The sequence below is a fragment of the Alosa pseudoharengus genome, unplaced genomic scaffold (assembly GCF_046254945.1).
Source record: "Alosa pseudoharengus isolate Yale_2024_CS ecotype anadromous, Long Island Sound unplaced genomic scaffold, YU_APseudo_1.1 YU_APseudo_1.1_scf_9, whole genome shotgun sequence".
Lineage (NCBI taxonomy): Eukaryota > Metazoa > Chordata > Actinopteri > Clupeiformes > Clupeidae > Alosa > Alosa pseudoharengus.
Genome location: NW_027468881.1, coordinates 21,081,073 through 21,153,161, shown reverse-complemented (window position 1 = coordinate 21,153,161; position 72,089 = coordinate 21,081,073). Strand labels below are relative to the sequence as shown.

The window sequence follows — 72,089 nt, the reverse complement described above, 5'->3', positions numbered from 1 at the left end:
TTAACTGTTCAAAACCTACATCACACACACACACACACACACATCTGCCCACATAGACAGATAGACACGCACACATACACACACACACACCTGTTGAGATAAGATAAAAAAAATGATAATTTGACATACAATGGGCTTTCCTAAAAAGAATATCAAACAGCTTCAGATGATACAAAATGCAGTGGCTAGGGTTCTCACGAAAACTGAAAGAACTATTGTTCCTTGTAGTACTATTGCTGTCCTTAGTTGTGCAAAGAGGGATTCTGTGAAGTAGTTGTCCTGTCAAAATAGACAGATTGGCCATAGTCAGAGTGTAACAGCTCGTTCTTTACGGTTCGAGAGTTACAGCTCTACCGGGTCTGAGTGTTAACTATTTGGGTGTTAATACTCCACGAGGGGAACTATCGTGCCCTGTGGTCGGGCATTTTGGCCCTGAAAGGAAACATGTGTGCGCACAAAGTTTGGGACTACCTTAAGAATCTCCATAGAGTGCTGCTGTTCACTGGGTGTTTGACTAGGATCATTATCAATGAGTTTCACATTTCTGAATCTGGGAAAGTCTTTCAACTAAAATTGTAATAGCCTCTGACTATTATTCATGGGTTATGTGTATGTGTGTCACGTCATCCTGTATGTGATTTTGTACTGCTTTGTGATTGTCTGTTAAAGGCAATCTTTGTAACATGTCTGAGCGAAGTTGTGGTAAGATCCTCATTTCACTAAGATACTCAGTTCACAGAGCACTCTTCAGGTGAAAACTATTGTTCCTTGTACTATTGCTTTCCTTAGTTGGGCAAAGGGGGATTCTGTGAAGTAGTTGTCCTGTAATTCTATCAGAATAGACAGATCGAGCATAGTCAGAGTGTAACAGCTCGTTCTTTACGGCTCAAGAGTTACAGCTCTACCGGGTTTCTCTGAAACTCCTGAGTGTTAACTATTTGGATGTTAATACTCCACGAGGGTGACTGTCGAGCCCTGTGGTTGGGCATTTTGGCCCTGAAAGGAGATATATGTGTGTGCACACAGTTTGGGACTACTTTAAGAATCTACATAGAGTGCTGCTGTTCACTGGGTGCTTGACAAGTATAATCATTCTATGTTTTTTTATGTTTTAATTATTACTTTTTAAACACTTTTAAACTATTGCCCTTTTATGATTTAATGTACTATTACCTTGTGTGTTTAATGTTTTCTTTTTACTATTTTTTATTATTATTTTATTATTCTAACTATTTGACTATTGCCCTTCTATGCTTTATTAGCTATTCCTGTTTGCTTCTGTTTATGTAAAGCACATTGAATGACCTGAATGTGTATGAAATGCGTTGATTTGACTTGACTTGACTACATATTGCGCTTATAAACACTGTAGATATATACAGTCATGTATGGGCATTGACGTTCCCTTTTTCTACTCTTCTTCTTTTCTGACACCATCAGCAGTACACCTTGTGTGAGTGCTTCGCAAGCAGCATTGACCCTGCCTGTTCGATAATGACTACATGCCAAAGTCTCAAGCAAAGACAGACAATTAATCACCACAGGACCTGTTCAGGCATGACTTGTGGCCCACCTCTGTCCACAGAGTGCTAGAGGAGTGATGAGGAGAGGGGACGGAAGGGGGGGGGGGGGGGCGAAACTATGAGACTATGGGACGGGCGGTGGAGAGAAGTATGTTTGTCTGCTCGACGGCCCATGAAGAGGTTTTTCTTGGGACTCAAAAAAACAAAAAACACGCAAGCTTTGAGATGAGTTACTGCGACGCTGCTTCACCAAGTCCAGAGACGGACGTGTGTTTGATTCAGCACTCTCAAACCGGAAAAAAATCAATAGGGAGACGGCCTCGTAGATCAGCAGAGCCATGGAGATGCATTGCTTATTGATTATTGGTACTGCTCACTTGCAGTATTTATGCAAGTTCATGTTGGACTTTATTCACCCGGTCGCACAGTGCAAAAACACGGTATACAACAAGGAGGCGGACGTGTAGAGTGACCGTTATTGCTTATAAGGGTGCTCTAGAATGCCCTCAGCTCTGCTCAGCTCTGAGAGTACTGCGGTCGCATGGGCGGCGAGCAGTTCAGCCAATGTGACACTTGAGCGTGACGCACATTTGTGGTGCTTTGTGCATCATCAGATCACTTTCTTACCCATCAGGCCGTTTTGCCATTGATTAATCGTCACCCACTCCTGACCCATGGTGCATACTGACCCGTCTATTGCACAGTAGACCTTCAATACACACACACACACACACACACCACACACACACACACACTGGAACAAAGATATCAGTTAGCGAAAAAAATAAAATCCTTGGGAAAAGAATCCCTCTCGACTTTCTTGGGGCTGAAGTCTACCCCTGCTACTCTGAGTTCTCTTTTTCTTTTTTTTTTTGAACATTTGCTTTTTACGAACGACAGCCGAGCCGGAGCCTGCCTGACCGCACGGTCCATCTGGGAACAGCAAATTGAGATCTCGCCCAGGCACCTGAGTCCAGTTCTCAGCGTGGCAGAAGGGAAGGGAGGGAAGGGGATGCAAGGATAAGGGGACGGTGGGGACAGGGTGGGGGTTGCATCGATAACCTGACCTTCATGCCTGTCCACCAGGCGTGCTCTGTGGGTAATTACTTCAGTCCCCGCTCGTCAGCCTGCCTCCACTCCAGTGCGCCAGCGATCTGCTGTGGGGGCGGACAGATGGAGCTCGGCCTTGGCCCTGTCTGCGGGAGGCAGACATGCGTGTGTAAGCATGGGTGCCTCTGCGCGTGTGTGTGTATGTGTGAGTGTGTGTGTGTGTGTACGGGCTTAGGCATGTATGTGAATGTGTTTGTATCTCTGTGCATGTGTGTATGCTGTATTTGTCTGTATATATGTGTGTATAAGTCACGTCTGTGTACAGCTGTATGAGTGTATATATATTAACAGATGTGTGTGTGTGAGAGAGAGAGTGTGTGTGTGTGCGTGTGCAGTACATTCTGCTTGGCAGGATACCTTTATTCGAGGGCTCTTATTTATTCACAGCGCATAATCCTCATGTGTGCATGGTGAATTTTCAGTTTCTTCAAAAGAACACAAGTGTGTCTCCATGGCACATGCAGGGACGAAGAGGATGAAGAGGTGGGGGGGGGGGGGAAAGCCTGGAATGGACAAGCACTGTCTGTCTGTGGCCACGTGAGGAGAAGGAATGGAGGGAATAGAGTTCTCGATCTTGGCTCCTCCTCCCCTTTCCAAGTGTCTCGTCCATCTGCTCCCTCTGTGTCCAAATGTTGGGCCTTGTGTCTCCATGACCTGTTCTGCAGTCGTTTAATTAGTGTCTACAACTTTCCTGGGACTAAGGAAGGGCTTAGTTGTGCTGCATCTGTTGTCTGAACCCACACAAAAGTTAAACCAACCAAGTTAAAGGTAAACCATTAAATCCATTCGATAGCAGTATCTGGTGTGTACGTAGACACATTGCTGTTTTACTTTCTTGGGACTACCTTCTGATCTCTACATTCAGCACAACCTCTCACTGCTCGCTGGTTTAGAGTGTTTATCTGGAGTGTTTTAAGACCGGCAGCACGGGTCTAGCTGAGAGTTGGCCAGAGTTGTTGTTTATATGGTGTTGTGTGTATGTTTATGAATCTGCCCTCTGTCTGCCTGGCTCCCTGTAAGGGTCTTGGTACAAATGGTAATTGAGCGTTGGTGTTGAGAAAGGGCCTCTTTAGAAATGCATGGCTTACCCTGTGTACACACTGATCCAAGGCCTGCCATTAGCTTTGTGAGAACCATGACTTCGATGAATGAGGACAGACATGTGGGTGTGCAGGTAAACTGTGAAAAGGATGCCAGAAAAGCAGTCTAACTTTTTTGTCGCGTTAGACCTAAACATTCAGTCGCCGGTTTTGTCTGGGGAAAACAAAAACATTTTATCTGCAGTCTGCCTCGATGAGTCACCTTGGAAATGAGAGCCGGTGCCATTTGATGACACATTATGTCATTCTGACAAACTTTTTACTTGTTTATTTTCCACTTCTAGAAAGTAGTTATAATATGTCCTTCTGAAACAGTTGGTTACTGTTTACAGCTATCTATTATAGTGTTTATATATATTATTATATTATGCAGTGTTGTTTATTCTTAACCTGCCTTCCATTTGAATGCTTTTGTAATCATTAAATACGTTAATCTGATCCATTCACAGTTGGAGTGGTTCTCGTGTTTATGTCGGTTGTAAGTGCAGATGTATCTGTCTGTGCACGTGTCTGTGTGCATTTGTGTCCATGTGCATTGCCACATTCCTTTTAGATAGTGTATATAGCTCAGCTTATAGATACATACAGTATTTGTTATGCATAAGAATGGAATGGAAGATATATTATTGACTTCCAGTGGGCACCACATGGCCCGTTAGTGTTGTTGCTCAAGCATACAGTACATCTAACCGACGAACAAAGGAAAGGGCAGAATGATGGGCCATGGATCTGATGCAAATAATGACAAGCCAGAGCAGAGGGAGGTGAAAGCTGCAGTGAAAAGGGACTGAAAAACATGCTGCAGATGAGGAGACTGAAGTATGAAATCACACACTCGACTTAAGCAGACGCTCTCTCATTTTCTTCATTCAGCAAAGCATGAAATGAATGTAGCCTTTATCAGCTCGAGGACTACAGCTGGGGCCTGGGCGATAGCATAGTCTATTGTGGCAGTATTTGTTTGTAATGCTTATCAGGATATATTTAATCAATGGCATAATCATAGTCATGCTTTTTTTTTCACTTAGCTGCTCTCATAAATTGTCTGTGTATTTCTTGCAGGGAAAATGTATACTATTAAGGCTGCCAGTCTTATGACATGTTATTTTTTATATTTTTTATATGTTGCTGAGTGGATCATAAACGGCCCCAGCAATGAAGAAAAGTGATTGATAATGACTGACTATTATTGTGCATGCTTCAAATGTAAAGCACTTTGAGCTGCATTCTGTGTATGAAAGGTGCTATACAAATAAAGCTTATTATTAACAATATGTAAAAAACACAAAAAAAAATCTCAGTCAGTGTTTTGCAGTTTATAATTATACAAATCTGCAATGGGGAAGGCAAAAATGGGCAGAGCTGTCGTTCCCCACCCAGGCCACTGACGGGCATTGATTACCCCCGCCCCCCAGCTTCTAACTTCACCGTGGCTCATCCAAATGCTAACCCTGTGGTGTCAAGAGCATCTCGGCAGAGTGCAATGAGGAGGGGCCACTCCAAATGTATTGCATGTCCTTGGTGACCCTCTAGTCTGGCTATCACCAGACCAAGCTCAATCTTTTAAGATTGAACATTGGTCTGGGGAGTCTGCTATGTATTTTCTACTGCAGAAGAGGCGTGATCAACGGGCAATAGTTCAAATGACTCTGTACGCAATTGGATAGTCATTCACCAATCTGACCAACGCACCGGGTGACGTTTGCAGAGCGACGCGAAAACTCCATGGAGGAAACTTGCTGTAAACTTGTCAACAAACGTATTGTAAAAGCACCAATTTCCGCCCCTTTCTGATTTACAGTTACATACACGAAATAGGTGACATTCCATTTATCAGCGGTCTGCAGAAGCAGCAATGGCATCGAGCGATTTTTGCAGGTTGTGCAAAAAAACCATGAAAGTGAATGGTATTTACACCCACTCTATCGATTTGTTTCCTAACCTAAAAAAAACATTGAGCAACGTCGAGAGGTTACAGTAATTGGATTGACGGTTGTTGCTCCGCTATCGTCATCGTTTTAAACCTGCCAATAGCGCGCCAGGTGGATAAGGCAGCTTGTGATTGGTCCCGGTAAAATATATAAACGGAAGCAGCAGAGAAAGATGCACAGGTTTCCAGCCCGAGCTGCAGAGCGAAAAAGAAATCGCCGGCAGATCAGGCTGGGTTTCCCCAGTCTAGTGACCCTCTTCATTGTACGCCTGGGTGAGAACAGTTTGCTCTGAATGTAAACCTTTGACCACCACATGCCTTACCCACTTCAGCTGAGCAATGAGCTCTTCCAGCTGTAGCTAAATGATATAGTCTTCAATTTGTCAAAGTGGCGACATCTCCGCTTATGACACCAATATGTCAGGGTCAGAACAAGCCAGTTCCATCAACAACTTCCCCCGTTGTGAGATCAATATAACACAGCAAAAACAACATCAAATGGTGGCCAAAAACTATAACCAGAACCAAGAGTACACATGTTTGTGTTTGTTACTTTTCTTGTATCTTCTAGTTCTATTCTAATTCACAGAACGAGAAATAAATACACATGGTCATTATTCAGCTTACTCCAGTTATTTGTGCAAATGTCCTTATTTACCCCATTATGCACTGTGCATACACCATTTCACTTTCATATACACTACATAATGTACTGATACAGTTCAGAGAAATAAGTGTTGAAACTCAGACGTACTCTAAACACTCATAAATGACATTTAGCTCCATCAAGCAGAAAGCATATTGCATACAAGATTTCACTATCAATACTGTATATCACAGCTTAAATATGTCCACACAAAGAATTAACAAAATCTACAGTGCAATTTAGAGAAATCTCCTGCCCATCTAAACATATCAACATTTTGTCATCAACCACGGAAAGCATATTGCATATACCTTGCACTTTCATAATACATTACCACAGATGAAAGATGTACAATATACACAAAGAATGAAATACAGTATACAGACCCTATTGAGACAGAAGACGCTATCTGTCTAGTATAGCCAAAAGCCACACCAATGAATATAATGAGTCTATGTTGAATTATTGAAGCTGAGGGTGTGGGCTTGCTTATTACTGAATGGGACAACTCTACGAAAACTGAAGCTGTTGCTGGAAGTGGTGTTGGTGGGACGACTAGTAGATTAGATTAGTTTCAACTTTATTGTCATTTTGCAGAGTCTTGCGCCTAACCAGAAGTGCAAAAAAAAGCAGAAAAGAGCAATGTGATATACAAAGTATAAGCAGGTGGTGCATAGACAGGACAATAAATATAGTGCAGTGTAGTATACAGTTGTTTTACAGAAGGTGGTTTAGAGTAGTATAATATAATTATGTGGAGTGTATTAGCAGTAACCTTAAAGGAGAATTCCGGTGTGATATTGACCAAAAGTGTGTTGAAACATGATACCGAGTGTGAACGGATGTCTCATAGCTCACCTAGGCTTGTCCCCTGCACTCAGAAATCTGGCGCTAGTTAGCCAATGCTACCAACAGTTTTTCGTTGGGGGTGCCTCGGGCATCGGCCTAGCCATGCAAATAAATCACTGTTTTACACAATTTACGAAACTCAAAGTAGCTCCATACTTAATTGGTAGACTTCCGAGGGCCTTGACATTTAAAACGAGACATTGAGAACTTTGAAAAAGCACTGGTAGTTTATTTACAAGACGATTTATACAGACAGTACCTTAAGGAATTTTACCGTTTGACGCCATCTTGAATTTAGTCACGATAAGTCGAGCGACGAGTACGAATGAACAGGGCCCAGTTTCCCGATAACGACGGAGACACGCTCTTAAGAGGGTTTTCTACGATTCATCTTACGATCGTTCGTTTGGTTTTTCCGACTGTTTCCCGAACATGCTCATAGCGTGAACGCGCGTGCACTGCTCTTAAGATGCTCTTAAGGGGAGCTGTCCACGTTAATAGTTCTGAAATATCCTCTGATTTGACGGTGATGTCAGGTGACTGCACGTCACAGCTATAGGCCTACCATTTAAACTTCGGATCTACACATTAATTCACATCAATACGAAAATAGAAACACTTTGACATCTGCATGTAAGCATCCCAAGTAGGTTATATACCACACAGAGACATAAATAATTGTAATTATTTTAAGATTAGATTGTTGCACCATGCAATAATTTTTCGCGGTGTCACTTAAGAACACGTTTGAAGATAAGAAAGAAGTCGAGTAAGAAAGAGAGGAAATGTGTAGGCTTAGATTTTTATGCAGTAGGCTACAGATTAAACCACATGTTGCTTTCTCTGCTTTTTACCTCATAGGCCTAATAAAATATTCACTTAGCAAAGATAATGTCAAACTATTCTGGCAACGTCTCGTTTCATAACTTGATTGCATTTTTGTCCGCTTTTCATCACATTATTATGACCATTAAATGTAGGCTATTTTGCACGCTAAAATCTGATTCATCACAGGTAAACACAACAAAGAATGGGAACGTAAATTGGATTATGTATTCTAAGTTGTAATTCCTCTGTATGTCCTGTTGGTGACCTCAGTGAGAAGTACTGTTAAGACACTCTTAGCCGGTAACGAGTACTCTGGAGCACTCGTAGATCTACGAGTGTTTTCACGACGCTCTTAAGCTACGATGGTTTCGGGAAACAGTCGGCAAATCTTAAGACGTTCGTAAGAGGGACTTTACGACGCTCTTAGGCTTAAGATGCTTTCGGGGAAGTGGGCCCTGGTATGCAACTGAATCCATGCATTTCCACTGAATTATTTTTTGGATTTTGATCCCTTATCATACGTTCACACTCGGTATCATGTTTCAACACACTTTAGGTCAAAATCACATCGGAATTCTCCTTTAAGAGTAGAATAATATGGCTATGCAATATGAACAAAGTATGAACAACATGTATAGATATGTGCAATGTAGTAGCAGTAACATTATAATAGTAGTATAGATACAGTATATACAGTGTATTAACAGAATATAAAATAAGAAAACAGAATAAATGTAAAATAAATGAAAAATAAAGACAGATATGTACAGCTATGTGCAGTGTGGTAACATTGTAGTGCAGAAACAGTAACATTATAATTATTAAGAAAAAGTGTATGTGCAAGATGAATAGAATGAAGAGCAATAGAAAATGGAATGGCTATATGTAAGTGTAATTACACTATGTACATTTGTAAATAAATAGATAGAACACTATGGATGGGATAGGGTAGTGTAAATGTCCGGGGGGGGGGTCCGCCTCCTTGTTGTCCCTGTCAAGGTTGCAAGGTTGCTATGTCGTGGACACCTCAACAGCCACAGGCAAGGAGGCATCGGGCAGGTGTGGTTGCTCAGTAGGGTGACAGCCGCAGGAAAGAAGCTTCCTCTGAACCTGCTGGTTCAGGTGCAGAGAGACCTATAACGCCCCCTGGAGGGGAGTGGGGTGAACAGTCTGTGTTTGGGGAAAGAACAGTCTTTGATGATGCTGCGCGCCTTACGCACGCATCGCTTGCCCTGGATGGCCTCGATGGAGGGGAGTGAAGAACCGATGAAGCGTTGGGCAGTTTTCACCACCCTTTGCAGTGCTTTTCGGTCGTAGGCAGAGCAGTTGCCATACCAAACTGTGACACAGTTGGTGAGGATGGTCTCGTTGGTGCAGCGGTAGAAGTTCACCAGGATCTGAGGAGACAGGTGGACTTTCTTTAGTCTCCTCAGAAACTGCACCACGATGTTAGGTGCTGGACCTCCTCCCTGTAGGCCGTCTCATCGTTGTTGCTGATGAGACCAATCACCGTGGTGTCATCTGCAAACTTGACAATGGTGTTAGAGCCATGTACAGGTGTACAGTCGTGGGTGAAGAAGGAGTAAAGGAGAGGACTCAGCACACATCCCTGTGGTACGCCGGTGTTCAGGGTGATGGTTGAGGAGGTGACAATCTTGAGTACTGTAGGTGACAATCTTCCCTCTGGCCAAAAAACAATCCCAATGTCCCAGTGCAATGATGGGGACACTGTGCTCGTCTAGGGCCACGGTTGTCAAACTGGGGTACGCGTACCCTCAGGGGTACGTGGACTGATTTCAGGGGGTACGCGAAAAAAGATTTAAGTCATATGCCTTTTCAAATGTTTTCTCTATCCCACGTTGGTAACTTAACTTCCGCATTTGCACTGCACATTAAAAACTTATTTTCTCCGCATTAACAAAATATTCGAGAGTGGAGACTGAGAGGGTAAAACAGCGTTTCTCAAACGGTGGGTCGCGGAGACATGCCAGGTGGGGTGCGAACTGACCTGAAAAACATGAGTTTTTTTAATTGATTTTTTTTATCTGTAGCCTAGGCCCAGGTAGCACCCGATGCGCAATGGACGCACTGTGTTATTCATAGTGAAGCGCTCGTGTCAAGGCAGCTAAGTTAGTCCCGACCTGAATGAGATTTTGAACGAGGTTGTGAGAGTGGTGAATTTCATCAAGACCCGGCCCTTAAAAGCGTGTCTATTCTCCGCACTTTGAGAGGAGATGGGAGCTGACCAAAAGGCTGTACTGTTTCACAGAGGTAAAGTGCTGTCGCGTGTTTGAGCTCCGAGTCGCCTCTTCTTGGAGGAAGAGCGCGTGTTTGAATCTGCAAGCACGTTCACTAATGAACATTTCTTGACGAAGCTGGCCTATCTTAGCGATATATTTGGAAAGCTCAATGAGTTAAATCTCCAGTTACAAGGCAAAGACAAGCACCTAGCAGATAAGATCACTGCATTCAACAAGACGATTGTGTGTGAGATTAGGTGCAGATCTATTTAAAATCATTATATTCAGCACATTTGTAGGTCTATCATATGTTGACTATTAATGAGATTTGTATCATATGTTTATGATCCTATTCACTATTCTCGACAAAATTGATAAAAATAAATATTAATAAAACTATTTAAAAAAAAAATTGTTAACAATTGATGGTGTTGGGGGTACTCCGGAAGATCATAATGTCTCAGGGGGTACATGCCTGTTAAAAGTTTGGGAACCACCGGTCTAGGGGATGCTGTCCTTCAGATGAGATCTTAAACTGAGGTAAAGATCTGTAAAGATCCCATGACACGTATCACAAAGAGTAGGGGGTTTCCCAGTGACTAAAGGCTAAATTCCTAACCCAGGGGGGTATTCCATCAACCTCGCTAAAGGCCAAACCTGGCTTATTTCGATAAGTCTCGCTAATTTTAGTGAGAATTCCGTTCCATTAATGAGATTAACGTGAATCCCAGCTTGGTAACTATGGGAATCTATGCCACAGAACTAACCTGCTCCGTAGCAGGTTAACTTTCAAGCTAAATTAAGATGTGTTGCAAAAAAAACAATCAGTCGGAAAACGAGTCAAAAAAGATGGTTCCGTCAACCTGTGCTTTCGTCACCTGTAGCCTACAACTTCAAAAATAGAAGTAGGCCTAGAAATGTTTTTTCCGACAGTGTCACCAAGCATGGATTTACACATTCACTTGCTCCAAAGAATTTATAAAGATTATGCGACTTAAAATGTTTTAACTTCACGTGCGTGTGGTTCTAGGGATCTTGCTATTCTACGTCATTTACGCTCTGTGGTGATGTAACGTGCAGCGAGACGACACATTAAAGGAGTTACATTATTGCGTGTTCACAGGTTCGCTTCCCACATGAAGTAGGCTATATTAACGCTTCATAGCTTATCACCTTGATAATGACATTTTTAGTACTCTTTAATGAAAGACATACACTGTTGATAAAGAGTCATGCACATTTGGTAGGCTGTTCATTGACAGTAATATGCTTTGCAGTGGGCTATATTATATCTGTTGCAAGCCAAAGGATAATTCTGTAGCCTGTAGGCCTATAGGCAGCTAATAATTAAAACTGCTTCATGTGTCGATGATTGTTCATGAATGTCAAATCAACTGTGTGCTACACAGATTAAATACTAGGCATAAATGACAAATTGAAAGCCATATTGCATTTCAGATAATTATATTTCAAACACTTTGGGACTTATGGGAGACAATACTATTATGTTGATACTAATTTTTTTTATGACCACCTACACCTAGATAATAATTTGGAGTGAACTCTTTTACAGTAATCTAAGAACGTAGGCTATAGTATAGATAGTTTTGAATATCCATATGCCAAAGTTGTTTTTAGTTTATACTGTAGCGTCGGTGGATGTACATGTCTAACGTTGAATGAGTGTCTCCCAGAATGCAGTGCGAGTAAATGCTATAAGGTGTAATGTCGATTATACTGTAATAGTTGTAGTTGCGTGTACCATGTTGTGTATTTGTTAGCGTGTTAGTCTCTTTGGTTGTACCTCATGTGCTTATCCTCGTGTTGATGTGTGTGGTAAACCCTTATTGTGTGTTACATGTGCAGCTGAGACTACCCCTGTGTTGCCCTATGTAGTTATCCGTATGAGTCCTAGTTGTCTGATTGTGTTTGAGTCTTCCTGTTCCAATAAATGGCCATCCTGGCCAAAGGTGAATCTTGTCTGAGGGTGAGATCGCTACATTGGTGTCAGAAGTGGGATGGGCCCCTCCCGGGGCGCGAAGATCTACGCCAGATCAAGATGGAGAAGAAGGCCGAAGACCAGACCAGCAAGATGGTGGCGAAGCTCAGCAGATGTTCCAATGGTCCTTTTAAGGACTAGCCAGCTCGCTGAGCTCGGCACTGCGGAGGATGGAGGACCTTCCGGCCTGGCGCGGGACCTGTGCAGGCGACCAGCGGGACCAGACCTGCACAGCCGACGAGAGCTGCCAGCGCTGGAGGAAGCGGCCCCGGCTGATGTCGCGGAAGTGTCCGCGGCTGGCAAGAAGTTCCCGGCTCGACGCCGATGTCGATGCTGCCGTCATCCGAGGATCTCATCCATAGAGAGCGCAAACTCTCTGACGACCTTGGAACACGACCACAGCAGCTGGGTTTACACCGCCAGCTACTGAAGAACTTCCAGAGCGTCAGCTGCCGGTCGAGAGTGAGATGGAGTCATAGCTGCTAGTTCGGGAGCTTGCGGTGCTCCAGCTAGTGACCAAGAGGGTAACGTCGACCTGTAGAGCCTTGGGAGCTATCGTTTTGTGGACTGTTGAGATTTGAAGTGCGCACGTTCCGGTTGACGCAAGTCTGCGCAATGTTTTTCACGTTTTGTGTGTGAGTTCCTGTGTGTCCCGAGCCTGCTGGGAGGGTCGGGGTCTCCATTTCCTGCCACAGTGGAGGATCGTTGTGCTCGAGAGACAGCCGACAAAAGTTCTACAAGAGGGCAGCGCGAGGAGGGACCTCGACGTGGACTGCTGACCGCCTGGAGATTGGCACACTGTAGACAGGTGGCAACGGCCACGAGCTGTCACAGTAGCCAGAAGGGGCTACCGAACGTCCAGGGGTTCCAGCGTATCCGGGGGTTCGGCTTGCAGTGGGACTGTTTACTGCTGTTTGAGGTAGCGCAGCTGCGCGGCGGGAAACCGAGGGCCCAAGCGACACCACGACCCACGTCTGGCCGGTTCTGGTGCTTGTTCGGGGGAGAACTGACGTGACAGAGGCAGCCGAGAGCCCTTCCAGTCGGGAGGCTTTCCGGTCACTTGGACTAAGCACTGGGACTGACACCGACGCAGCCGCGAGCGGTGAGCTGAGCTGTCATTGCCGGGGACAACAATGGCTCAGGAGAGGGTTATGTAGCGTCGGTGGATGTACATGTCTAACGTTGAATGAGTGTCTCCCAGAATGCAGTGCGAGTGAATGCTATAAGGTGTAATGTCAATTATAATAGTTGTAGTTGCGTGTACCATGTTGTGTATTTGTTAGCGTGTTAGTCTCTTTGGTTGTACCTCATGTGCTTATCCTCGTGTTGATGTGTGTGGTAAACCCTTATTGTGTGTTACATGTGCGGCTGAGACTAGCCATGTGTTGCCCTATGTAGTTATCTGTATGAGTCCTAGTTGTCTGATTGTGTTTGAGTCTTCCTGTTCCAATAAATGGCCGTCCTGGCCAAAGGTGAATCTTGTCTGAGGGTGAGATCGCTACAATACTATTTATTCATTCACTCGTTTTGTTCAAGCATAGACAGTATGACTGTATCAGTGAAGCTAATCAAACTCGCAATTTATTTCAAACCAATAGCATTGTTGTTTTAAATGTAGGCCTATGCTTTCATTATTCTCCAATTTCTGTAGGCAACTATCATTTGTTTTCTCTGTAGATGGCGCTTGCCAAATCGAACAGAAATCGTCTAGTATTGTCTTAATTTTACGACATATATCCTCTTTTCGTCAATCTACAGTTTTGGTCTACTGTTCTACCTCGTGCACGAGCAGAGATGAAGCTGAACTACACCTCGCTTGAATAAACGAGGCCAAGATGCTGCTAACTTGAGTTAATGGAACGGCTTCAGCCCCAAGTGAAAGTCTACGCTAGTTCAAGCCAGGCTATTTATCTTTCAACATGCTAACTGCTGCCAACAGAAACAGACTCACACGCATCACCCATACCGCAGCCAAAGCAATAGGCCTCCCCACCCCTAATTTATCAGACCTCAACAGCACACTCACCAAGAACAGAGCACGGACCATCGCTCATGACCCCACCCACCCCCTCAATCCCTTCTTCATTCTGCTTCCTAGCCTAGAAATCTAGACGCACTCTAGCGGCGGCAAATTAATTTGCTCAGCTTGTACGTCTAGTAGCAAACCATAGGAATTTCTATTGGCTAACACCGTGGATGTTATCCAATCACAGCGCTCTATTTTGTTAAAGAGTCTTAAGGCGGGCTTAACAGGATAACGACAGTCCTGCGACAGTGAACAACAAGGAAGGTGGCTATGGCGAACGAAGAGCGGTTGTTTGAATCGGCGTTGGCGTCAACTTTGGAGGAGTTGGACTTGTGCTTTTCTTTGAAAGTTGAGCAACACAATGCACTTAAGTCATTCCTTTCGAAGAAGGATGTATTTGCCGTTTTGCCAACCGGATACGGATATGGTCGTAGCGCTGGCCTATTGCATGCCTAGGCAGTTTGAAAGACAATTCTCTGCCCGCCCCTTGGATTAAGCGAGGTGAATGGCTCGATTCCAGACTATACATTTCAATGATATAGGATGGCCCGCCAGGCTATCTGCTTCCATCAAAACGCAGATATAGGGCTATGGGGTGGAAGCGAGTACGCTTCGGGAAAAGCTTTGTGCCCTCTGCAATAGCAGCACTTAACAACAGATCACGGCGGTGATGGATCACTGTGCCGCCCTCATTCCTCTGTAATGTCAACTGGTGATGGTTTTCCTGTTTGTATCCGTGTAATGTGATGTATATGTGCTGTTTGTGTGCTGTTGTGATATATGTGGGTGGGGTATGTGGTGGCAGGGTGGTGGGTGGTGGGTGAAGAACTGTGACTGTGTGTATCTATGTATTTCATGTCTGTGAGGCTTGTATGGTATGTGAAAACAAATTTCCTATGTAAGGACAAATAAACTAACTAACTAACTATTTCTGTTAAGCGCCGCCTTCATTAGCGAGGTTGATGGAATACCCCCCAGCTCACTCAGTCTGGCTTCCTAATCACCCCACAGTGTAACTGGCTCATTCATTCATTCACTCCACCTCAAACTGCTGTGTGGTGAGCACTCAGACGCATAATGGCTGCCATGCATCATCCAGGTGGGTGCTACAAATTGGTGGTGGATAGTAAGGGTCCCCCATCTCTGTAAAACGCTTTGGGTGCCTGGATCAAGCACTACTGTATATGAATGCAATGTGTTGTTGTTGTTGTTGTTGTTATTTAACAAAGGCTTTTGTCCGAAGTGATTTATAAAGACAGGAATGAATCAAACCCTGGTCAACCACCTAATCTAATAGCCAGCAATGATGGCTTTCTAGCTAACAAGGTAGAAAGTGTATTGCACCATTGCATTATTATAAAACACCACCATATGTGAAATAAGCATTTGATATCTAGCCCTAAGCCTATTTGTGATTCTCGTTGTCAGCAGATCAAAAATATAAAGCAACAATACATAATAAACCTGATATCCCCTGCTGAAAAACACTCCATGATCTTCAAAAATCTACAAAACATTATGCCATGAAAGATTAGAAAATGTTTTCTCTCTCACTCTCTCTCTCTGTGCTTTGAAGACAGAGATATAAAGCTGTGTCAGGCAGATGGGGCGTTGAGGGCCAGCTTGGGTGTTGAGGGCCAGCGTGACTGGGCCTCTGTAGTAATTAGCCATGTCTTCCTTTCTCTCCTCTCACTTGCAGCTGGAGCTCCTTCAGTCTTCTCCAAAGAGCCGCAGCTCCAACAGGTTCTTTGGGCCCCATTGTTCTTTACTCCTCTAAAGCACACACTTTCCCAACACGTCTTTTTTTTTAAGGAGTGGGAGGGGGGGGGGGGTTAGAAAGAAACCCTTTGTAGAGCCAAGTACCTCTGTCTGCTCACAGTCATTGCCTGAATATGCTGATCAAGACTATTTGTCCAACAGGCTCTCTAGTTATTTGCTTTTGGTCTTTCCACATCCGTACCTTTAAATACACCATTTCTCTCTCTCATATTCAGATTCCTTTCTGTACTATAGATAATGCATCATCAGGTGTCAATTCTTCAATAAACGTTATCTTCCAGGAAGGAAGCATAGTGAAAATGTGTTGAAGCTCAACATTTTCAACAAATTAGGAAATGAGCAACCATTCCAGTTTTACCTTTCTGGTAAAAAATAAGACATTTAGCACTGAATAAGACTTTAAGCACTAATGTTCATTGGCCTCCTGATATTTTCCCATTTCTATTTCTCCCTCTCTCCATATCCTATCAGTGTATCACTGCCCCTCTCCTTTCCTCCATCCCTCCATCCAACACCTGACACTTTTGTCCCTTCTATTCTTTCTGTGATCCTGCCGGTCCTCTGTACCAGACTTAATTGCCAGCCTTGCAAATACCCTGCCCTGTCAAAGGCCAGGACATTGCTGTCAATTTCCCAGAGGAGTTTCCCGGGGGAGAACAGCATTCCTGGCTGTCACCATTCCCTTGCAAGGCCTTGCCACCCCCCGCCTCACAGCTGTCACGCTGGCATCTCTCTGCTTAACATAGTCATTCTAGAGTGAGGCACTGAGAGTTGATCATTCATGTTGCCAACAAACTGAGCAGCAGAAATATGTGACAGCATAAAGGATTGCATTGAGGTAAGTTACCACTCAGCCACTGGTGTTAAAAATTTGATCATTTTCCCTCCCAGACATTGGGACTGCTACCCACTTCTTTTAAATGCAGGGTGATGATAATGTAGAAAAATGGCGTCTTATGACCATGTCTAAGATGACAGCTGCAAGTTATTATATTGCATTATAACAACTGTAGTGGAGTACTACAACTGTATACATTCTCCAGCTCTACTTAGAGTTTGACTTCTATGTCTAACCAATGTTGATACTACCCCTGTCAGACTATATTCTAGCCTTATACACAGTTTATGGAATGAATATGACTAATGAATAATGCATAATGAATAATGAAAGAAGGATCATTATGGTGATGAAGATAGAAGAGGAGAAGACAGACAAGAAAGACAAATGAAGAACGGGAAGAACTAGGTACAGGTAATAATGAAAGACTTAAGAATAGAAACTTGTTGAAGCACACTATAGTGATGTCATTCAGAGTCAACAAACTAATATAAAATATTAACAAGCAGCATATGTAGCATGTAGCATGAGTGCATGCAGTGCCCACAAACTGCAGTATGCCTGTAGGGCATCACCGCCTTAGCGGCATTCAGCTTCAGTCGAGCAAATAAATCTTTTTTTAAATAATGTAAAATAACCTGCCCTGGACCATCTTCCTATACCATGTCTCACACTCCTTATGGAGCCAAACAGTCCCTGATGTCACTGTAACCAAGGCAGACCAGAGGCAACAAGCTCTGCCCCCCTCTCTCCACACACACACACACCTCCACCACCGCCAAAACGTCCTCTAGTGAGCCTGTGCTAGTTCCACATGCCCATGCTCCTTGTTGCCATGGTAACGGTCGGAGACCGGCCGCACTGTTGACATGGATGCTGTAGGATCTTGAATGCAGACTCCAAAGCACAGACTTTCAGTCCTAATTAAAGGACTATCTATTTTCTCAGCAGTGCAGTAAAAAAATATCCTATAAAATGTGCCTAAGAAAACTTTTACAAATGGAAAGTTCCTTACCTGGTCCAAAGCATGGTGCCTATAATGGGGCAATGTTCAGGGGAAATAAGGGGATAAAAAGGGATTACATCGATGGGCTAAAGATAGTAGACACTTCTAAAACATGACAAATAGCCTGTTCCATAAGCTATATGGCAGAAAATAGCCTTCAGTCACAATATAAAAGAGTAGAGGTTTGGTTGCCTGATTTTTTTTAAGAAAATGCACTTGTGAAAGTCGACATGAGATAATTCTACTGTTACAGAGAGAACATGTTGACAGATCCTCTGACAATGGTATCGCTCACAAAAAAGTGTGAAAAGTGGCACCAGTTTTTTTGCTGTTAGAAACACTGGTGCCTGCAAATCCTTTATAGCTGATACCTGCTCATAACCAATGAAGAGGGTGTCATTTTTCTTGTGATATACAGGTATGGTCTGAACATGCTTGCTGTTGTAAGACATTGATGTTTTGGCAATTACCTTTTTTTCCCCACTCATGAACAGTTAGCATCACATGTTAATATGCTGCATACCAGTAAATGCACAAACGTATGTAACATTCTTGACTCAACATTAATAAAGTATGAACTAAACCTCACTGAATGTAGAAACCTAAATATTTAAAGTCTATCTGGGCTATGACATTTGTACGATGTGTTTACACGCAATCATGAGCATAGATAAATAACGTATTTAGCCTATACAGCTCTGGTAAAAATTAAGAGGCCACTGCACATTTTACTGATGTCATCCTACGGTTGATGAGTGACATTCGAATGAGTTGCCGGTCATATTCAATGTAGAGACCACTGCAAAACATTACTAGCCACCTACTACTTATGTTCGATCTGGTTTGATTTGATTTTTTTCATGGCGCAGTCATAGGCGAAGCCCAAGTAAAAGTCAAACAAAAACCTTAGTTTCAGGACCTTGGACAACGACAGAACAGTCCCATGTCAATTTTGTTGTAGGTTGTGTTTTATACATGGGTTTAGCTCACACTATCTTATAAGTCTTTATTAGCACATTGCTCACAAACATGTAAATATTATGGCGTGGTCGTGTGCTCTATGGAAAATCTGGTTTTAGATTTGAGTGTATTTAAGTAGACTATAGCCTATTATTTGTCATTCGCCGTTCTGACTACAGTATATCGATGTGATTTATGACCTGCGTTCTTATGTCTTAGCACTAGCACCCCCTGTAGCCATTAGGATGACTTAAAGTCACGGAGAATGCATCACGAATGAAAGAATATAAAGAAGTCGAGATGTGGAATATTATTCAGCCGTTATTCATTCTAGAAATCCAAGTTTTTGCAAGTGTGTTTAGTTGCTTTGGTGATCCTTGATGTAAAGTTTTGTGCAAACATCTAAGACTGATTAACTTTCTAAGTAAACAAATCATTTGTTATCTAGTGATGCGTTCAGGCATACTGAAATCTCGCCTGGACACTAAGCCCAAAGAGCAAGTCAGTGCACTAGAACAAATTAAACCTTTTATTTTCCAAGAAATATAAAGAATCCCCCTGGATCCTACAAGCCCACAGGCGCAGTCGGGGTTGTCTGAACCTGTGGAGCTGTACAACAACGAATATAATATGTTTACTTTCATAGCCTTTTTGCAAATACCCTAGTAGTCTATATCGCGATAAGTTTCTTCCTATGCAGCTCCAAGGGAATTGAGAGGATGGATAGAAACAGGACATGAGACACGGGCATCCCTGGTTGTAATAGTCGAGATAGAGAAATCAAGCCAAAAGCCGTGTTTTAGCCAGGCCGACGCAATCTGTCCAGCTGCGCGGGACTCGTGCGTAATGAGCTTAGGGAAAGCGCGTGCGGAGAAAACAGTGCGAGCGTGGAGAGGGGGCACGAGGGAGTCGAACCTAGCGGAGAGCAGGCACCACTGTAGTTTGACGAGCAAACCTATTCCAGGGAACTAAAACAACCAGCAAGCCTTCAAACACACCTCCCCCTCCCTTTGAACTCTCTCTCTCTCTCTCTCTCTCTCTCCGACTCACAGAAAAAATTTTTTCTCTCTTCCCTGAAATCTACAGTAATCTGAATAGCTCGCGACTATGGAAAAGACAACACCGCAGAAAGACTGAGACGTAAACAGGGTACTTGTACTATTTAAACTAAACATATATTTCAAGAAAATACCCCCCGAGTTCCATTCGGGAAGCTTGAGGGTACGTCCTCTCGAATAAGGATCGCACGGACCTCGGCTCCCTTCGGTATCAACGGTATGTGAACACTAACCTTCAATTCCCGCTGCATGTATTTCTTGCATTTTTTTACATTGTTCCTTGAAGTAGGCTAGCCTTTTTTCGTTCTTGTTGGCTATTAGCAGTACAACATGGAATGTAGTGAAAGCAATAAGATACCTGCAGACGTTTTACCTCGTATGAAACCATTATCTCCATCAGTGTGTAACTGTTGCTTGTAAAAAAAACTGTGTGGATGCGTAGTATATCTGCAATAGCTGTTCGCCCCATGGATTTTAAGAGTCTAAATCTCCTTGACCATTTCAGCGTGGCGCTGTATAGCCCGTTGCTTTATACAGAATGGCATCTCCTATATCAAAAGTTCAGGCATCTTGCATGGTGAGTGTTGTGTTTACATTTTGTCCTACACTCGCTTTCTCTTTCCTTTCCCCCTCTCTTCTCACACAAAAGTAGGCTGATGGAGTTTCTAAACGAATCAGGCTTCGTCGACTTCAGACACCTGCAACTGTACAACGACTCGCTGTTTCAGAACCACTCTGCTAACGACACAGAGGAGAATTTCCTCCCCAGCGGCTTGAAGATCACCATCGTGATGGTGTACATGATTGTCTGCGTGGTGGGGCTGGTGGGGAACTGTCTGGTCATGTACGTGATTGTCAGGTAAGGTTGTTCAAAACAAATACACAGTCACATGGATAATGTGTTTGTGTGTGTCACCTATGTATTCATGTCTCCTACCTGGGGCAGTTTCCCAATAGTGGGAAATATGTAGGAGATATATAGGAGATTGTAAAGGCAATAGAGGGGAATTCTGGGAACTGGGAATCGCCACAATGGCTGTGCTTTCAGCACATCTGCTATAGACTGTATCCTCCAGAGAAGTCTTAATGACTCTGATTGTCTGGCACATTCAAGCCAGCCACTCTGGCAAGGTCAAGCTAGCCAAGTGAAGACATACAGTAATTCTTAGAAGAGAGAGGGGCTTCCATGGCACATACACATGCTCTGTACTCATCTGGGGTCTTGTACTGAGCAGTCCAGAGCAACTGTCTGAAACATGTCAGGCTGTGATTTACAAACTTCATTGAGTTCTGACAATGCTGGTGTGCTGAGTGTAATTGAGTGAAAAGACAAAAGAGTAAAGGAGTGTGCCTCCAAGGTAATCATAGGGACTTTAGTTATCATGGAGTTTTTTCATAAACAAAAAAATGTCCAATGATTGTGATATGTATATAATATTTTTTCTTCATTTTGACACCATTGTTTAGTGTTGACAACCTTTGTTTTGACCATGTAAACTTTAGTGTGTTTGTGTGTCTTTAGTGTGTGTGTCGCATAACCCTCCACTCCGCACACAAACAACATATCTATGTGTTACATGTATAAACACTACCCCCCCCCCCCCCCCACCTCTCTGTGTCATTCAACTGATTTTCATCCCCTAGAATCCCCAAAAGTTGAGCTTGTTTCAAGGCACAGATTTGATCAAATCAAGCCCATGTACCCCACCCCATCGTCACCAGCAGGACCCCCTGCACATTTCTGATCAGGTCACACCTGTTGCCCCTCTCACCCTCCTTCATTAACCTTATTTGGTATAGAGTTTGTGGATCCTCCATCTGGCCATCTCCTTTCTGTGTGTGTGTGTGTGTGTGTGTGTGTGTGTGTGTGTGTGTGTGTGTGTGTGTGTGTGTGTGTGTGCGTGCGCGTGCGTGTGTGTGTGTGTGTGTGTTTGCGCGTGTGTGTGTGTGTGTGTACGCGTATCAGAGAGAGAAAGTTGTCCAGCAGTAATGACTCGGTAGCATGTGCTGAAGCGGCCTTTGATGTGGTAGTGATGATGAGTGTGTGGTCACTCCTGACCCATTCGAAGTAAGGTCAGCCGCCCGCTTCTGCGAGTGGTGTGTTTATAATCCAGTGGACAGTTTGTGAATTTGGCTTTGATAGCGTCAGAATATCGTTCTTAATCTCACTGTAAATATTGTGGTATTCTGATATTATTGCCGTACGCTAATATGACTGTAACTGTAGAATATTGCAGCTACAAGGCTTCTCTCCACCTGCAAGTGCAGTTATACAGTATGTTCACGGCTCAAACACTGTGATTGGGTGATACTGCTTGTGCAGATGAAAGACATATCAGCAACAGCAATACAAGAATATCCACGACTGTGTAATCGTAAGGCTGGCCTGTAGGATAGGTTAGGCTAGTCATTGCTATGTTTTGGGATATCTCTTGAAACACAAATATGTAATAAATAAGTCCAGTGCCACGAATGTAAACAAAGTGGTTGGGCAATATTGACATTGAAGTTATTGTTGATCAGAGTTATTGTGTTGATATATACATGTATTACGATGGGTTGATAACATAATTATTGTGACACACCTACTAAATTTTGGGTGGGATTTTGGGTGGATGGATGAATCTTTTTTATGTACTTCAACACTATTCTGCTAAATGTAAAGCTCACTATGGTATATGCATACTTGCCCTTCATGCAATACATCAAAATAACACTGAAGGATCAATGAAGGTTGTCCCTGCATCATCATCACTCTCTATAGTTCTCCCTACTCTATATTATTTTTAAAATGTAGGCTTTTATTCCAGGATATGACCATGTGAAGAGGACAGTTGTCTCAGCTTGGACTAGTTTTGGTTTCAATGGGAATTTCCATTCTAGATGCTGGTTAGATTTATATCTGTGACATTAAGCTAATGTTTTTTCATCTTCATGATCAAAAGATCATCTAAAAGAGGTATTACTCCAGTTCCCTGAAGCATGAGAAAGTACTTGAGCCCGTCTTCATCTCAGCTATAAAAATAAATGATAAAATTAGTTTTTTATCATCCCAATAGGGTTATTCGTCCTTAATAGACCTCCAAATAGCCATAAACCATCCATAGTCAGCCCCATAGTCAGCCACTGTTTTTCTTTACAGGCCTGCTCCATCTCTGTAAAAGTATATTAGAAAACATATGGGCAAGTCGGCTGAGTGAAATGGGAAAAGGCTGCAAGCCCTTCACTTTTTCACTATAGCTGGTCTATTTCCATCTGATCAATGCTATAGCTTAATGAATGCGCCGCCCTCCAGCCACATCTAAAAGGAGGGCTTCAGTCTGACAGTATGGAGCATAAATATCGTACTGCATTTTGGTCTCATGGCACTGTTGCTGTCAAGATGTTGCTGCCTTCCAACCAAGGGAGGGTTCTTAGATTGAGCTTAGGAAGAAAGATACTACACAGGGAATGATCATACCTTGCATAAGGGGGGGGGGGTTGTTTGAGTGTGTTTGACAGTGTGTTTGTTTGCACAATGGCATCTGGTAGTTGCAGGCAATACTTATGAATCTGCCAAGGATGACGCCTGAGTGATGTTGCTCAAGCTGAGGAGAAAGCACACTGTTGGCTCCTGAGCTGACTCTTATCATGGATTGACATTACGTGCAGCCTACAGCAGTTAGTGCACTAACTGCCTTTTGCACTGAGCTGCACTTCTATATAGCCTCCAAGTCAGTGGGGTAATTTGTGCTCTTGTAGCGATAATCTTGAGTAATATGGGTCCTGAGAGAGGGGGGGAGGGAGAGAGAGAGCCACAGGTTTGTTACATGTGCAATATCAGCACTAAAATACATGATTACATTGGAGTCTCTATGAGGAAAATCTCAGTGTCAAACCTACTGTAACTGTCCAGAAGCTTCTCTATTTCATGCTCTACACTTTAGATTTACCTTTAGGTGGAATGTTAATATGGTGTGAATTTGATTTCGTTGTGATAGCATGTGATGAAGAAATATTTTAATGTTAACCCAAAGCCAATATCAACTAAAGCAGTCAGCCAACTGCAGACCCTCGCATCAGTAAAATATTAACCAGAGTGGAACTGAATTTTAATGAAACTGACTTTCAGTATCTGAGCCAGATCCTGATTATCATGTCGAGAGGACAGAGAAATTGAGACCCTCTGCCTGTTGTAGTTTGTAGTTCTTTGGACCAGTGCTTTTAAAGTTGTGTGAGCGGACACGCAGACAGATGGACAGACGGACCCCATTACGATGCCCTCTTTCCCCTACTATCTCCTCATCTTACCCCCTATCTACCCCCTATCTCCTCATCTTACAGCCGGGGTACAATTGAAGCACTCCCGTTTGCTGAGCATAAAAATAGTTTTTTTAAAGGCTGGTCCAAATTGTATTTTAAAAATGTTCTGCTATTTTCTCTGATTTAGCCAGTTCCATTGATTATAGTGGAAGCTTATTGTTGCAGCAGACACTGTGCGAATGGAACACTTCAGTTACAGTATGTGCCTGGCGTAGCCTCCCTGTTAGACCTATTTAAGAATAATCAGATGTCTGATGTTATTTATGCATCTTTGGAATAGATGCATCAAATAGGCATGAAAATAATTAGCTAATTCTTAGTCAATTATCTCACTCTGCAATATGAGTTAATGACTTCAGGCATGCAATATTGGAATGGGCTACAGGGGTGTTACATTAATGGCTTTAGCTGTTGGCTGTGAGTTATAAGTTCATTTTACAAACTTGGAAATTGTGTTTCATTGGAAGGAAACCAATAAAATAGAGGACTCATGGGGGACAGGCAGGAGCCTGAAGTGGAGGGTGATAATTTTGAAAAAAAAAAGGTTCCTAGTGAGATCAACAAATCAGTCTCTCTCTCTCTCTCTCCCTCTCTCTTTTTTTTTTCTCTCCCAAACCCTCAAGATGTTCTTTCTATGTTTTCATTTCATGTTACTTCCTCGCAGCCAACAGAGACAGAAACAGAGCATTTGCTCAGGATTTGTCAGATCATTGAGTTTTTATTGGGGTTGTTCTCTGTCACACAAGACCTGGAGCTGGAAAGGTGCTCTAGAATCGAGGCCTTCCATTATCTGCCTGTGCATTTATCAACTTAGGTGAGAATCCCCAGGGATTTTGGAGTTGTCATAGCCCACTGACTTCTCGCTGTGATTCGATGTCTTTGGTATTAGGGTGATACTCTCTCCATCATTTTTCCAAAACAAGAGTCATCGACAAGCTGTTCCTTGAGTGAGCCATATCTGTCAGATGACGTATGTTGCTAGGAACCTTTTTGTGGTATTATTGTGGACTCTGTGCCTCTCTGGGTCCTTCATCCTCCTGCTGCTGCTTTCTCTGATAACCATCATTTAGTTTTCATTGTTTCCAGTCATCAGATCATATCGTGGTCAACTATAGGAAATTGAATGAACTTGGTTTGATGTTGAACGTGCCTATGCCCATTCGGTTTTGTTCGTTGTGTCCTGCAGTGTTTTAAGTGCACTTTTCATGATTGTTGCTGCTGTTGGTTCAATAAGAGTTTTCTACAATAACACGTGTATGAGTACTCTGGTCAGGTTAGCATTTCTGTCATCTTCTCTTTTTACAGTTGTTTGAGGCTGTGCTTAAACTCACAACATGTTTTTTTTTTTAACTCCACCAGTTACTGAAGCAAAGATTTGACCAGATGTGGCTTTGGTCTAGGAAACGCATTACCTCCAAACCTTCAAATTATTTGTAAGGGATAAGAAATAGTTAGATTCAAGAAGTGATATACCCAAATTAAAATATATATATTGGCCTGTTTTCACCTAATACTGTATTTGCTCATAGTGTACCTTGTATGATTTTAACAGTATGACCCCATTCTTATCAAACTTGCATATTTTTCAAATCTGTGTTGTTTCATAAGACTATTTTTGTCCTCTGTCCTTGTGGAGGTTTTTGGGGTTGGTATTGTTCCAAAGAAGAATTGGGTTCACAATACCACAATAGCCATAGTCAGCCATTCAAGTACCAGAGAGGCTTCTTTTCAAGTCATTATCAGGTCAGTTCTTAAAAGATGAACCTTTGCAACTACCAATGTGTTTTTTTTTATCCTCTGCAGACAGAAACAATATGGTTTAAATGTGTTTTACATTCATCACAGGACTCTTTTGGAGCTCTCTCTTTTTGATTTGATCCTCGGCGTGGTGCCTAAGGAGTTAAGAATGGAATCGCTGTGGTGCAAGTCGTTTGTGCTAATGACGCCTCAGATGGCGATTTATGGGGGAGGACAAATTTATTTCACTGAGGATAATTTCCCCAAGCTCAAGCTCAATCTGCAGCCATTCTATATTTTCCGCTTTCATTTATGAGACTTCATTTTCTCCAGCAGATCAGCAGCCAAGTGCAGTTTTGTGCAGTGGTGGTAGGATACTGGTGTTTGTGTGTAGGTCAATATGTTTATGTGTGCCTGTGTGTGTGTCGGGGGGGGGGGGGTGTACTGACTGTAGCTCACTGGCTGACAATGCACTTTATTAACCATAAGTGCCCCTGCAGTCAAACACAGACGCTGTAGTGTTCTTGGCTGGCAGCGAACAGTTCTGCTCTGGCTGGCATCCTCCCAAAACCTGTATGAAAATACTACAGAAAGCTGCAGACACTGCACTCAGATTTGTAAATCATTCATCATTCACGGATATGAGCGATAGGAAGCATAATAATAATCTCCCTGTCTTCCTTCTGGGAGACTTACCTGAAGTAGAGGTTTTACAGAGGTTTTCCTTTGAAAATAAGCCTTGTTTGAGTCTGGTGCAGACTTTTATAGGGTGACTTGCCACGTGATGTTAGCACCAGGCTCAGCTGTAACCAACCTCTATGCCTCTTCGAGAACCTCTTCTGTATTACTGTATATGCAGAACTCTGCTTTGTCCCCCACCAACAGTACAGTTGCTGCTATGGTAATGAGGATTCATGAAACCGCCATGCACAGAGAACGAGGGCAAATATCATCTGCTGCTCACAGATGTTTATCTAATATTTTCCACATTCAAATCCAGGTTATGTATCAAATCAAATCAGTTATGTAACAAATCAAAGTAATTGAAGCATTGACTACCTTGCTTGTGTTTAACCATTTTCTTATTTTGATTTGTGGTCAAATTGCCTATTATATACAAGGAACATTGGTGCATTGTCGTGCTGTCAACTTATTACGATTATTTCTGTCATTATACAATATAAAAATGATGCAATGATGTAGTAAAAGAAAAGAAGAAATATGTTTCTTCATTTAGGCAGAGCCTCCCTCCTCTGTTAACTTCTCTTGAGTCTGGACTGGATTCCCTTAAGAGCTAGAATAGGCATTGTAACCCAAAAAAATAGTTTAGTCTAGATTCAACATAATTTCAGTGAAGGTCCCCTTGTGGTATGCGATATCACAATGTGTTATGGCTTAGTAGCATGTTTCTTTTTTTCTCAATTTATTCGTATTTTTGCATGGTTGTGTAGTCATCCGGAACATGAAACACCAACATTAAATTCAGTACGAGACTCACTAGATGTAGTAGGATATTTTATTGTCGATTATAATGAAATGTTGGTCTATTTCATACAATGCCATATGGGGCTCTGTAATCCACCATTGTGTTTTATATAGTGAGTTCTCATTTGTGTCTGTAAATGGTTTCTCACCTTTTGGATTTCCTTGCAAGACAGTGAATTAATCCAGTTAAATTGCGGAGATAAGCAGATTATTTTCATTGATTTCTTTAGTGTAACAAGGACAGTGGTTTTCACAACAGCGTAGTCAAGGCATTTTCACCCAGACGCAGCGTTAGAAACAGAGTGTGTCCAGATGTCATCTCTGGCCTGTCTCTAATATAATCAAATAGAAAGCTTTGCATGTCCCTTGAGCAGTGACAGTGAAGTGAGGCACAAAGCAGACTCTGTGTCTCTACTGTATGTGTTGAGCCCTATCCTGCACCCGGCGCATCATGGCACTACGCGCTACGTGCTGATGGCGACAGGGTTAAACAGATACAGTATGGACGTGTATTTTCTTTGGAATTGAGTAAACGAATGCATTTAAATATGTGTTTGCAACAACACTGAAACAAGTAAAAGTTTAGCACCATTTAAGCTTCACTGCTGGTTATGCCTCTGGAAGTTGTAAAAGTTCAAAAGTTCGGAAACGGAATCTGTCAGTGGGATCCTTTCCAAACGGACCTTAATGGACCTCTAGAGCAAATTCAAATTTACTAACAGGTTTGTTTGGGTTCAACCAGGCTAGGAAACAGTGTCACTTTAAAGAAATGTATGTACTTAGAACTTCCTGGCCTGTGCACTGACCCCTATGCTTGTGTATAGCGTTGCGTTGCATGGTATGATATTAGCTAAATGTTTTGCCCAGTTCATTAAATTAGCATTCGTTTGTGCATCTCGGTATTAACACATTGCATTGCACGTTGTGTGTTGTACAAATAAAAGCCTGTAAGGTCTAAGACGACAGCCATTTACAAGTGTGTCTTTTACGCTCTTTAGCTGTTCTTTAGCTGTTTAGATGTTGATCACGAATCAATATAGACATTCAAATGACTTTCCCTTTAACAAAGAGCTTGTGGCATTTCCAAAAGCACTGAGTTCATATGGTTTTGTTTTGTCAAAAACTGTTTCTGTTGTCAAAGCTGATTGGTAATATCTCTCAATGACCCCAAACTGATTATGGGCCACGACTGCAATAAGTCAGCCTAACATTAACACAAACAATGCATTAGCATAATATGCATGGCTTTCCTAGTAAGAAGGCCATCTAGACAACTAGAGTGCATTTAAAATTAAATCCTCACTCAGGGGTCCATATTTATTTTTTAGAATAAATTCTGAGAGAGATGGATATTCCTTTGTTTATGAAAGCATAGTGATTTTCCAATCCCCTAAAAACATGTACAATAAAGCACTGACAGTAATATTTGACTGTAGACAGTATATAGTGTCTGTATGTATATTGCACAATGTGTAGAATGTACATATGGATATTGGATAAGAGTCTGTAGGTGTTCACATTCATCATCTTTTCAGCATATGCCTATATTGACTCATTGTAGCTTTGGGTAAGTTTATCTCCTAAAGGACGCTTTCTACTCAGATCCTTTTTTCAAAGATGTGGTTCTTCCACAAAGTTATCTGATTTTAAGAGATTGTACCTATAAAATAATTAATGAAGGTGCATTAGGGCTGTGTGTTCTTTTGACAACAAGAATGAATGTACACGCAAACGCTTTTAAATTGACTTTATTCTTTCCTTTGGTCCATTCACTAATGCATGGCTCTGATAATGTGGCTGTTTTGGATGGTAATTGATCACGTGCATCATCATCCAAACTGAGCACTTTGCTTATTCTAAAGAGAGTTGGAACATGTTGTATGGAAAATACAATGCATGGAAGAAGAATGTATGTTGCCATTGAAAACCTCTTGAGCCTCAACCTGTGACAGATCCCCATGTAAACATTTACGGCAGTGTGTTTGTGTGTGCCATGCTTCACCCTACCAGCACCCTCCACTTTGTTTAGCTTTGATTGATATAATGGAGAGGGGGGTCCGGTGGGGCTGGCAGTGTTATTGCCTGAAATGGAAAGAAGGCAAGTCTACCCAGCCCGCCGTCTAGTCTGATCACCGTGTGCCACGCCACCGACATGTACACATTCCCTGAGCGCCGCGGTGTGTTTGGAATCCTTTACACCCAATTACCCCGAGCACAGTGTTTCACAATTGCTGTCGAGAGAGATTGATTTCCCCGGAACAGACCAAAGGTTGTATATATATTTAGTCTGCGACATGGCACCCGCATCTTTTGTTGAAGCTCTCGGAACATCAAGGGCAACTCTAAGAGTCATGGAGAGACGTAAGTGTCTCTATAGAATTGTAGAAGTCTGTGGTTATAATTATGTCACCAGAGTTCTGCAGTCATAGTGGGTTGTCAGTACCTTTGTTTGGTCGAGTCTTCAGAGCTTTTCATCTTTGTGTCATTTTCTCTACATCATACTTGTCATTTCCATTCTTTGTAAGATTACAGAGACAGTGCCGTACTAAAGAACAATGGTTTGGCCTTTACAGATGGAATTCATCCATCAGCGCTCTGACCATTACTCTTGAAGCTGTTGGGTATATCCATGAAATGCACATTTTGGCCTGCTGACTCACTGGCACGATCTTACAAAATGAAGAAACATTATCATTAGCTTCATCTAAGAGGTCCTTGTCAGCAGACCCTGCTGTGTGATTTTACTGCCCGCCAGTGATTGATCGCTGTGCCATAGCAAAGGGCTTTTAATAACAACTTGTCCATTTAAAGGGACATCATGAAGCCAAGTGATTTCATTTGCCATTAGACTTATATTATCAACCGTATATTCAGTTTTAATTGCCTCTCAGATTATCCGGGTGTTGCCAGAGAACTTTATGAATGATTGAACCCGGTTCAATAACTGGCATGTGTTTCATTTTTCAAAATGGCCTTTTTTTATAGTATAAGCGCTATATCACATTGAAATTATTTCTGTTGGTATTGAATTAATCATCAAATGGATTCAAATTGTAAAATGGCATACTCTGAAAGTGCATTCAGTGCATTTGTTTGTTTGTTGGTCTGTCCTGGGAGAGAACATTCCCTCCCCAGGAAATAAACAGGTATGACTTATGGGCCCTCAGTGAGTGAGAAGCTGTCTTCTGCCCCTCAATAACATCACACTGCCTCTCTGACAGTTTGCGTATTGACACTGATCTTTAATAATGCAGGAGCCTCATTAAATTTTGAAATATTATGGTATAGGAGATAGAATTAAATTCCTCAAGTAAATTTTTTTCTCCTATTTTCCTTTATTGAGTTGCTCTGTGCCCACAAGGCAGAAAAATGCTACAGTTATTTTGAATAAATCATCATACATGAGATGTCATGAAAAGTTTATGTGGCACAGTATCAAGAAATTTTTCCCCTACTTCTTTCGTGTCTCCATCAAGGCATTTTTGAAAGTAGTAAAATATATTAATAGGCGAATATTTTGAGACATGGTATGAGGCTTGGCCATAATTTCCACTGGACTATTACCTTTTCATGACCAAATGATTTCATCACTCGTTTATAATTACATTTAATTAACATTATCCAATATAATATTATGATTTGCTCATAGCTTCAAAGGCCCAAGAGTGAAACTGATGCGGGGAGTCATGCATTTTGAAAAAGTTGTATTTATGAGGAGCACTGACTGACTCATAAGCTTGTCTTGGGACCCGTCTGGCCTCTCATTCTTAATGGCAAATGATCGAATTGTTTTGGTGTTCTGAAGTTCTAATATGCCCCAGGGCATCTCTCCCTGTCTCACTCTCTCTCCTTCTCTTTTTCTTTCCATCACTCTCTCTCTCTCTCTCTGAGACGTAAGAGAGAAAGAGAGAGAGAGATAATTCTGCCACTGACCAAGTCCAACACTCTTGTAAGTCCCATCAGCTTTCACACCCTCTCTGATGGCTTAAATTCCCAGGAGGACATAAACACCCTGCCTGCCAACTTTAAACGCCAGGACAGATTACATAAACAAACCCAAATGACATCTGAACAGGAGCACTGGGCTGAATATTAAGCTCCACATAGCATGATGACACTAATTATTCTGCTAATTGGTTTGCATCAAACAAATACCACTCTGCTGGTAAAATGAATTCAAATTATAAACATGAAACCCTATTGTACATCGCTCAACATTTAAAAGGGAGTATGTCCAATTCACACCCCCTGGTGCCCCATAAAAGGGCACTGCGCTTGTTTGGATTGTTATGCCAACCATAGGCAGATATTGTGGAAATAAATCCTGATCAGAAAGATGTAAACGACATACGCAAACAAAGAATAGAAAGTAAGCTGATGAGTGTTAGAGAGGCGCATGACTGTTAATACTGGTGTTTACTTTATTACAGTGCGTTTAAGCATCTCACTGATAAATGGTGCAGCAAGAGTGTGAACAGAGTGGTCAAATTTGGTCAGAGATGTTCAGCATCATACTCAGTCTGATTGTGTTACTTTTTGCCATTTTTGGTTACATGTAATGTTCCTCAGTTTTAAGATAGACGAGGTATGAATCAGAACCTAGCGGAAAACTAATTAATGACATTTGCTTTAAGAAGCTACACTTTTAACAGCTGTCTGAGCAATATGGTCTACCAGAACTGAGTCTACAAGACTGTTTAAAGCAACAGTGTAGTTCTATTACCTAAACTTTTAGACTATTTGGATACCCCCTTAGTGCTAAATGTGTACCCCCTAGTACGTTGGAAATCAAATTGAAAAGGGTAATTCCCACTTTGTGTGTGTTTAAAGAAGAATTATCTATAAACAGCTACGTGGCCAACCATATGGATTTCACACAGTGACGTTGTAACTTGGGATGATAATTACATCAGGAACTAAAAACAAGCTCAACTGCATTGTGGTGACACTTTCAAAACTTAACATGGAAAACTAGCCCATGCTCATTCATATTAATAAAATAGTGTAGGGTAACAAAACACTGCTAAACACAACATCCAAGCCAGTATGGAAACATCCATGAGAAAATAACTGCATAGCTTGTCTTGAGCAGAGGAATGGAGAGATATGCAGTATGAACCAAAGCCAAGGCATGCACAGAATTTGAAAGCCTGAAATTCAATGATGAATGCAGAGGGAATGGTAGCGCAGGGTGGGCTAGAGTTTCCCCTCTTGTTAGGGGTTAAGTTAGAGAGAAATAGTATAACTATGGAGTAAGTGCACACTGCACAGGGCTGGAGAAAAAACAGTGGTGACATCCAGGGCCTGGAGAGTCACAGTCGCGTCCCTGGCACACAACCCTCTAAGGGGACGAAGTGGTGGCCACAAACAGGGAGATGGGAGACAGCTGGCACTGCTGATGGAGCTGATAGCTTAATAGACTCAGTTACTCTCACTCTTAGTGCCAGGTTCCTAATGGACAGGGGTGACAGGACAGGTTTACAGAGAAACTCAGCTGATATAGGGTGTCAGATTATTGTAATGAATACATCTAAATGACTGTAATCTACTTTGTTTTTACTTCCTTTATCTTCATATTCTGTATGAATTGTTAAACTCAGTGAGTCAGATGTGCATTTTCCACAGTATTGACCTGGACATTCAAAGAGTAAGGGATGCTAAAACTGCTTCATTCTTCATGATTAGAAGAAAAACACCAAAAAAAACATACAAATGATGCAGGCATTTAGTGGATCCAAAACTTACGCAGACCTGTTTACAGCATCATATTAATGTAGATCCAGAAAGTGATGGATCTCAACAACATGTCATTGAGAATTACTGTTCTTTATGACCTCCACATTAGTATATTTTTAGATTCTACTAACTGCTGTAACCAAGCCAAGTCTGCTGCACTCCAGAATAAGGCTCTCTTCTTGCCCCAGTACAAAGAGGCTGTATTGTATTGGTCTCTTCTTCGCCCCGTTCCTTGCTCCCAGTCCATCCCCTGCGCTGTGCCAGCTCAGACTGTACAAAGAATCAATGTGAGGAAATGAGCTATGCGGCATAATTATCTCATCATTATGCTTTCAAAGGAAAAGACAAGCCACACTTAAACCTCCCAGAAAAGGCCCACGCCGAGAGGCACTGGAATAATCTCTGTGAGCGTTTCAAAATATATTATGCCGTTTTCAAAAAGATGCCGAGGGGCGGCACAGAAAAGAGAGATGAGGAAGAAGTGGAAAGGTAGAGGATACACAAACGCAGGATGTAGACGAAAAGAGAGAATGAGAGAACGCGAGCTGGGGGTGTGAAGTGGGAGAGGAGCAGAAGGCAAGTCGGGGAGAGGTGACAGGTTGGTGGGGGTGGGAAGTTGGGATGCAGAAAAGAGAAGTAGCATTAGCATACCGCAGATGAGAGGGAGTTGCTGTTCCCTTTTTGTCTCTGCTCCCCGAGCGAGAGCTGTATCAACCTATTTCGATGTCGTCAAAAGATTTTGACACTGTTTATTGTGGGCCCATTGGAAATGTGTCACTCTCGATGAAGAAAAGAGCTGTAGCCTATGTGGAGTAGGAGAGGGAAATATGTACAATTGCCAGGAAATTGCAACAGAGCTCACTGCACGGCACCTCAGCACCTCAGTGCCTAAACTTAAAAACCATCACTGATGTTGAGAAGGTTGTTATTCTCCTAGCGCTCAGCTAAAGTAAGAATGTGTGTGCTCCCTCACACATTTCCTTTTAGGCTCATCTCAAACAAAATGGAAAATTGCCTCAGTGAATAACTATTTCATCTCACAGTTTTGGAAGGTATCAAGGGTGTATAGTTCAGTTTAGTATGTAGATTGGTTTTTGTTTGAGCATTGCCTACAACCATGTAAAAAATGTGGCATATATGTGTACACCCAGCCAACACCCATGTCGTTTCTACACCTATAATTGTATATGATTAATGTCACAGAATTTCACATCTGTAAATTGCCTTAACTGCAAAACGTAGCTAGTTCTTTCCATTGCCTCAAATAACATATTTTTTGCTACTCTAAAGTGAACAACCAAAATAATATTTGTCAGTATGTAGCAATTCACTAGATAATTCAGCTGCCAATCCTATTCCCACTGATCTTATCTTATTATGTATGACTGCCAACCTTGTTGCCTCATGATACCTACAAGCTATGCATACTTAAGCTTTTTTTATTTTATTTTCAAACGTTTGTGTTGAAGTTACATCCTCAAACTGAATTCTTAAACTTTCTTACCCTCCGAGTACAAACCTATATTAGTGATAACAATGTCAGCACCTTTTAGAGACATGTTATGTCTCCAAGTGCAGCAACCTTATGTCAAACTACGACTTAATGTAGAGCCTAACAGCATATATCCATCTTACAGCCCAATTTTCAAATTTCAGTCTTGCATCATGCTCTCTGTGTTAGGTGAGGTGGCTCCAGTTAAGCCAACACAAATCCAACTAGACTATTTCCTTCATCTAAATTCATTCTTGATCTAAATTCATACATTATTCTTTCTTTGTTACTGACATCATAAATCCCGTCCTTTTCCTGTTCTCAAATAAAGCTGTTAGTCGTTTACATCATTGATGTCTAGTATTGCACTGTGCTTACAACACCTACCCTGACTAAAAGCCTACACTCATTCCCGCTTATGCCAGTCCAGTTATGACCTTTTGTTACCAGGTTCCCCATGTGTGCTGCCACCTGCCTTCTGTCATTTCCATGTATGCCTTTGCTTTGACAGCTGAAACAGTGCTTGTTCTTACTTCCTGATCCTGAGCACCTGACAGCATCAGCTCCAAGCAGACCCTTTTCCCATTTAAATTCTTAGTTCACTAAGCTAGTCATTGACACCTCTGAAATCCACTTCCCATAAAAAGGCACAGAACATAGACAACATGGCATTCCACGCCTGTTCTGAAAGGCCCTATTAATAACTTCCCAGGGCTCTACACTAACATTTTTTTCCAGGAGCACTTGTGCGCCCAAGTTAAAAAATTTAGGAGCACAGACAAAAATTTGGGCGCACAGTCAGTTCTGTACTTAACTTACACATAATCTAACATTACACTGCAGCTAACAGTTAAACATGCCAGTGCACCAATTGCGAATATTAAGAATGACTTACAACATTTAGGCTACAGGAAACAGGATTTTAAAGATCAGTGCCTACTTTATTTTCAGTCTGTTCTATTTTCCTACATTTTGTTAATATAAAATAATATAATACATTGCCATATTTGCATTTAGCCTGTATATCAAGTATCCTGCCAAATGTAGGCTAATTTATTTATTTGTGAATCCATCTGTAGCTAATCCAAATATGCCCATGGTGACCTATCTGACTACATACTGCCTAATACTGCTACTAAAACAGTCCATTTTCTCTTCCACAAAACCCAACATAGGCTATCAAGGATATATATTTTTTTATCCTTTTCTTTTTTATTTGAAATATCTGCATTGATGGGGGCAAGGCAAGGCCTACTTTTGTTTTGCACTTCAGCTTGTATTCGGTGTAAACAAACAAGCATGCGTGAAGCCTAGAGTTGTCAGTAGCGTTCTACCTTTGAATAAAATGGGAGTATTACAGGAGGCTACTTTTGTGCCTGTTCGCTACAGCTATATTTTGTATATTGCAGCCAATACGTCAACTGGGCTAAAAGGCATGTTAGGTTACCTTTCCTTCTCTCACTGCATTCTCAGAATCTCATCCTGTTCCTCCTATATCCGATGAATTCGGTGGATAGAAGAACTAATTTTTTCAATCTTTGCATCTTGGCTGGCTTCTAACTTTCCGCTTTTTCTGCGCGCTCTTGGATTTGATAGAAGCGATTACTAGCGAGTCACAACGCGAAACTGCTAACGTTGATGGGAGGTGTAGTTTTTATGCTGCATTCGCGACGTGATTCTATGGTTTGCACCAGTAATGTTTCTCGATGTTGCGGTGTATTTTGTAGACAAACATTGACATGGTAAGAACTCATTCGCACCAGTGCGCCTAAATATTTTTTTGCACTCGCACGCCACCATTTTTACTCGCACGTGCGAGTGAAATGGGCGCACTGTAGAGCCCTGCTTCCCCTCACTTGTCAACATATAATGCAACAACAACTTCATAAACAGCAGTCAATGGACATTTTAGGTATGGTTGTGAAGAGTCCCATTTTAAAAGGCAGAGGCAGATAATAGATAGCAGTAAAGGTTTTCTTCTAAATAATTTATTTTGTCTAATACTTGAAGGGCTGGTTTTCTGAATAGAAAGACTCTTTTCTGTCCCTACTTGTCTTTTGGACTTAGCTAGGTCCTGTTTGAATGTTGTACCTTGCTGTAGAATACACTGTCTCTCACAGGGTCTATTTCATGACTGTGAAGAATATGAAACAAAGGGTTTATTTAAAAATCAACATCAGCATAAAGACAAGAGAATAGGCAGTGGTTTGCTGCCAGTAGACAGCATGCACTGAAAGTGCATTGATATTGAATAGTACTCATGTGACGAATGTAAGAATGAAACGCACAACTCAAAAGGGCCTGGCATTCAAACCATGTCTGAAAAAATATTTGAATTAGATATAAATATAGATTTGATATAAAGGATACAGACAGAAGGTTGTGGGTCATTGTTTGTGTTGCTCCCCTCAAACTGAACAATCACCACCACCAACCTTTGATTCCATCAGGTACACCAAAATGAAGACGGCCACCAACATCTATATCTTCAACCTGGCTCTGGCAGATGCGTTGGTGCTGGCCACCTTACCCTTCCAAGGCACCGATGTTTACCTGGGCTTCTGGCCATTCGGGAATGCCCTGTGCAAGGCGGTGATCTCCATCGACTACTACAACATGTTCACGAGCACCTTTACGCTGACGGTGATGAGCATGGACCGCTACGTGGCCGTGTGCCACCCCGTCAAGGCCCTGGACATGCGGACGCCTCACAAGGCAAAGCTGGTTAACATCGGCGTGTGGGTGCTGGCCTCAGCCTTTGGAGTGCCGGCAATGGTCATGGGTAATATGGACCTGGAGGAAGGTAAGGCTGTCACATTGGTGTTAGTTTGTTTGTGTGTGTGTGTGTGTGTGTGTGTGTGTGAGAGAAAGAGAGAAAGAAAGAGAGAGAGAGTTTGTGTGTGTGTGTGTACCGGTATCCTCAATGAAAGAAGAATGTCATAGAAATTATAGAAGGAGCTGCTTGGGGGGAAAGTAATTGCTGCACTGAATCAATCTTTTGCAAGGTGTTCTATCATATCATATCCTACAGAAAATGTCATACTTTTACTTAATTATTCATAGTGCCAAATTGCATTGAATCTTTTTTTCTGTATTCTACCTACATTTAAATTCTGCATTATTAACTTAAACTGAGAAAGTAAAGCAATATTATTTCTCTTTTATGCGTAACACGCCAGAATCCACATTATTGAGGTATTCAGTGGGGAATTAGCATGCATATTAGCGTGCGCTCCCCACTGCACAGGAACACCTGCACAATTGGAAGAGCCACCTCATTTTCTCCTCTCGTCTCCTCCCACGCCACCCTCTCATTCCCACAAACCCCCGTCAGGCTACAGCCAGCACATTATTGACTTATCTCCCTCTCAAATGACTCTTAAGGAGCACCCATCCTCCCTTTTCCTCTCCCTCTCTCCCCTCCTCTCCGGTGTGATCCTGGTGTCACAGGTTTAATCTACCGTAAGATATGACGAGGCGGATTTGTCCAGAGCAGCGGCTCACCTGAGCCACGTTACAGGGACGCATCCGTACCGTAGTGGGAAGAGCTGGGTGGGTCGGGGGAGGAGGAGGAGGACTGGCTGGAAAAGGATTGTTGCGCAGTGGAAATGTTTTATTCATGCCAAGGCTTCTGTCTAAACAGGGCAGCAGTAAGCGCCGACAGCAACAGAGGACAAGGGCGTTTGCCAGTGTCTGTGCCCGTGCGTGCGTGCGTGTGTGTGTGCAAGTGTGTGTGTGTGTGTGGGGGGGGGGGGGGGTATGTATGTGAACGAAACAGAAGGAGCGAATGATATGCAAATATGTCTTAGCTCCTGTGTTGACACACGTTTCTAGGTATTTTAGAACAGAATTGCTTTTTCTGAATGTGTTTGTGAATACTGATGCGGAACTAACACCTGTACTTACATGTTTCATGTGTCTACATGTGTGTACATCTGTGCACTCTGAATGTGGGAGTGAGAGTGATTCTCTCTCTCTCTCTCTCTCTCTCTGTGTGTGTGTGTGTGTGTGTGTGTGTACTTATACACTGCTAATAATCTGGCTGACTGATGAGATGCCTGAATAAATTAACTTTCTGTTACATCAGACTTTAACAGCTGAGTGATTTAGAATATAAAATAGTGACTGGGGACATAAAAGCTCAATCTAGCAATGAAATGAAGACATCACAGGTGTGCCTTTTCAATCATTATCCTTAAATTAGCTTTGAGATTATGAACGCAGGTATTATTTAATACACCTAATGACATGAACCATACCTGACTGGAGTACCTTCATTTGCACACTTGAACTGGTGTAAGCAGCACACAGTGCATTTTCCATAGCAGCGAGAACAAAACAAACAAACCAACCCTGTGGAAAATGGGTGCACAGACAAGAAGAGACACAGTTTCAATCACCACTCCCTAATTCCTGCAGGTGTCAGACCTCTTCTGAAGAATATGGTAAGAGTAACAGCAAATAAACAAAACAGAGACAGACAGAAAGACAGAGAGACCAGCAGATAGATGGGTGTATATGACCTTGACCTCTGTGGGATTGGCATCAAGGAGAGCCAACAGACACACAGTGTCGCCTCTTTGGTACCTTGTCTTCTCTCATGACTCATTCTGAAGGTAAATAGATGCTGAATAATAAATAGCATTTTTAAACCATTTCACTCTCAGCCTTTGTCCTCTCTGCAGAAAACAGATAGAGCAAAGAGACCATGCACTTCACACGTAGGCCTTAGCCCTTCACCAAAAAATACACCACATTTAAGATAATTAGTTCAGTGAATCAATGAGTCCTTTTGTTCTCTTTATTGTGCTTGAAGATGAGGTTTTCTTGCAGCCTTTTGATTAGCGAAAATAATGAAAGTGTTGTTATGCTAATGGATTTCATTTTGTTTAACAATTCAGATATGCCAATTCCCTCCCTGTTACTTTGAGATCATTGCAAATTCATTATTTATCTTTAGATATTATGGAAAACATGTTACATAACTAATTATTTTTATTCAGAGAGGAAAAGAAGGAAAAAACAGATACTGTATGTGAATGTTCTAATGACACCTGAGACTTTGAAATTACCATCTCTCACTCTCCAGGAGTGAATTCAGGACACATTTCACAGTCTGTCGTGAGCAATCAAAGCCAGTAAACATTTGTGCCCAGACAAAATGCCCTCCAATTGGACAAAAATTCCTATCATTTTGACCCAGAGTGAATAGGCATAGATTGCATTCTTTTTGTCTCGGCACTGGTAACATAATTTTGTAGCGGAGTACAAAGAGACCTCAGTGACCTGCGAGAATACCCAGTGGAGGCCACAGCCAGACTCTGTCTCCGAGCATTCCAGGCCATTCAGAACGTCTCAAGCATTTACATTCATAAATTTGGCAGACGCTTTTATCCAAAGCGACTCACAAACAGAGAATAACATTCAAGCTATGGTACAGAGGAGACCTTAGCTAGGAATTACTACTGCATCAGTCAGTACTGTTACAAGATGATAAGAGTGCGGGCATTATAAGTGCTAGACAAAGTGTGGTAGGAGGAAAGGTGGTTGAGGAAAGAGGTAGAGGAGGAAAGAGTGGGAAGTGCATGGGAAATGTGTATTAGGAAGTGTTAGGAGAGGAGGTATCCTTGGAAGAGTTGGGTCTTCAAGAGCTTCTTGAAGATACATAAGGATGCCCCTGACCTGGTGGCACTTGGCAGGTCATTCCACCATTTGGGGACCACAAGTAAGGGATAATGTAGGCTATAGAACGCCAGTCATTATCGGGAAAATAAATCCAGGGCGAACCGGACCCCGACATGTCAGCGGAGGTGTCTTGCTTCGCCCTGAAGGGACTTATTTCCCCGAAAATGACTGGCATTCTATATTCTATATTATCCCGCTTTTTATGACCGGCGCTAGCAAAGCAGTAACTTTGTTGGAAGTAAATCTAAAGTGAGTTGGAAAAACAATAGACGCTTCCTACAAGGACAACACTGTAGTTTACGGCATAGAATGTCTAATAAGGGTAGGATGATTTTCACATTAAATGTAATTCCCAGTTCTTTTTGAAGCCGAAATAAACCTCAGAATGCAGGTACGTTAATCTTATACAAGCTAAATGTTATTCAATTAGCCCAGGTAAAATAATGTTACCGTTAGCATTGGTTGAGTGACGGTTATACCAAGCAAATTGATAACAGCACTGTAATTGTATCTTTCCACTGTTATCTCATTCTTTTCTGACCCTAGCCTACCCTACTAACATGAGCTAAGTGAGTTAGCTACAACACGTTCGCTAATGCGATGGATTTCTAATGGAAAATATACCTGAGGGATCACGTGGGGCAGCCGAGGAAGATGGCAGCATAGTTTCGTCGGTCCCTAAACACACCAACTTAATTACAATATCAGTACAAATTTACTCCTTACTCTAAGCAAAGTTGTTACCACAATTAAACATTATATATAGCGCTTCCAATATTGCAAAAAAAAAGCTCCAGATGTCGTCAACTACATCGAAATATTTCCAAGGAAAATCCTCGACCCACATGGCTACAAGACAGACCTCGCCGACACCTGAACACTCCAAAATGGACAATGTGTTATCTGAAATGGGTAAAATTGCCACCACACTCGCCACCACACAAATCGCCACAGATGTATCATCGATTAAAGAAACAGTCACGGATTTAAAGAACTCTGTGAGCTCACTTCAGGTGAGATTGGATGAAGCAGAGGACCGTATATCAGCGGTTGAGGATACTACATCAAGGCTAACTGAAGACAGCCAGAGAGCAGATGAACGTTTGAAGGCATTGTATAACCGAATTGAGGAACTGGAAAATATGAATCGTCGCAAGAATGTGAGACTGATCGGTCTAACGGAGGAATTAGAAACAGATGGACTTGTCAACTGCGTTCAACAGCTGATTTTTGACGGGCTGGGAATCGAGTTGGATGGAGAGTTTGAGATCGAAGGGACTTATCGTGTGGGCAAGCGCGAAGCTAAAAGAGCATCGAGGGGCTACCGACAATGACGGCGAGGATAAACCACCAAGAACCGTCTTGATCAAGTTCCTGCAAGCAGCCAAAGAGAAAGGGTCTATCGAATGGAGGGAGTGCAGAGTGTCTTTCTTCCCCGACATGTCGAGGGACCTGGCCAAGAAGCGAAGAGAATTCACTGCGTCAAGGAAGATGCTGCGTAAACTCGACGTGAGGTTTACACTTGCGTTTCCAGCATCCCTCCGTTTCACATGGAACGGGAAGGAGCAAAGTTTTACTTCCAGCAAGGAGGCTGAGAAGTTCATTCGAGAGCGCTGTGGTGGGTCAACTGAATAATGATGTGAGCACTCATTTTACGTTAGCTTGGATGGGGAGCTGGTGATGTGGGTGTTGGTGGGTGGGACTACTAGCTAAATTGTGCTGCTGTTCAGGAATAGCCCTTGGGGCTACCCGGCACGCCACGGACCGGAATCAGGGTTTGTGGAGAGAAGACCGCGGGTCTTTTCATTCTTTTTTGTTAGTTTATTTTCTTGTGTTTGCTGAGGGGGGTACTGACAATGTTATATGTTGTTGTTTACTTTTTCATGGGGGAGTACAGAAATGTTTGGTTTTGTTTCAAAGGTCCAACTATTTTTTTCAGAATTTAAATGAATGTCCTGTACTACGCCATTACCCACTAGGGGGCAGCCCCTTGACATGTATCTCCATATCTCTAACATTATGATATATGTTAACAGGTAGTCATATTAGATGTGTAACGTGGAATATTAACGGCTGCGGAAGTCCTATCAAAAGGCGAAAGGTGTTATCTTATCTAAAACAAAAACAGGCAGATATAGCCTTTATACAAGAAAGTCATGTAAGGGATACAGAAGCGCTAAAATTCAAACGAGAATGGGTGGGACATGTTTTCCACTCTTCTTTCTCTAGCAAACAGAATGGAGTAGTCATTCTAATTAATAAGCACCTGAACTTTAATATAATATCAGAAACTAAGGACAAAGAGGGGAGAATGATATGTATTGAAGCACTTATTAATGGTGTAAAAGTAATTCTGTGCAGTGTATATGCACCAAATACTGCAGATGCAAGCTTTATCCATAATTTAAATACAATTTTGGGGAGTAAAAGTGGGCAAATAATCCTAGCCGGGGACTTTAACCAGGTTATGGATGGTGTTTTGGACAAGAGTAAATATCAGGGAATATCCATGCCAAAGGACAGGGCTGCCCTTCATATGCTGGTGGAGGATTTAGGTCTAAATGACATATGGAGATTAGTTAATCCAGGGGAAAGGGAATACATTTTCTTCTCGCATTCCCACAAATCCCATTCAAGTATAGACTTTTTCTTACTGTCACAAGATATTATTAATAAGATCATAAACTGTAAAATCGGACCAATTGCATTGTCAGATCATGCTACGGTTGAACTGGATATCATTCTAAACCCAGATATAGGTAGAAAAGGAAGATGGGGATTAAATACTTCATTATTACAGGACGAAACATTTAGCACAATGCTGGCCGAGGATCTGATCTCCTTTTTTGACTTAAACATAGGAAGCACAGAGAGATTATCCTCAGTTTGGGACGCGTCTAAGGCCTATATCCGAAGAAATGGACGTGCATCTAAAATGAAAAAGGAACGAAGAGAAATTCTCAGTGACCTAGAAATGAAAATATGTACTCTGGAAAAGAACCTAGCCAGGCAGTATTCAGACGAGCTATACCAGGAGATTTGTAAATATAAGTACCAGTTACATGACTTGTATAATAGAAAAGCTGAACATGCATTGTTCAGGTTACGGACAAGATTTTATGAAGGAGGCGAAAAAACAGGCAAACTTTTGTCTAGGCAGCTAAAACAACAGAATGCTGCTAACATAATTCCAGCAATTAAGAAAGGGGATAACATGGTCTCAACCACAAAATAAATAAATAGCGTCTTCCAAACATTCTATGAACAGCTATATACAGCCCCTTGTAATGCAGATGAAGAAAAATTAAACCAATTTTTTGCAAACATGGATCTCCCAACATTAGACGCATCACAAACAAAATAATTAGACCAACCCATTACTGAGGAAGAAGTGAGAAATGCAATATCGTCTATGAAACCTGGGAAATCCCCAGGTTCAGATGGACTCCCTATTGAATACTACAAGAAATTTGTAGATATGCTGGCTCCAATACTGACTGATGTTCTTGCTGAAGCATTTCAAGTCAATTGTCTGCCTAACTCATTTATGGAAGCGATTATAACACTATTACCTAAGAAAGATCGGGACACAACTGAGCCTGCAAACTTTAGACCAGTTAGTAGGGGTGTAAAGATTAACCGATACGTATCGGTATCTGTTTTTAACGTGTAAGATACGGCTACATCGATACGTGAAGCCCCGTATCGGAAAAAAACTGAAATGAACCTGTCGTTATATCGATTTACTTGTTATGAGTAGAAGGGGGTCACTTGCGCTTCAGCCTGGTTGGTGCTCGCGGAACAGGACGTAGAAGTCAAGAAGGGAGATCCAAGGTCTAACAGGAGCCAAGGAGCAGGATCGGAGCACTCAATGCTTTAACGTTTTTTTATTAGTGCAAACTGACTAACGTTTCGACGCTTTTTTTTTACTCTGAAGAAGACGCATGGGCGTCGAAACGTTAGTCAGTTTGCACTAATAAAAAAACGTTAAAGCATTGAGTGCTCCGGTCCTGCTCCTTGGCTCCTGTTAGACCTTGGATCTCCCTTCTTTACTTGTTATGAATCGGTGCACAACCTTTTCTGCTCGCTCAGACCAAAGATAATGAATGCGTAGCAAGATGGGTCGTCCTAGTTCATGTCTATGAGGGCAAAGTGGAGTTCAGTCAGAGGCGGGCTCTGGTTTAGTTCCCGTCTGCACAGGGGCGTGTCACTGACGTATGACTTACGTTTGAACGCCTCGGTTCTACGCCAGACAAGCCGGAGTACAAAATAAACTTGGTGTACACCTTTATTAATGTTGATTTTCTCCCGACTGGAGGGTCATACTATCACGACATTCTACTGAAATAGGGAGGAGGGTTTGGAAATCATGATACCGTGTCCGAAATGTGCATCCATTGCTCAGAAAAATAAGGCTTTGACAAATTCTGGGAAATTCTTGGATTCTGCCATAGACCTCAATGTTAAAAAGAGAGCCGATCACTGCATAAATGTGCGGGGGCGTGTACTGCTACCCTATTTGCATACATTTCCAGGGACAGGAAATGGCCTCTCATGAAGTATCTTCGTAATCAACCATCTTTGCTCAGACTCTCATTTACGTTCCAAGCACCGCGTTCACCCCACTTCCAGTTTTGAAACTATACGTGGCACGGAATTGTGGGTAATGCAGTTTGTTTTTGGTTACATTCATTGCCCAAAGTTGTCAAATTACCTCATTACCCATACATCTATTGCAACTTAAGCATGTGACAACTTGCACTCGGTCGGCTTTTGTTTTTCGAAATCCAGCGCGAAATTAAGCACTTATAGCATTCCTAAACAGCAACGATAGTCTGTAGAGTAGCCTTACCTTTGATGAAGGGATTTCCTTAATGTTAAATAATAATTTGGCCCTTGCTGCTAAAACGATGCATAAATTATTAGCCAATGAATTTGTTCATATTTACTCAGACTTGTGGCATTTTAGGTTTCTGCATTAGGTCTACTGTTGGAACAAAATAAGCCCAGAGAGTTCATTGATTTGTAAGCCTATTTTATTCTTGTAGGGTAGGCTAGGCCTATATGAGAAAAGGCCAAGAGTGTCTTAAGCACTGTTTTATTTTATTTCGGAATTGTCTTACCTCAACAAGGCTACAGCTCCATGAAAACAATCAGATATAACTATAAAATCTGTAAAGTCTATAAAAAAATATTTTTATGTTGTATTTGGCTGCTGTGTTTGACTGAAATGTAGACTATTCTTTTTTCATTTCAATACAGTATATGAAACAAACCTCAGTTTAGATAATCATATTCACACATTTTGTTTCCTAATTGACAACAATGACCATGATAATTGATAATATAAAATGAATGTGCACCTTGAGCAAATTATAAAAAATCTTTCAGAATGCTTTTCATTCTTGAACTGCATCGAATCGCATCGCATCGAATCGTACTGAATCGTTTTTTATAGACATGTATCTTTTCTTGTATCGAATCGTGCCCATGTATCTAGATGCAAATTGTATCGTCTTTTACATGAGAGATTCACACCCCTACCAGTTAGTCTTTTAAACGTGGACTGACTGCAATATATTTGCAAAAGTCTTAGCATCACGTTTGGAGAAGGTCTTACCTAAGACAATCCATAAAGATCAGGTAGGCTTTATAAAGGGAAGATCATCAGCTGACAATACAAGGAGATTAATGCATCTTATGTGGCTAAACTACTCTGGAAAGTACGCCAGGGGTGGCGGTATCACTGGACGCGCAGACAGTGTTCGACTTAGTTCAGTGGAATTTTTTGTTTAAAACTATGACAAATTTTGGCTTAGGCAAGGTCTTCAGAGCATGGGTTAGTTTGCTGTATCAGAACCCGAGAGCAGCAGTAATGACCAATGGTATGATGTCTCCATTTTTCGCAGTATCTAGGGGCACCCGCCAAGGTTGTCCACTGTCCCCATTGCTTTTTACCATGGTACTGGAACCTTTGGCTATTAAGATTAGGAAGGACCCAAATATCCTAGGGTTGAAAGGGGTAGACAAAGAGACAGAACAGACACTAATGCTGTATGCCGGTGACATTTTGTTATTAATGAGTGACCCATCCACTTCTTTACCACTACTGATGGAGGTAATAGAATCATACTCAATTGTTTCTGGCTAGGCTACAAAATAAACTGGGGAAAATCAGAGGCAATGGCAATAACAAGGACATGTTATTCTCACATGGTAACTGGTTTTGGTTTCAAATGGGTTCCTACAGGTATACCAAGTATCTTGGTGTGCGCTTGATTCAGAATTTAGAGGGGATTATGGCACTAAACTATGATCCCTTGCTGACAAAGATACAACATAATGTGGAAAAATGGAAGCACCTCAAACTACAGTAACTCTGTGGGGAAAGGTGAATGTAATCAAAATGGTTGTAGCTCCTTGCCCTTGAACATTCCAGACATAATTTTCAGGAGATATGACAACATTGTTAAGGACTTCCTGTGGGAAGGAAAAAGACCCCGCATTAAAATGAGTAAAATGTGTGCCTTGAAAGATAAAGGAGGACTTGGACTACCAGATGTGAACATGTATGACCTTTCTTTTGAAATGGCGCAGCTTGCAAAACACTGGAGAAATACTGACTCAGACCTGGACTGGGTCAAATTCGAACAGAGTCTGGCCTCTCCATGCAAGCCCTTAGACATTCTTTCACAACGCCCTGGACCGATACAGAAGCCAAACCCAGTGATCGACCCCTCGCGATATGTTTGGTGTAAAATCCATAAACTCCTCAAACTGTCACACTGTCACACTACTATGCATCATTGTGGAATAACCCGGCATTAGATGGTAACAATTTTTCGGGACTCCCGCGGGTCACGGTATTCCAGCGGGTTTCCCGCAGTACGGGAGTAAATTTCACTGTTGGTAACGTGATTGGGACGGGACAGGAAATAATAAACGGGAGCTGGCGGGAAGCCAGAGATTATTAACTTAAAAAAATGACGCTGCAATGCAGTGAGTGCGCCCAAAGAAGTGAGGCATTTCGTTTTAGAAAAGAGAACCAATTACAACCCACAATAGGCCTACGTTTGTTGTTGATTGGTAGCCTATCAGAGCAAGACAAGCAGCTGCCCTGTTCACAATCAATCAGCTTCAGCGATAGGCCCTAAGGCAAAATGGATGCAAAGAAACAGTTACAGGCGTCAGCAAAGGACAGCTCTATTCAATTGCACAAGCTGTCCGGGAAAGCAATTCTCGTTGAGATTCTCGTTCAATGTTGGGGCATGGCACCTCGACGATCGCATTCCTCAATATATTTATCGCATAACCCTGGCGGAACACAAAAAATTGTTTTGTTTACTCATATATGCTTCGCTGGTTTAACGTGATGAGAACGGTGCAAACTTAACTGATGGGATGAGATCTAACTATGAAATGATTTAAGCATAGCCTACAGCAAAGTCCTGTAAAATATGTAATTTTAATGTAGCCCAAAATGATCGGCTATTAAAGAAAAGTTAGACAAGGCTTTCTGCCCTAGCCTACCAAAATGTATGGTCACCGCACGCTACTGTAGCCTAACAGTCCGATAACTTTAGACATCAACATAGGGAGCGGGACGGGATTCGGGAGTCTTTCTCTCTTTTTTTGGGGGGGCTGTCACGTGATCGGGATATGACGGGAGTATTTGTGCGGGCTCGGGATGGGACGGGAGTGAAAATTGCTTCCCGTGTCACCCTCTAATTCGCATTGGAAAGAAAATGGTGTTTTGGAAACAGTGGCTTCTTAAACGTATAGAAACAGTGAAGGACATCTATGTGGATGGACAACTTATGTCATACTCTGACTTGGTGGGAAAATACAATATAGAAGTGAAAGGGCACTTTTGGAAATACTTGCAAATCAGACATTGTGTTGGAGACAAATTTAATTTCAATGAGAACCCTGTGCTTACTTACTTACAGCAACCACATATAGCCCATACTGCATCTGTGTGTTATAACTTAATCATTAATGTAACTGCAGATAATTGTTGTAGTTTGAAATTAATATGGCAGAGGGATTTAGGGGTTGACTTTGATCAAGGTGAATGGTTGAAGATTATGTCAAATGTGGGTAAAAACATCAGGGAAGCAAGAGGAAAATTTATCCACTATAAAGTGGTACACAGGTACTACTATACTCCTTTTAGACTTCATAGGATGGGTATTGCTGAAAATGGCTTATGTTGGAAGTGCAAGGAAAAAGATGGTAAATATCTCCATATGCTCTGGGAGTGTTCTTATGTTCACCCATTTTGGTGCAAAATCCTTGGAATATTAGAAGAATGGCTGGGTTTCTCATTGCCTGCTGATCCCAGACTTTGCTTACTTGGAGACAAGTCAGTGGTACCAAGCATATCAAAACAGGCATTCACTGTGGTAAAACTCTGCTGTATCACAACGTTAAGAATTATTCTACGTAATTGGAAGTGTGTTAAAACTTTGGAATTAAAAGACTGGGTCAATGCCGTAATTGAAGCAGCCTCTTATGAGAGCATGCTGAAAAGGCTGAATGATGAGAAACGAATGATCTGGGATGATTTCTGGGTACACATGAAAGGGACATAAGGTGTATCTGATGACAGCCATTATATTTCTATTTCCATTTATTATTACTGTTATTTTCTGGACCATATTTTCTGTTGGAGATGTCAAGGTGGCGTATAGGGAAACTATGTACAATAGGACAATGTAATGTACTGTGTGGACCTTTTTTGTGTGTGTTTAAAGTTTGATCAATAAAAAAAGTTGAATTAAAAAAAAAATATATATATACCTGAAAGTAGGGGTGGGCAATATATATCGTCTGCGTTAATATTGTGATTGCTGTTTTAACGATGTGCAAATTGACATTATCGAGTATTTTTAAATTACTTAGGGGGAAAACACTAGAAATTGCGCCTATACATTTACTAAAACCAGGAGGTGTATGCGAGAGAAGCCCCTGGCTGCAGCAGACCAAGTCACGTGATTAGTGGTCCACGTTGTCACACACACGCCTAATGTTTATTTTGTGCAGCTACTTTGTTCAAGTGGCATTGATGAGTTAGTCACGTTTTTTCCTACACGGTATTATATGTAAACATTAGGCTAGCCTTTGAGTATTTTAATAGTCAGTTATAAACAAAGAACTCTTCTGATGTTACCCTTTTGTAAATGGACTGAAGTTCGCTCTAAATATCAACTTTTATCGATTATGCTAACCGTTAGCATCTTTATGGGATTTCTCATACAGTACATTAGCCATAAGCTAATTCATTAGTTTATATTCTGTAAGGTCTACTTAGTTTTACAGTGAAACCTAAGTAAAGGTTTAGCTTCAGACTTTCTCTTGGGAAACTGTTCTATCTACAGTATCTTATCTTGGGAAACTGTTAATTCTATCTTCTCTAATGTAGCTGGCTAGACCATGTCATTGCCACACACAAAAGTGGGGGCAGAATTGGAAATGTGTCATAGAGTGACAATGCATTGGTTTGGTTAAAAAGTCACAGGTTAGGTTATTGGTTATTATTGTAATGATGTTATTCATAAATAATAAGCTGTAAAGTAACTCAGACTTTCAAGGATATCGACAAATTATCGTTATCGTCAAAATCACAAAAAATATTGAGATATTATTTTTTGTCCATATCGCCTACCCCTACCTGAAAGATAACCTGTTTATGATGCATCCTAAACACCGGGCTGGGACATTTCTGCTTGCTAAATAGGCTTTTCTGCTGTTGATTTGCTCAGTCCTTGGTGGCCCTGTCAGTGCTTTGTAAAATGTTGCATTAAGACCACAAAAAGTCTCAAAAAGCATCTGAGTTAATGTTTATTCCCAATCACCGACTAGGCTACTTCAATCCTCTATTTTCAAAGGTGTTTCAAGTAAGGAAGAGCCTGGCTCAAAATAAAGTAACTAGGGCTGAGACGACGTAATTGACTACATACTGTAAATTCGTCAAAGTGAATAATGTGTCAACTGCAATGTAGATTTTTTAACACACCCGTGATGATCTGCATCTCCATTTAAACCAAATCTTTTAGAGCGCACTTTGAGAGATGTATCCAGGGCAGGGCTGTACACATATTTGTGCACATGCTACAAAAATCATTCTGTGCGATGGATGCAGTGTTTCCTCTACGTTTATTTCAGCATGGCGGCCCGCCATGGTTTAATTAATACCACCACGGTATCAGAATCAGGGCAGACGCGCAATCAGGGCAGAGGTTATGGCCCGTCCAGTTTCACTTTACTTATTATATATTGTATTGATGTAGCCTATTTAAAACATTAACTTTCTTCTCAGTGTTTCCTTTTCATTTAGCGGTGCCACTGCTATAGAATTAGGGGAGACGCAAAATATTGTCCAGAAGCATAGTAGGCTAAATGCCCTCCGCTGGCTGCTGAAAATTGCAGTTTAACAATAAACAGCAATGCTAATCCGAGAGACTGAGACGCTTGTTTGTTTGTTTGAAGTGCATGTGTAGGGTGTGAGAGGGGAATCGATGTGCTTTGATTCTAGCTAGGCATGTGTGTGTGAAGTATCCAAACAATGACAACACTTTCATTATGGCTACTTTAGCCACAGACCATCAGCTACTGTATGTGCATGAACAGTCTAACACATTTCATGAAGACCCTTTTAGACATGCCAGTTATTTGAACCACTGGTTAGATGTAAAACTGCATTTCGTTTTAGACTACTGGTATTTAATTTGTCTGATTTCTAATTTGCATTGACAATAAAGTTAAATATCATATGAACTAAAGATTACTAAAATCTTGCATATGTAAAAGAAGAAACATTCACAAAAATCCATGGCATGACCTCTGTTCTTGATAGCTGTCGAAAACTGCATGGAACTGACAGGGATTGTTTTGTTTATAAATAAATTAATGAATTAATAAATAAATAAATAAATAATAAATAAATAAAACATTTTGCTGATACCTTCTGCTTTTCCCAAATACAATGTAGCCTACAGGTGTACATGACCTTTCATCATTCCAGTTGCAATGGATGAACTGTGATGAACTGCCCTAGTTGTGATTGTTTCGAGATTTTAAAGGTTTTATTAGCCTGGCTAACGTCAGACCTCATCTAATTGAGATGGGGTGTGGGAACTAGACATTCATTTTCTCGTATTTGAAACGTGGTTTACAAATGCCCAGAGCCTTTTATTGGGCGCTACGAATGTCTATCAAATGCGTCTGTACAAAGCGGCGTGTCGTCATCGTCTTGCTGCCCTCTCTCTGTTCTGTGATTGGTTCCTTCGTTGAGGTGAAAACGAAGTCTATAGAATCCAGGCTGCCTAGCAGCGTGAATAAAATCGCGCGTAAGGCAGCATGGGAAAACCCAGGCTAAGGTTTTATAACAATTGGCTAGTGCTACAAATCTATTCACCTTTTGCAACGCCAGTAAGCTACTTTCTGTACGGCCCGCACACACACAAGCAGGCATGCCAACCAAGCATACACAAAAGTTTCAAGAGGGAGGGATGGAGTAGTAGATGGAGACAATTGATTGATAAGTGTGATTTATTTTCTCGAACAGATGTACAGGACTGAGCGGCTGTCATATTTTGTACATCCAGTTATACAGCTACTTGCCAATAGGAAAAAATAAACTCCACATGATATGTCTCTTTACATTTATTTGTTACAGTTTAGTCATGCTTTGCTGAGAAACAAATTCAACCAAGCAGTGGAATAAGCACCATGCATGTAATGACCGCTGAAACATATAAAGACCGCTGTCAATGGCAACGGGTTTTGTGCTTCTGATCTTTCATAACACTCATTGAGTACCGAAGTCTGACGTAGCGTTTCCATGACGGCAGAATCACTGGATCTAAACAAACTTTCGAAGTGGCTTAAATAGCATTGAAGTTAGACATGTGGCATCATTTCTAGCTAATAAATTGTTTTAAATGTAGGATATAGCCATTTAAACGTGCTTTACCTGCTAGGCAGCAGCTTACCCACATAACACGGATTCCCTGGCAGGTGTAATATAAAGAAACAAAATGCCAGTGAATATTTCACATCTTCTCAAAGACTGGCGGCTGTTAAGAATGATGTTTTTTGCTTAAAAAATAAAGCCAAAATAAGTCTGTGAATTTAAAGATTTTAACCGGATGCTGTGAAGTTACATGCAGATCTCTTTTACAGAGGAAACCCATGCTAAAATAAAACTCTGTAGTCACGAATTTGATCGTGTTGGTATGAATATATGTTGTAGTATGTGATTCCTACAGTGTGAAAAATATATAGCCTACTAACATCTTAGAAACGTTGTAAAATTTACAACTTTTGGCAAACTTGAATCAAACATTCTTTAGAACACAGCTGATCAACCATTTGCTTTCACTTTTGAATTTGCTGGCCATATCACACTTGTATATTAATATGCCAAACACTTGTATATTAATATGCCAAACTTGCCAAACTGGTTAAGTTTCAATGAACTGTCACGTTGCATCCAAGCTGTAAAATGCAGACGTTCAGAACATAGCAACATTGTAGCATATGACGGAGGTGGATTTTAGCTAGTTGGATGAGGCCATCCTTAAAAATATTTTCGTTTGCCGTAACCCGACCGACCCTGTCAATTTAGAACCGACCCAAATATTTTTTTTTTCCCTTTTAGTCCAACCGACTTGCCGGTTGTAAACTTGCGTTAATACCGAACGATTGTTTTTTTTACTCTAAACAACCAATACAAATGCATGTTTTTTTTACTCTAAACAACCAATACAAATGCAATAAAATAATATTTATTTTAGTAGGCCTAAGTATTGTTGAATATAAATTGCCTGCAAACGCAGGCTTACTTAAATAAAACCCTGTGGCGTCATCTCTACACCATTGATTTTACGCATGTCACACTATGGCCTACGCTTCGTTTCATTCAACGCTTTTACTTACGAAGTTCTGGAAGAACTGTGCCCAGATCTTTTCCCATCCCTTCTCCCCCCTAGTCTAACGGTGACCGTGTCGAAGTATTGAAATTGGTTGTGGTCTATTCAGCATTTCTCAAAATATCTAATGTATAGAACGCCGGTCATTATTGGAAAAATAAGTCCCGACAGGGCGAACCGGACCCTGACGTGCAGCGGAGGGGTCTTGTTCCGCCCTGAAGGGACTTATTTCCCCAATAATGACCGGCGTTCTATACATTATCCCGCTTATTACACGGCTACTTGCCAAAACGAAACAATAAACTCCCCACGATGTGACTCTTTAGCCTACATAGCCTAGGCTATAGCCTATTTGTTACCGTTTCATCGTGGCTTTTGGTGAGAAACAAATAGTTCGACAACAGCACACGCTGAACTTGAATCAAACATTCTTTAAAACACAGCTGATCAACCGTCTGCTTTCACTTTTGAATGAAGTTCCAGTCCTTGCGTAGTGATATGAAAGATGTGAAATAGAAGCACAAAGCCCATTTTCCTTGACAGCGCTCTGTTATACTTAGCAACGGTCTGTTATTGAGAATTAGCAGACCACCGAACGTTGGGAAGGCCTATTCAAGTGAATGGAGCATTCTGCAGCATTATGAAGAGGGTTGTTTTAGGACATGTTTGAGCGTGCCTGTAGGCAGCCACTCTGACTAGTCAAAGGCGATTCAAAACGAGTCAGAAAAGTCGAGACAGGACCAATCGTCAAAATTCGGTGTCCACCCCTCTAGTTCATCCAAAACAAACCAGAAAAGGGACTCAAAGTGCTAAATACCAGAATTTTCCTTTAAAGAAAAGAAAAAGAGTTGAGTAGTGTTTACTGTTGAATGAGCCATTTGGAAAAATAAAGACACAGTTATACTCATTTACCATAACTATGTCTGAAAGAGTCAATAGAAAACACAATAAACAGAAGTCTAATAATATTGCAGTCAAGTTAAGGAGCTAAATTGAATGTAAGTCAAATATGTCTCAAACTAAAACCAAACCAGTTCCAAGCTAAATTAAGTTTTCAAATGACTAAATCAAAAATGAATGACGGCACCCAAAAGACGAAGGATACAACTAAATGTAATGATGTCTGCCCAAATACTACCCCAGCACCCAGCTGTGTTTTTATTTATTCATCGTCTGACGCTGCTTTGCCCAGCTGCCTTTGGCGTGACTAAGAGAGGAGGGAATGAGCGAAGGAGAGAGACAGAGAGGAAAGGAGAGAGGGAGAGAGGAGGGAATAACCGAGGGAGAGAGAGAGAAAAAAAAGGAGAGAGGACCAGGAAATGAGGAGGAGGAAGCAGCCCACAAACAGATGCTCCACTGAGCTGGCTGTGAAGGAGGTGGCCCTTTTGTTTGGGGGGAGGTGGGGGGGGGGGTGAAAAAAGAGAAGCCTTCTGCGACGCCGATAGCATTATTTAGTTGGACAAAAACGTCATGCAATGTGCAGTGTGTGACAAGATTGACCCACTTGCAGAAATTATACTGTAATAGTCTGTCAGGGTGCCATGATTGTGTGGGCTTTAGGGTTCTCACGCAATGTAATTAATTCAGTTGAGACCAGTTGCAAGACATTTTCATTTCATTTTCAAGGGAAGTATGGGTCAGTGTTATATAAAAGTTTAATCTACCAAGCTCATGTTTTTTTTATCAGATCTCTGCCTTCACTCTAACACCTATGCTGTTAAATGTGGTTTTTCAGAACTCTGCCTGTAGTACATCACCCAAAGACACAGTAGTAAGATGCACAGCACATGTTGTAGACAGCCTGTAGCAGAGGGTTAACAATGCACCTGGCTTAATGGGCCTCTCTGCTGAGCCAGAGTAGCTTTGTTTCCGATGGCAGGGTTTAGCTGCAATCTTGAGCACCTAGAGAAGGTGGAGGAGGGCTTTAGGCAGGTGGTGTGGACTGTGTGAGAGCCTGTGAGCCTCCTGAGAGCGCCTCTTAGATTACCCCGAGTGGAGGAATGGATGGAATCAATAGGGTGATGCAGCCGCAGATAGAGGCTCCTTTTTTCTCTCTCTGTCTCTGACAGAGATGGGATGCGCCGCGGCAGCAGAGAAATGAGGAAGAGCGTGGGCTTTATTTTTCGGTCTGCGCCTCATCCACCCGACCTCCCTCACCCGGACACGGCAGCCTGGAGTAAAACCCTTTCACAGCTCAGTGGACACACTCAAGAGTTTGCAATGGAGTTCGGCCTCTCGCCCGCGCAGACAAATCGATTTCATCCCCCCACCCTTCCATACCCTCCTTTTTTCAACAATAGTTACTTCAAAACACCCAGATGATTCTCTTCCTGCTATTTACTTGATCCAAAAGCAATCTTGACTCAAAAGCTTAACCAAACCTTTGCATGCCTCTTGTACAGTGACTATAAAAAGTATTCACCACCCCTTGGATATTGCTTTAATAAATGGAATCTTTGTCAATTTAATTCAGCCTTTTTTTACAATAATTTACAAAATTCCCCTCTTTAATGTCAAAGTGAATGGAATTTTTTTAATTAAATTAATTTAAAAATATATAACGCAAAATAAGCATAAATGATGGCATAAATAGTAAATAGTGAAATGGAGATCGCCTGAGTACAGTGAAAGTGTATAGTATAGTAATATAAAGACACCTGCATCTGGAAGCCCCAGTCACTGGTCAATCAGTATTCCTGACTATAATTCCTCCATGAAGACAAAAAAATACTCCAAACAACTCTAAGAAAAGGTTAGTGAATTTTTTGTCAATTATTGTAAAAAAAAAGGCCCAATTAAATTGATAAAGTCATTAAATTGATCAAGTGATTAAATTGAACAGTAAACGTTGAAATATCCAAGGGGGGTGAATACGTTTTATAGGCACTAGTGTACACCTTGTCTTTACATGTACATTCAAAGCATCTCATCAGAAGGGCTTTTAGTGCATGACCCAATTGACATGAAGACACTGTAAGTGCAAGGAGCTGATTGGGTCCTTCAGAGTGCCAGGGAACCAGATGCATGCATCAGAAGAAAGGAAAAAAAAACTAACAAAAAAAGAAGAGAGTCATTTCTTGCCCACTGGTGAATCTGTCTATGCCCATTTGCCATCTGAGTGGGGAGGGAGGGAGGTCATTCTCTGGGGTAGCAGACGTCTGGCGTACACGGGGACTACTTTCAAGAGCCGATGGAGGCAGACGGAAGTGAAGGGGATTCAGGGATTAAAATACTGTCACAATCAATGAGGAGATTTTTGGCTGGATGGTGTTTTGAAGTAGTGTCTCGACTGAAGTGTGGTAATGGCTGCCGCTGTGTCTGGCTGCTGCAGAGGGAGAGGTTTTCTTCTGAGCAATTGGAGGAAATAAATTTAATGTGTCATTTTTGGCAGCCAAAAGGAGTAAATGTCTGTTCAAAGGATAAAGGTTGAAATGAACTTTGGAAACTCCGTCTATCAGAACTAGTGCTTGGATTGTCAAATTATTTACAGTGTTCAGTGCAGATAAACTGTGGACAGCTATGTTTATTGATTGAGTAACATCTTGTTTGTAGGCACTGTGTCGTTACATTGTAATTACTAGTGCAGTGCCCGTTCAAACATGCTATTCCTGTAGCCCAATTACATGCCTGCAGGTAAGCCTACTTTAAAAATAGGATGATAGGGAAAAACATAATTCCAGGTAACCATTTAATAATACAATATAATAATATAATAAATGTGAAGTGAGCAGAATTTAAGCATGGCTGCATGTGACACTTTTTGTGGAATGATGCATCATCATATGAAATTTGCAACGGTGTGAAAAACAGTTTATAGGTGGCCTATACATGTAAGTGACATCACACTCTGTCTGCCACTCATTGCTTGTCTCTGGTTATGCTTTGCATGTGTGGCATTCTGAGACGTTCTTTAATTCGGGACCATTATCGCTCGTTTCAATTTAGGACCTTGCAGTCGGAATTGTCGTTTGTTTATTCAAAGTCTAAAGACAGTCCAAAGTAGCCTGGGCTATTCGAAGTGTCCGTTTATTGCACATAATTTTTACGTCATTTTGAAGAGCCACTGCATACCTGTGTGTGTTGGCGTGTTGTTGCAAAATCCGCGAAGTCATTTTATGCAAGCAAACCGCATACAGGGGGTCTTTATTGTTGAGGTCAGACATGTTAACACATCTTGCACTCACTTAACTTTTTACCAGTGTAACCTACACTGATCCAGTTCAGCACTTACAGTGGGGGAGGGGGAGTGGCTAGCGACGAAAGCCAATGGTTGCTTCTTTTACCGATATATTTAACGATATCTTTTGCATTTCTTATTCAAACAACGTCAGATTTGGCACTGCACTTACTCATGCCCCTAGCAAGACACCTGCCAAGTTTGAAATTAATCGGACGAACGGTTGACAGATATGAGAATAACACACAAACACACAGACGGGGGAGTGGCTACAGTAGAGCGGCGAAAGCAAATATATGCTTTTTTTACCGATATATTTAACAATATCTTTTGCATTTCTTATCCAGACAACGTCAAACGTGCTGGCACTGCACTTACTCGTGCCCATAGTAAGACACCTGTCAAATTAGAAATCAATCGAATGAACGGTTCAAGAGATATGCGAATAATAGACAAACAAACAGACAGACAGACGTTTCTGTGATTTATAAATAGATACAATCCATACCAAGTACAGGATAACAAACAACATGTCACAACATAATAGTTCCTCTCCTCTCAGATTACGCCAAGAGTGTGACGACATCCCACACTGTACATCCTCAAAAAACTACTGCCCTACAAACACCTACCACATGATTCATCTCCAGTGAAACAAAAGCAGCCATTTGCTAAGCTGTCCTAGCCTACTCATCCTCTGCCCACCTGGCCACTGCATCAGCCTGTTGTCTTACTGTCTGGTTTGGGCATCAGTACAGGAATTCTCAAATATGAAACGCTGATTCAGGAAAAGCTTTGTAATTTCCCCCTGTAATCACGCACACACACACACACAAACACATACACATACACACACACACACCATAAGAACGATATAGTGTCTGACCTGCATTGCTGTTATTTTGGGATATCTTTCATTACATTCCTGAGGCTCAAAGCACTTTATTTTTTTTTCACTGCTGAATAGAAAGTCTCTAGTGGCCCAAGCTTTCACATATTTCTCTCTTAAATGTGACACACTGACTGGAGACGGTCCAAGCAATCTCAGCAAGGCTTCAACAAATTTAAACCAAATTTGGCACTATATTTCAGCACCCTGTCCAGACAGTATCTATTGACTTATTGCCATTTGACCTCTGCTTCATACATCAGCAATGATGTTATGTCAAACCAAATTTCTCTCTGTGAACAACTCTCGGTGTGCGTCAGCAAATTGTCCCACTCTCATCGTCAGTTCTGCAGGTTTTCATTTATGCATCTTTAAAAGATTTTTATGAGTGATGGTTAATTAGTTGGGAAATGTGTTGCCTGGCAACAGGAGAACCCGCCAATCCAAGGTATGACGTATAAGATGCCCTGCACAGAGTACAGTCCAGTAATTGCTTTTGTAACAAGAAGAATGTGTTATACATAGGACATACATCACTTTATTTCGTTCATAAAAAAAACACTTGGTGTATATGTGAAAAAATATATATATTTGTCAAAATACAGTATATAATCAGGATGACCTGCTTGGATTGTTGTATAACCAACCCCCCTCTCTCCCATGTTTGTGTGTCCAGGCATCGAATGCATCATCGCCTTGCCCCACCCGCGCAGCTACTGGGACCCGGTGTTCGGCACGTGCGTGTTCCTCTTCTCCTTCCTCATTCCTGTGGCCATCATCAGCGTGTGCTACAGCCTGATGGTGAAGCGCCTGCGCAGCGTCCGCATCCTGTCCGGCTCCAAGGAGAAGGACCGCAACCTGCGGCGCATCACGCGCATGGTGCTGGTGGTGGTGGCCGTGTTTGTGGTTTGCTGGACGCCGGTGCAGATCATGGCGCTTGCTAAGACGCTGGGCTTCAACCTGCACAGCCTGCTGACGGTGGTGCTCATGCATTTCTGCATCGCCCTGGGCTATGTCAACAGCAGCCTTAACCCGGTGCTTTACGCCTTCCTGGACGAGAACTTCAAGCGCTGCTTCGGCGAGTTCTGCTACCCGTCGCCGTTCCGTCTGGATGGCCAGCCCTCGGGCCGCATGCGCAGCATCGCCCGCGAGGTGGCCTACAACTGCAAGACAGTAGACGGCAACACGAACCCCGCATGACTAGGCGTGGAACTGCCCCTGATGGGCGCCGAACCGACAGCCAATCAGGGGACAGGCTGCTCCAACAGCGAGCTGACGCAGATCACCACGCTCTAGCACCACGCGAGCCCCTGCGCAGGCAGGGGTCAGAGGCAAGGTCAACGCCAGGCGTGACCTCCGATTCTCTCGGGACAAAGGGGCTCTCCTCTCAGTGTCTTATTCACGTCCTTACGTACACAGTGTCCTCAGCTTCGTCTCCTCAGTTCCTCGCCGTCTTCGGGCTTCACTGCTTTGTACATAATATTGTTTCTGCTAGCTTAGATTGTTTGTCATTTCTGTCACATTTGAAATAATCAGTTCTGTACCTGAGAGGAACAAAAACAAAACAAAAAAAAAACAAAAGACTGACCTACATGGCCTTAAATTTTGCACAATGTCTGTTTAAGCTATCTGTGTGAAGTATGTGGATCGATGCCAGCGGGTGCTTCACTAAATGTTTTATCAATTATCTTATTTATTTATAGTACTGATGCAGCCTGTTGGGTGACATTCATGGTAATGCAGAGGTAGGCTGACATGGAAAAAAATATAAGAAAACACACCCGAGACTTAGCAATTTAAGCCTGAGTTTGCTACAGAGGTGAAATAGCTAAAACTAATTTCTGTATTTTTGTTGTTTTTTCCTGATAAAAAAAGAGAAAGAAATCATATGATATTTTATATTGCATAGTGTTTTGTAGCTCAATGTTAGGGCAAGTGATTTAAACAGGACAAAAGTATTGCAGATCAATCTTCTTTCTGTGGTGTTATATTGATATATGCATACCTTGTACTCCTGTATGTATGGGTGTAAGTATTGTTCAAGTCATCAGACTCTCATGACCTCTATCTCGAATGTCTTTTCTTCTCGCCGTGTGCAGTATCTCGCCTCTCAGCGCCTGATGGAGACCCTCCCTATTTTTTTTTCTTGGGGGGGGGGGGTGCTCTAGGCAGGGTGTGCTTCGCCAGACCGCTGAATGTCTACAAACTGTTGATGAAGCCAAATCTCGCAAAAAAAGAGAGAGAGAAAAAAAACATGATCACACATGAACATGATTTAAAAACATGATTTAAAAAAGTTTTTTAAAAAGTGTGCGAAATAGTGTAAACATACTTGTAACTGCTGTAAACTGTAATTGATATCGTAACATGACATGTTTACTTGTGCACTTGCTGCATATTGATTAGCTATTTATGAATATATATATATATATATATATATACATATATATTTATTCACCAGTGGACAAGAAAAGTTGGTTGTCGCACAGTTAATGACTGCTGAGGCTTTTAACATTTTGAGTCATATATTTTTCTCTGCATATGAATTAAATTGCAGTGATTAAAAAGGCACTCCGTTTCTTTGTCTTTTTCTCCCTCTGGCATCTCTCTTCCTTATCGACCACAGCACGGAGACCACCCTGGGGACACTGTGAAAACATCTGAAGAGGGTCGAAGATATCACATGATCATGTAGCACTTTATTCCCCCATTAGCACTGCATAGTGTATAATATTTAAAGCAGCTTTCTTCTCAGGAAAAATATTATGTGATACCACAGAGGAGATGTGTTTGGAACAAGGTTCCCCAACGATACATTCCCCACAGCAGAAAAACACCTACTGATTCACGAGGTATACAGCAATCTCCTTGTAGTTACATTTGACTCACTAATATGGTTCTCTATATGGCTTACTGAGTGTGTCAGAATATTCAGGAAGTTTTTTTCTTTCTATGAGCTGTCAAAAGAAGATGAGTGAAATTCGCATGCTTTGCATCTCTAGTGAAATTCATGTGGAGAACTTTTGAAGCTCTCTTCAAGTTCTTTTTAAAAGAGGGATTTCTGCATTCATGCATACACACTCAAACACACACGCACACACACACATATGCAAACAGCCACAAACACGGTGCTCTATTTGCTTACCCAATGCATTATTCATGAACATTTGCATTTTGTCCTCACATTTCTTCAAATGGTGGGAGCACTGCACGTGTCACCCTGCTAATGAGCAGCCACAAATGCCTGTGAGGCCGAGCACGTTATGGACACTCCGACACTCTTTTCTAGAAATCAGTCCTAGGACTAGTGACCTTCCTCTGGCGGGGTATGTGTGGGAGAGGGTCGGTGGTGTTCATTGTGCTGTCATCATGTACCTGGCCTCCGGGCTTATTACATACTCTATGTTCTTGCTGGCAGGATGTTCTCCAGGTGGAAAGGAAAGAGGATTGCGTGCGTGCATGTGAGTGTGTGTTGGGTGGTGGGTGCTTGGTGTAATATAGCTTTGTACTTCCACAAACTACATCATCAAAGAAATGAGGCCACGTGCAGTCCCATGCGCAAGCAGAGCTCCTGCCGCATTCCCGCATCAATATTTGATATTTCCCATCCTTTTTGACTGTTGTTGCTGGTGTTACCATGGCAACATGTCTATGGGATTTTTCATACAGTCTGCTGGCATGCGTAATGCATAATTAGTATGAAGGGTATAATTACTAAATTAGAATTGACATGTTTTCTTGTCTTGGCAGCAGGCTGCTTTGATGTTATTCACTTACAATGTTTTTTTTCTTCTGTTTTTGCAGTCAACACACCCATCTCTAATTTTGTCATAATTCATGACCAGCCTTTATTAATTGTGCCAAGTCTTTGGTCAGGATTAACCCTTTAGGCGCCAGAGGTTTTTTTCCGAAACGATCAATTTTGACATCTTCATTTCAAAAGGCTATATCTTAAAAGTGATAAGAGATAGAGACTTTCTGTAAATTAGAGAAATATTAAGGATGACCCAAAGTTTATGTAGAGATTAAATGTTTATATCTAATTTGCATATTATGACGTCATACGGTGGCGGCCATCTTGGATTATAGAATTTTCATGAAAAGTCGCATGTTTGAATGATAAAATGTACCACTTCTTTCCCCCCAAAATGTCCACCTTCTGTATGCTATATTGCACAATACTGAATGCTCAGGTAAATACTAAGTAGTGAACAAACTGTGTAAATCATTACTAATAAATGGCAGTAACAAACCAAATGCATGTAGCGGTAGACTGGCCTTTTGCTGTAGAGATTTTCCATTTACTATATACAGTAGGCACTCTGATTCCATGTATGGGGCACATATATATTATTCAGATGACACACAAACACAAGTAGACAAGACCTGTTTAGTTCAAAAGCTCATTTGCCACGGCAAGGCACAGATCAGGAGTGAGATGACGAGACAAGACAAGAGACAATGTTAGTATTTTTTTTCTTTTTGTTGTTTTTGTTGATGTTTTTTTGTTTTTTTTCTTAGCTGACAAAGACACACACATCACAAGGACATGAACACACAAAAAGGAACACATAGTGTATGTCCTAAATGATCAGGGAAATAGATATCAAATCAACAGTGTAAATCATAATAAATGGCTGACATTTTTTTTATGTAGCAGGCCTTTTGCTGTAGAGATAATGACTCCCTATCCCTATCCATACAGGGCCGGCATTCCCATCATCTTGTGATAGACTATGCATGACCTAATGTGTGTGTGTGTGTGGGAGAGGGAGAGGGAGAGAGCGTGTCACCACCTCCACCATGCGAGCAGCATGGCCAGATCTGCCTCGCGCGCACCGAGTGGAGAGAATTTGCGCAGCTCGGACTAGGCCTACTGTCATTCTCATTGCGACTCCCCACACTGCCACTACGTTCCCCACTAACTGTCCTATGAGCATTTCGACCTCGTCTAACATACCCAGTGGAATTAGACAAAGGCTCCACCACATTACTGTCGCCGCAATTGTGGAGAGGCACACGTTCAGAAGACAGAAGCTAGCGCTATCATTAGGCTACCTCCAGCCTCGTTTGCCACACCACTAACACCCTGCTAACTTCCCGATGAACACTCCGAACCCGTGAAACATTATTCCCACCAGTGACATTGGGCAAACGATTCAACGTTTGTGCTTGGTGTAAGCTAAACTATGGAGTAAACTCTCACTTTGTCCAGCTGCATCATTGCAAGGCAGGGACGCATCTGAAGCCTCACTAAACGAATCACCGTCATTTTCTGAAGGCAGATATTCCCCTTCAGAATCAGGGTCCGCGAATAGAAGACCCAACACTTCATTTCAGGTAAACTTTTTTGATGCCATTAGATGATAATCTAATGCAAATACTCGCTGACGTTGACAATATCGCTCTGACAAAGTGGCTCACACGCACACTTTTCACGCACTGATTCAATGCGCTGTAGCTAAAAAGTTTTGTTTAAAGCGTGCCCTTTTTCGGACTCGGGGATGACGTATGACATGTCTGCCATCTAGTGGAGGGGAGGTCGAACGAAATATGACACCCTATTTGACTAAATCGGCCGTTTTATTCAGTACCGCATCTTGTCGACTATAGTCGCCTGTGGCGCCTAGAGGGTTAAAAAGGAAATGTGATGCTTTTGTTCAGGTATATACTGTAGGTGTGTTTCAGTAGATGTAGAAGAATGTTAGAGACAAAGTAGGCCTACACTAGCACATATATCTGCCTTTTTGTTTTCCCCATTCATGCTGTGTAGGTGGTAGCTCCTTTTGAAAGCTCAACTTGTTATTAATGTTGAATAGCCCCCAACCAGTTTGCATTGTGCACCCAATATTTTTTTTATGGCAAAGCCATTATTTAAATGCTCTTAGACCCGGTTGCCAGGTTAATTGCATCTAGCACAGAGATATTAGCTTATTTATAGCTCATGCATGTGTGGTGAATTTCCCTGGCATCATTTGCACTGAGTCTTGTTCTTTTCCCATCAGCTGGGCTTTCAAAAACACTGACAAAACTGTACTGGACGCCCACAGACTAAAACATCAAAACCCAATGCCATGCCACCCCCACAACACACACACTGACTCTCCAAACAGACACATACACACACACACACACACACACATACACACACACACACACATACACTCACACACACACACTCACACACACAAAAAAACACCCACACCGTACCCACAGCTTGCAAACAGTCGGCCTCAATGCCTCTGGTGATATAGAGGGATTGGTCTTTACTGTCATTGCTGTTTGCCATTGTGAGTTGCTGGGAGTATGAGGCAAATTCATATGCTATGCAGCACCTTCCCAAGGTAACTATTCTGTAACATGGCTTTCATTATGTAAATGAAAGTAAGACATATTCCAAATGTCAATGCATTCCATATGTAATTGTAAATGTAATAAGCAAGCACAGAATGTTTACGTGTGGCAGTATGGTTCAAGGAACCATGGTGAGCTGCTAACTTAAAATGTTGCTTATAGAGATGTAACATAAATGTTGTGAGAATAAAAAAGAAAAACCAGCAAATAATGGTAAAGACATGCCGATGATTGTAAACGCACCACAAAACCTGCTACAGCCTAAATCTCAGGATCTGCTTTAAGTTACTGAAAATAAAAGAAAAAAGTACCGGTAATATGGATTCTGCAATCTTAGACAATGACTAAACTATTAATAGTTTGTCTGTGACGTTTTAAATTCAAAACCAATTTTATAATTGATTGGTGAACTGACAGAAGAGAGTGTGCAGACTCTGAAGTAATAGATTTGTACCTTTTTTGAAAATGGTCCACACACAGTACACACAAAGTCCCATCTGTCAGATGGCTTTCAAGGCTTGTTATCGAATTTCTGCGCCCGGTCTGAGAGTTTTCCTTGCGGTGTTAGGCCTGGCTTGACCCCTGTCCACTATGGCAAGGCTTCAGTTAATGAGAGGTCTCGCAGACAGAACAGAGATGAATGGCTGCCAGTGGCCGGCGGACCCTCTCTCGTCCATCTCCTTGCAGAGTATGCTGATTTAACCTTCACATAATGGGGCAACACAATACAGCACTGTGAAAGGAAGCCACAGCAATCTGACTCAACCCATGAACCCACTGCAATACATCTGAAAAAACTCTGTTCAACTAGAAAATGATTGAGAGACTGTTGAAAAGGAAAGTTATGTTTCAAAGACTTTGCAGACAGTTGTACAGTACTTCTTTGAAAGGATATCTGAATACCTTATATCATTCTAAGTAGGCTACTGTATATCTTGATCACAGAATTAATACAAAGACCTTGAGAATGAGAACCTTGTTGCACTACTGATTACCTTGAGCAAGGTAAGTGAATAGTCAGCTTACAATGATGTCTCCTATGGCACCAATCGATTTAATAGGATTTCTTTGTTGTCAATTCACTGCACTGCTATGTAATTGGACCAGGAAGTGGGAGTATAATGCTTCCCTTTTGAAAGATCAGCTCTAAATGGAATGATTTCTTTTACTCCATACGGCACATGTTCTGCTGAGAGCCATTATGTACAATCAGCCTCTCGACTCATAAGCCATGCGTTCTCTCCAGCCAAAAGAAAGGGATTTTTGCTACTTGTATATAGAGTCCACTCTATTCAAAGAGTGTCTTTATAGATCCCGGGTGCAAAAAGCAGTGCATTTGTGCCTGCCAACAAGCCAATAGTGCATTCTCGTTGAATCTCACATTATGCTGTGTAATGTGGAAAAGGTCTGGTGGTTGATCGGCCACTATGGGAAATCTCTCCCTAGAGTACAAGTAAATGAATACCTTTCCTTTGTATCTCTGAAAATAAAGAGTTAGGGGAGAGTGGGGTGAGTTGTGCCAGTTTTTACTTAGTGACTTTAAAGGGAGGCCATGATAGTACACTGTAAAAAATGATCGATGCAAAAAGTTGTACAAATGAGGAAATACATGTTGGCTCAACATAATGGTTGTGTAAACAAAGAAAAATATGTTTGGTCAATGATTGCATGATTTTCATTACTGTACTACAAAATGTTCATCAAGAGAAAATGTATAATTGTGTTCACGGAACTTTTAACGTTGCACAAAAAATATTATGTTGGCCGAGCAAGAGGGAATCATCCGAGCATGCGCAAATGAGTTCTACTACTCTGGAATTTCCCACCAAGAGTCATGACCGTCACGACGTTGTTTGTGGTGAGTGCTTCAAAGTTAGCTCTCTATCTTTGTGCTGTGAGGTAATCAGAAAATTTAGGTTAATAATATCTATTGTCTATCAACAAAGTTTGAAATAGCTATATTGTCAGTTACTACAGCGATTAGCAGTGCTGGCAAATCACATGTTTAACTCATAAAAGTTAGCATTCCTTTCCAACTGGCGTGTGGTTTTAACGTTGACCCTAACGTTAACAGTTACGTATCGCTATATTGCATGGCATGTTACCGTTTAGTAGTTTTTCCAAATTCCATTTGCATTCTGGCTTATGATATGTATGATTATTGACTTTGCTGCAGCCAGCTAGTCTTGGCAACTTTTGCGATCACAGAGTGTCGGCTAGTTCTAACGGTTAGCACTAGCTGGCATTCAAGGCACTTGTGCCCTCATGTTAGCAGCTAGTACTCTGCACAAAGCATCCTTATGCAAGGGTGAAATAACATTTCAGTCTGATTAAAAAAATAACCAGTTGTGCTAACACGAAAACGAATAGCTGCTACCAGAGTTGTAAGCTGTTTAACATATTTGGACGTAGCTCTAATCAATTTGCCTCACCAAACGCCCCTTTAGCCTGGTACCCAGCTATACGTAACCTAGAAGAGGCATGATTGCTAATGCGCCATGTTTAAGAATACCCTAAAATACTTAAGCATAGTTTAGCATGGTTGTCCTGTTTATAGAATTATGAGTTATTGATGCATTTGTCTTGTTTGTATTTCAGGTATTTTGTTTCAGGCTTAAAACTAAATGCAGTGCCGCTATTGTAAGACATCCTGCTGTAAGCACTACAGGCTTCATCATTGGCAAGCAGGTAACGTTTTTTTCCCCTGCATTCATCCAGACTGTGTTTGTATTTTTACAAAAACAGGGGCCTTAAAAACCCATTTATGGAGAGCACATCCTAAAATAGACAGGCGCATGCACCGACCATGCCAGTTTTCGGTGTGAATTATGTGAATTCTCAAAGCAGTCAACTTCCCTGATCAAGACCTTGTGATCAACATCATGTATGCATTACACAGAGAGATTCTGGTGTAGTATTAAGCTGTTTTTCTCCTATCATATAGCTCTATTTGACCAGCACCTACATACACTACTGTGCAAAATTGACTAATTTCACCATTGGTTCATCTTGACCAGCCTCATGAAAGTCACCTGACATGCTTTTGGTCAATATGACTGAACAAAAAAAAGGCAACAAGTGCACAGCATGTTTGAGAACTATTTTAGGACTGTTAGAAAACCACTTTCAGTATCTAACTTAACTCTGGGAATGTTATTCCAACAGTTTTAAGGGATCTGCGTACTTATCACTTGTTAGCTGATTATCCGTCGCCGATTGTAATCTTAATGCATTTCAGGTAGCTATTTCATGAAGTTGGTTGTAATGAAGCCCAATGGTGAAAGGAGTAAGTGATCCTAAACTGTTGCATGGTAGAGTAGATGTGTGTAACCTCTGTGAATTAGGTGACTTAATAATGTCTTTTTGATGACCTGTCTTTTTTTTTGCAGACCACAGATCTAACTACTTATAGACGGTCTGCTGTTCTTCATGGTCTTCCCCTGTACTTAAGAGAGCCATCTGCAATTTCAAAGACTATTAAGGTAATTCATTTGAAAACTTTATGGTATTACTGTTTGAGATGCAGTAATGATTGCTTAAGACATGCTTTCAGTCTGACACTAAGTGTCATTTATTGTCTTTCACAGGATACTGACTGAGGCACTGGGGCCACACACAAAAGCCATGAACATGGGGATCCTGGAAGTAACTGACAGTTCTACCAACTCAGGACCATATCCCACAGTGGTCAATGTGGCTGTAGTACTGGAGGAGGAAGTTGTCATGGACAATCTGGGAGACTTCACAAACCCTCATGATGCTCTTTGGTCTGCTTTATGCTCTAAATATGGAGTACCCTAAGGACTTAAGGTACACATTCGAGGCAGTCCAGACGATTCTCTTAAACCTGGGAAAAAGTGCACAGCAAGGATACAGTCCTTGAAGAAAGAGTTATTACAGGTGTAATGGTCATTACAGTACATGTTAATTGCCAGTCATTGAGGTATTTTGAGGTATCAAAGGTTTCATGCAAATGTTTCTGTTAAATGGCAGTGACTTTTTTTGTTGGATTTTTGTAACTGTTCTGGAACATGTCACAAATCATTTTGAACCAATTTTACATCAGATGTTCACAGGCAAAGCTGTCATGTTTTACTTTTGTTTCATTTTGTAAAGCAGATATTTGTTTTTCCAATACAACTATTGAGTGACATGCCATGCTTTCTTGAACTCTCAGATCTTGTTTCTAGGACACTGGTTAAATACACTTGAGCCTTACAGGCGAGTTCATATGGATTTAAATAAATAAATAAAATGTACTTTATCAGAACATAGTGTCATTTATTTGAAATAATGAAAAATAGACATTTTGGCCAACATGAAATATTTAATTAATACAACATTTTATTTCAAGTTATGTCTGCTTGTTGGCCCAACAAGCTATGGTTAGTCAACAGAGAATATTTAATTGACACAACATTCTATTTTAAGTTCAGTCTACATGCAGGGATAGTCAGCACAACAAAAAAAAGTTGGTTTCCGCAACTTAAGTTGGGCTAACTAAAAATTTTAGGTGCAACGGGTCACTAGAAATTTTTATGTTGGAGAGGCATATTTTTTTTTACAGTGTAATGCTTCCAACTACAATATGAACATATATTTCAGGATGTGGTGCATCTCTGGGAACAATCACTTTCAATCTGAAATATAGTATTTAAGAGATATAGCTTTCTGAAAAAAAGTGGTCTTGTGGCACAACTTGCCCCCGGTGCGGGGTAAGTTGTGCCTTTGAAGAGAATGCATTGGGGTAAATTGTGCCATCGATTATTGAAGTAAAACAGTATATTTTGATCTCAGACACTGTAATGCTTTATAAAAGCTAGACAAATTCAATACAAAATTACTCATTTAAAGTTTATTTAAAGTTATTTTACAACATCAAAGGTCAATTTTCAAGCCTATTGCGCCACACGAGCACATCAAAGGTAATTTTCCATTGTCACACCAGTTTCATCCATGTTGTAGATCTTGTGTGGAGGGAAGTCATACCTGAAATGAGATTAAAGTTTTGTTGATCAGAGAAGTTTACAGCAGATTTAGGTGGTTGGATGTGGTTGTGTAGATGTCAACTCTGCCACTGCTACTACCTAGAGATGGTTCCCCCTCTCCTTCCCAGGCTTCCTGGTCAGTGTGTGTGTGTGTGTGAAGTTCACAGCATTTCATGGGACTTAGACCGTGAAACATTACTCCTAGTGCCGTTCTGCCAGCTCCTTCTCCGTACAGTATGCCCTGCCTGTCTTCCTCTTATAACTCTGTGGCATGATGGTATATTTCTATTTGTGGTCTAAAATTAAGAATGTCACATAGTTTTAGTGATAAAATGTAAGAATAAAATGCACAATTACAATAAAATAATATGTTTAAAACATTATTTATAAGTGGGGGTGAGTATAAGTGGAGGTGCCACTGGCACAACTTAACCCAGGGCCTTTGGCACAAATCACCCCAACCCCACCATTTTGGAAAAAATGCATCATCCATCAGATTTGAGCTAACATCATGCTAGCTGTATATACTCATAATGTAGCTTACCAAAGCACTAAAACATGTGTGAAATGTTTCAAACTTGTCTATAACAACAATAAAAAAAACATGATCATAGAAATTTTACTTTGAAAGGCAAAAAACTGTTCTTTTGTCCTTACCTCTCATGCAATGAGGCTCTCTTCTCTGCAGGATGATTGAAATGGCTGAGTCTTCAAAAATATGTGGTCACATGACCAATTTCTTCTATGGTTTCCTAGAAATAGGGGGTCACTTCTCATTTACAGAATTAGATATGAATATGGGAAAGTAATCTAATATGCCTCATGTTACTATACATATCATGGTTGGTAGCAGATACCGTTTGCAGGTTTGTTTCAGTTTAAACAAACAGAACAAAAGGCCTCAGGAATTTACTGTTACATATTCAGGTTACTAGGCAGCTAAACCAACATAACGACAATCCTAGCACACTAAATCTTCACAAATAAATGGAGAGAAGCCACCAGGATTATTTATACACAAAGGAACAAGACTGAACTAATATACCTAAAAGTAACCAATGCTTCAGTTAACTAAGAAACCAGGAAGTAACAAGTGAAGAGCTGAAGAAGAGACAAGGGACATGGGTGTGTAAACAAACTAGCACATGGCTATGTAAACAACACTCCAAAACCATGAACATTCCGGAATGCAGCTGCATGTTACATAGCATCTCCATTTGGCTTCTCAGAGTCCAGGGAACTTCAGTTACTCTGACTCACTGTGTGGTCCAGTCAGCTAGTTCTTTATGACTCATGGTCTTATTTGTGCTCTCTTGCGATGTGTGGTGTTATGAACTGATGACGGTTTGTTTTGCCATCAATGGAAAAGCCTGTAGACATACAACAAGGACAACGTCTATTATGCAGTCCAAAGGAAATTTTCCCAACAATCATGTGCTTTCTGCATGTCTAGACTTTAATTGTGTTCCTTACACAAAGAATCAATGCACAGGGCAAGTTGGAGCTACAATATCTTTTTTTCTGCATCTTGAAATATGAGAGGTTAAAGAATGTCATCCTTGACAACATCAAAACATGCACATTGTTAATAATATTGGTATGAATCTGTATCCGAATGGTAAAAAAGAATGTCATATACTGTACAGTATACACTGTACACTATGTCCTGGGTTCATTTACTGGTCAATTCCTCACTCTCCCACAGGGAAGGAGACAGATATACTCAAAACAGATGTTTTTATTTGGAGCATTAATCAACACATCTTTCAAGTCAGGGAGTCACTCCTAGTTCTATAAACACCCCACCACAGTAATGCATTTCCAACATTGGTCAATTATAATTATTTATACATTCTAAACTAGCAAGATATTCAGGTCATAACTGTAAATGTATTTGATCGTATTCACACCATTATCCTGTGCTTGTTCTACAGCTTGACGACTAGAATAGCAGAATGGACAAGTAGTGGATAATTGGCAGGTGGTAGAGAATTGCTTGTTACTGTAGCTCACCATCAAGATATAGCCCTGCCTTTTGTGTTCATTATTATTATTATGTGTTTCTCTGCATTTTGTGCCTTAAAATGTACAGTCACACAGAATCTTTTAGTTTCAATTCCTTTATTTCTCGATCTTGAAATGTCTAAAGTATGTGATCCCTCCCTTGTGTCCTTGTGTTCCAAAGACCTCAGATGTGCATTTTCATGAGGCATTTGCATAAACCCCTCTGACTGCAGGGGCCTACAGCTTCTGCTCTGACCTTATGAGAGCTCCTCTCATTATTACATAAATGCCAGTGCAGAGGGTCACAAAGCATTCTCACAGCACATTCAGAGGCAAACAAAGAGAGAGAAAAATAAATCACAACCACGTGTGAAAGATAACAACACATGAGGTGATGGAGTTGGACGGCTTTA

General features: G+C 41.5%; 1 protein-coding gene and 1 long non-coding RNA gene across 2 annotated transcripts; both read left to right on the top strand.

Moving 5' to 3' along the window:
- Window positions 1-17,803: 17,803 nt before the first annotated feature.
- Window positions 17,804-59,530, top strand: oprl1 (opiate receptor-like 1). The gene is made up of 5 exons (XM_076275753.1): window positions 17,804-17,820; window positions 20,545-20,751; window positions 37,095-37,447; window positions 44,476-44,481; window positions 59,007-59,530. The coding sequence occupies exons 2-5, from the start codon at window positions 20,549-20,551 to the stop codon at window positions 59,528-59,530; spliced, it is 1,086 nt and encodes a 361-aa protein (XP_076131868.1). The 5' UTR covers window positions 17,804-17,820; window positions 20,545-20,548.
- A 6,741-nt stretch (window positions 59,531-66,271) lies between these two features.
- LOC143114766 (uncharacterized) lies at window positions 66,272-68,933 on the top strand. The gene is made up of 4 exons (XR_012984990.1): window positions 66,272-66,542; window positions 67,283-67,372; window positions 68,074-68,166; window positions 68,272-68,933. It is a non-coding gene; the product is annotated as an uncharacterized LOC143114766 (long non-coding RNA).
- Window positions 68,934-72,089: the final 3,156 nt, after the last annotated feature.

Coding starts and splice junctions, on each gene's coding strand:
- oprl1 (XM_076275753.1), top strand. CDS start 20,549: ATGGAGTTTCTAAACGAATCAGGCTTCGTCGACTTCAGACACCTGCAA. Junction 20,752..37,094: donor GTCATGTACGTGATTGTCAG/GTAAGGTTGTTC, acceptor TGATTCCATCAG/GTACACCAAAATGAAGACGG.